This window comes from Podarcis tiliguerta, assembly GCF_965153285.1.
Source record: "Podarcis tiliguerta genome assembly, chromosome: 1".
NCBI classification, from domain to species: domain Eukaryota; kingdom Metazoa; phylum Chordata; class Lepidosauria; order Squamata; family Lacertidae; genus Podarcis; species Podarcis tiliguerta.
Genome location: NC_139534.1, coordinates 54,982,582 through 55,038,247, shown reverse-complemented (window position 1 = coordinate 55,038,247; position 55,666 = coordinate 54,982,582). Strand labels below are relative to the sequence as shown.

Here is a 55,666-nt window from a genome sequence, read left to right as displayed (position 1 = left end):
TATTATTATTATTATTATTATTATTATTATTATACTAATGCAGGCACTGCTGATTTCAGTGGGACTAACACACAGCACAGGCAGATTTAGGGGAGCACAACTGGTTGGCCTGCACTGGACGCTGAGCTGAGAGGTTGCCACAGGGGCACCATGACAATGATGAACAACGGAAGGTGAGAGGTGGGGTACCTAATTCTGGCATTGCACAGGGCAATCCTGAAATTTTACAGCCCAAAGTCTGCCACTGTGCACCACTTATTTAGTCTGGATCCAATGCAACACATCTGATTGCTAAATTACTCTTCAAGTGAAAAAGTAGTTCTGACTGTCAGATCCTCGGTGCGTTCACTAGAAAGTTGTTTCTGTTCATCTGAGGGAACTTACAAACGTGCTCAGTTAGTCTCCTTCAAGTAGACCTTTCTAATATGCAGAGTGAGTCCGACTCAATTAACTGGAATTCAGTGCCAGCTAAGTAGAATTGAGCTGTATTGTCCCATCGAAACAACAGGAGCAACGGTTTGTTGTGACTAACTTCAGCTGGTTCAGGGCTAATAGGTTTGATCTATCAAAGCTTTGCTTGCTGATTAAAATTCCTCCAGACTACCAGCAGGAAGATGCCTGGCTTGAGAACCCTGCTGCTGTAGAGGCAATACAGATGTGTGGCTGTCTCCTCTGTGCCAGATGTTAAAGGCAAAACATAAGGATGACTTTTCCTAACAGTTTGCATCCTACCCTAGCAGATGCTTTGCACTCTGTGTGGGGGTTTTTTAATAAAAAAAACATGCTAACAAACTCCTGTCAATAAGAAGCACAGGCAGCTGAAAGTGACAGCATTAGTGATATATATATATATTATATATATATATTATATATATATATATATATACACACATATATATGCATGCTAGGTTGAAATACATGTCAACACATATTTTAAAACAAGTGTTTCCATAATAGTGATGGAAGTTGAATATGTTCATTTTTTAAGCCCTTTTGCACATTGCTATAATAGGAAAATTCTGTTTTCCCAAAATTGAGGAAGACAATGTATTTTTAAATGGCTTTTCCTTTTCTGGCAATGAGCAGAAGGCATATTAAATTTGAGCAAGTTTCCTGACGCTTAAGAAACTGCCGCTTTCAATCTGTATCCTCGGAAAACGCACCTTAGTTGAGATTTATATATATATATATTGCAATAAGTGTATGCATATTTCATAGGATACACAGTTAAATTCCAGATAGCATTTTTCTGTGTTAGTTGACACAGTTAAGAGGAGAGCTTTCCTTCCCGGCAACAAATCCAGACTAATTTGAAAAATATGGCAGGGAAGACAGATGTGGGAGCTTCAAAGCACAGTATGAGATTCCCAGCTGGAAGGGTCTCTAGTAAGCAGACTCACTGTTCTGCAGGTGGGATTCAGTTGCAAATTATCGCATGCAAGTGGATTCAGCACTCTTGCATAATAACAAACTTGCTTCTTCCCCCCCACCCCAAGACAATCAAACTTTCTGAGATAAGTAAAGTGATGGGGGAATACACTAGAAAGTATGGGGTAACAATTGTTTGACAACCTGTTGTATAACCTCCTCACAAACAAATCTGGATGAATCATAGAATCATAGAGTTGGAAGAGACCACAAGGGCCATCGAGTCCAACCCCCTGCCAAGCAGGAAACAAATGCTCAATAAACAGGCCTCTGGAAGTGACTGATGCAAAGGTTCAGTTGCCATGCTTTAAGAGGTGTAGCTCCTGTCCTGATGTCAACAAAGGGAGCTTGAGGCTGCTCCATTCTCAAGGCTTTACTGACCTGTAATATGGTGGTGGGCTGTCTCGACTGACATGGAAAGCCCTGTGTAAGAACAGGCTGAACCCCCTGTCACTTAGGATAGGAGATGGTCAGCGAGTCAACATTGAGAGCCTCTGTGGTGCATGGATTATCAGTCGTAGTATCAACATTGTGGGGTTTTGGGTGAAAGGGGTGTGATGTTTACATGGCACGCTCTGGCGCCACCCTTAGACTGGTTCTATATTTGTTTTGCCTGTTAATGACTTAAGGGGGTGAGTGGGTGCTGTTTTAGTTAGTGTCATGGTTCTAAAAGGGTGATAGGAAATAAGTCCCTATTTTGGTTTGAGATCTGTGTGGCTATGTAGGAATGGTGGGGGTTGGCGAGGTGAGGATGGGTGTGTGTACTTGGGGTAAAATTGTATGGGTGAATTGGGCAGGTCTGTAGGAAGGGTGAGGGAGGGGAAAGGTAGTGGGTATTGAAGGTAGGTATTGAGTGTATAGGTATGGGTGGGAGGGGTCGGCGGATAGGTGTGGGAGGAGTGAGGGGATTATTTGGGCTTATCCACTGTATATTTTTGTTGTTGTAATCTTTATGTATACCGCTTTGAAACTTGGGTGATTGAGTGGTTTATAAATAAGTGAATAAATGAATAAACCCATCTGTGTGTGTCCTGCTTTAAGTGCCTGTTCGCAATATGGACTTCTATTTTATTTGAGAGCAATTGGGTGAACCAAAAGATAAGGCTTGCACCTCTTCTGTTGATGGTTGTGGCTGGGCTTGTCATATGTCCTCTTTTTCATGGGTATGTAAAATGAGAGTCATAGTTAAAAGTAGAAGCCGGCAAATATGTCCTCTTTTTTGCTCTTCCAAATATGGCAACCCTATTTAGTCACCTGTTGCCCCTGAGCACAGAGTTGCACTGAGTTTCCCTTCCTTTGATCTCCTTCTGCTATGAGGGTTAAAACAATGACAACAATGGTGATGGCATGTCCCTGGGCTCTCCTCAGCACAAACATATAGATATAATAATAACAACTCTCTCTCTGCTTGTGTCGCCTTGTAAATGAACCTTCTTCAGCTTCATGGGGAAAGTGGAAGGAAGAAGCTTGTGGCTGCCATTCACTTTTTCATCTTTCTCTCCAGCTGAAGCCCAGACATGCTGGGAGGCTGGGAGCCTCAATGGTGCCCCTCTAGAAGCTTCACCCAGGGCAGGAACCCTGGATAAACTACGCCACCCCTTCCAGTCACAGCTGTGTAAGATTCATAAAGTCCAGAGTCTAGAAGTACCCCTTACACCTTTGCATCCGTTCCACACCTTTGTAATGGACTGTTAAGAATAGCATATACTTTTCCAGCAGCATTTTAGTAGGTTTTGAACCCTCGTTATTCCAGTTCCTAGTGCAAAGCACTACAGTGGTAGCCTATACTTTTTTGTGGATGAGCCACTCACCATGCTTGCATGGAGAAAGTCTCCGGAGGCTTTCCTCTGACATGAACTCAACTAATCTCTAAACCCATTGTGTGCTACTAATTCTGCACTGGCGGAAGGGTTGCTTTCAGCACTGGCCCTGAGTGAGTGAGGCTGCGTGCGCTGAGCTGCCTTGTGTCCCCCCGAGGCAGATGATGGCACCAGCATGCCCACTAGTTGTGGGAAGTGATACTGTATGCACATGATATTGGGCATGTGCCAGCAGCACAAGGGAGGAGCTGGGGCTGTTTGACGCTGGCGCTCAGTTTTGCAGCAGCAGCAGTTCCTGTCTGTCTCACCGTGTCCTTTACAGCACACAGATACAGCCCTGTGTCACTAGGCTGAAGACCTTGAAGAACAAGACTCATGTTCTTCCCCTTCTCCAGCCATTTCCCATTCAGCCAGTCCTTTGGGTTGTGATCAGAGATCTCCTGCAGCTCATCACCATGATAATACAAGGTCCCAATAGGCTGTAGCTCTTTCTTTCCGGGTAGCTGGTGATACCAGAAGAAATGGTAGGAGTTGCTGCTGCCAGAAAGTGAGCATTTGAATTCCTGTCTCTCCCCTTGGAAGGAGCTGGCAAAGGGGGGTTCCTGGGTCACCTTCACTGTGGCTCCACCACTCAGTAAAGCTGAGGAGAAGAAAATGAGAAAATCAGGGAGGGAATGTGAGAGAGCTGTCCCTGGGGAGAGAGCTCAGCCAGAGAAGTGCCACTGCACAGCAGTGTTTATTCCATATTTCAATGAACAGGGATATCTAAGGATGGAAAGTGCCCAACTTACCACACCACAGAGCAACGAGGAAGAGGAGTTTAGTGGATTCTTGGTAGCACTGAGCTGGGGCTGAAGCCATGTCAGTCTGGGGTTGAGAGAGGAATTGGCAAGAACCTGGAAGCCACTTCACTTCCTGTCATGGGTGCAGGTGTTCATGACAGGATGTCCTGCCCACACAGAGGCAGGGTAATACTGCTTTCTGTTGGTTCTGAGCTGAGCAAGAAGCTTAGAGCAGATTCTAATCCACCATCAAAACCACCTCAAAATGCCGTGATAGAATGAGCAAGCTTCTGCAATTCTCCAGAATTCTTCATCAAGCTGGGGGTTAGAACTAGGTGGGAAGAAATGGGTGACTTGATGCCAAAGCTAACGGAGTTTGCATGGAAGCCACAGGCTTGAAGTGGAACATGGGAGGCGATTGTAGGCTTCATTAGATTAGGCTCCATGTCTTCAACATCCCCCCCCTCCATAACGTTTCACAGTGCTTTTTCTCTAGAAAAATAGGTGCCGGTACTCACCATGGAGTTGTTGCAGTAAGTGCCACACTTTTTAACAACAAAAAAGGAGTACTGTTTACCCTGAGATAAAAGCACTGGTGTTTCACATCCAGCTGGATGAAGGGCTCTAGAGGACTCAAATGTTTGCTCACTGTTTCATGACATTTCAGCAGGGACCAACGACTGGTTTTTGTAAAGCAGCTGTGAGAGCATTCTTGGCTAAGGGGTGAATTTGTAATGCTTTCGATGAATAAATAAGTCATAACACTTTCTTTGGGGTCACCGTCTGCTGCAAAAACAATCCAGGATCCTTAAAAACAAACAAAATCATTCTAGCATGAGCTATCATGGACTCAACCCCAGTTTCATTAGATGCACCTAGAAATGCAAAGGTTTAGTGTGCCCCACAATTTTTCCGAATCCCCCCCCATTTATTTCTGCAAAATGGGGGGGGGGGGGGCACCTGCCTCCACTTTTCAGCTTCCCTCCAGGCCTTTGCATCTCTAGATGCACTTGAATAAAGGCATCCACTGTATGTAGATTTTGTGCCCGGCCTGGCTTCATTTCTTTATTGAGCAGAGATGGGATTTCAGTGGACAGTCTCAGCACAGAGCTCTTTTCATCTTCTTCTTCCCCTGCATTTCTGACTCCTCCCAAGGAAGCCGGTGGATTGTGGTGGTTTGGCTGCACCTGCTTCTGGGCTATAAATAGTTTCAAAGAGGATGCCGTTCTCCATTCCAGGTGCTTCTCCGAAACCTTTGACCCCAGAGTGAGGGCTGCATGTTTTCTTCCCTTCTTCTCCCTTCACGCTGCATTTTTAGTCCTTAGGATTGCAAAGGCATGCATGAAAATGTGTGGGCAGTGCCTGTGAAATGTCAGATATCCCTGGGGAACAGAGCAGGAACTACAGTACTCAAGGCATTAGTGTGTTGCACAGCTTCTCGTCTCTCCTTGGCGGGCAAAAGCAGAAAAAGAAGGCAAAATCACAAGACTCCTTGTCTGAAACTCTGGAGAGCCTCTGATAGTCAGTGGAGACGGTACTGAATTAGATGGACAAATTTTGCTTGTATTCATAATTGTGTGTTCATAATTTGCTTGATTTCCATAATTTCACGGCTTGGAATAATCCAGCGATCCTTGGTGTAGAATGTTGCCTTGGCCCAGCCTTGACCCACAAAACCAACAACTGATCCAACCTTGATTTGTTTTATTTATGGCTGAGTGAGGTTTTGAACCCAGGCCTTCCAGGTCTAATGCATTAGCAGTATAGCATGAGGCATACCTTTTATTGCGGGCATATGCTATATCAGGCAGTAGATAAGTTAGCTTAGAAGTGAGGGAGCCCAGATCAAATGTCATGCAGTCATGCAGCTCGGTAGCCGCCTTCATGATCTCCAAGCTCAAGAATGAAATGAACTTTGTCACTGTATAATTTCTGCAAGCATTACTGAAATTAATTAGTTGTCCAGTTATTGGTGAATCCTTCCCATTTCTGTCTTGTTTGTTTAGCACAAACATAATTAGGGTTTTTGGGTTTTTTTGGGTCACTGAATCATGTTTCCACATTTTTATCCAGCCGTTCTTCAGTAGTTTGGGTCTTTTTCATTTATCACCATTAATTAGTGTATGTATGTGGTTCTAACAGTGGTGATTATATAGAAGATCAATTCTCCATCTCTAATAGGCACAGTTTGTCTCTCTTTCTGACATTTCCAACAAGTTGGCTGCGGTTCTTATTTATTTTAAACATAATTAAAGGGGTGCAATAGAAACTAGATAGCATTTTTGTAGTATTTCTCTCTAAGGTCCACAGGAAAACATGTGTGAGAGATTTCCCACTGTTGCAAATGTTTTATCCTCTCTTGCTTGCTCAAATTCACACATATTTTTGCAAGATTTCATAAATATTTAAAAGAATGTACTTTTCGTATGAATTTTATATGGCAGTCATGGTTTAAAATGGTTTCTTCCCTTAACAGTGTGATATTTTTAAAATGTACATCTGATCTTAGGAAACTGTTTAAGAAAGACTGGGACGTGGGTGGCGCTGTGGGTTAAACCACAGAGCCTAGGACTTGCTGATCAAAAGGTCGGCGGTTCGAATCCCTGCAGCGGGGTGAGCTCCCGTTGCTCGGTCCCTGCTCTTGCCAACCTAGCAGTTCGAAAGCACTTCAAAGTGCAAGTAGATAAATAGGTACCGCTCCGGTGGGAAGGTAAACGGCGTTTCCATGCGCTGCTCTGGTTCGCCAGAAGCGGCTTAGTCATGCTGGCCACATGACCCGGAAGCTGTACGCCAGCTCCCTCAGCCAGTAAAACGAGATGAGCGCCACAACCCCAGAGTCGGCCACGACTGGACCTAATGGTCAGGGGTCCCTTTACCTTTACTAATCTATTTAAATAGGGAAGGGGGCAGCATTCAAATGAGCATTTCCCCCCTCACTTTCTCTACACAGCAAAGATGGGGGCGGTCCTCCATTTGTTCCTAGACTACAACTTCTACCATCCCTGACCATTGGCTCTGCTGGCCAGGACTGATGAGAGTATGAGTCCAACAACATCTGAAGAAGTTCTGAACTTCTTCTCTATAGGGCAATAACCTATGACACTTAAGACAAGCACCCCTCTTCCCCCCTGGCAGTATATGTCCAATAAAACTAAATTAGATAGCAAACAGCCCTTTTGTGAGCTCTTCAGGCACCTGCCTTACCCTGTCTAACACCAGGACTGGGCCTGGCACCAAGGCTGGAATAACGTTTAAACACACAGCCTTCAGCTCCACTGTGATCAGTTTCCAGTTCCAACTGCTTGGTTGCTAGCACTTTTCTGGGAGTGGGGAATTGTATATGCTACGGGGGGTGGGGGGGAAGTGTGAATATCTCCTGCCATCTGGCTACTGCATGTAATTATTCATATATCTCCCTTTTTTAAACAACAACGCAATAAAGATTTAGAAAAGCATCTGAAATCCAGAAAACAGTTTGTATTCTCCAAGACCACCCTTTGAAAGCAGCTTGTTCATTGCCTGCAATAGCTAACTAACTTGGTTATCAATAATGGAAAAAGTTCAAAAAGCACGTGTGTACTGTTGAGAGTCCCATGGACTGCAAGAAGATCAAACCTATCCATACTTAAGGTGGATAGTGAGCCTTGAGTGCTCACTGGAAGGACAGATCCTGAAGCTGAGTCTCCAATACTTTGGCCACCTCATGAGAAGAGAAGACTCCCTGGAAAAGACCCTGATGTTGGGAAAGATGGAGGGCACAAGGAGAAGGGGACGACAGAGGACGAGATGGTTGGACAGTGTTCTCAAAGCTACAAACATGAGTCTGACCAAACTGCGGGAGGCAGTGGAAGACAGGAGTGCCTGGCGTGCTCTGGCCCGTGGGGTCATGAAGAGTCAGACACGACTAAACGACTAAACAACAACAACAACTGTTGATGGACTGTGAAGTGCAATGGAAAATAATTTCCTACCTGTGTTTTTTGTTTCAGAGGTAGTGAGTAATGAAGTGAGCGAGGAACTATCAAGGGAGGTGATATGAGTGAATTGGCCTGGAATGTGGGGACCAGCAGACACCCAGAAGATAACAGTGTCAGTGAGAACAGCCTCTCCATGTGACAAGTGACTGAGTCTTTGCATTGAGCTGGCTGCTGTGTGTGTGACATAGATCAGCCTTTTGCAACCTGGTGCCCTCTGGATCATGTTGGACTCGGGCTCCTATCAGCCCTAGCCAGCAGGCCCAACAATCAGGGATAATGTGGGCTGTAGTTCAAAAAAGCGTCTGGAGGGCGCTGGGTTGGGGAACCCTGGTGCAGATTATGGCATCAGTGTACACAGATAGATTATGGGAAGTAATGTTGCACACATCTGACATCAGGACTGTTCCTCTGCACAGCTCCTTGAGCTGTGTGTCCCTGATGCAGATGATGGCACCAGGATGCCCACTGGTTGTGGGAAGTGATACTGCACTTATGTGGTATTGGAAGTGTGCCAGCAGCACGAGGAAGGAGCTGGGGCTGTTTGACACTGGCACTCGGTTTTGCACCAGCCGCAGTTCCTGCCCGTTTCACAGTGTCCCTTACAGCACACAGATACAGCCCTGTGTCACTAGGCTGAGGACCTTGAAGAACAAGACTCATTCTCTTTCCATTCTCCAGCCAATTCCCACTCAGCCACCCTTCTGACTCGGTCAGCTTCTCGTTGTACTCAAAGAGGCTCCCGATATGCTGTAGCTCTTTCTTCCCAGGCAGCTGGCGATACCAGAAGAAATTATAGGTTGAGCTTTCTGAATGTGAGCAGTTGAGTGTCTGGCGCCCCTTTTGCAACATGCTGGCGAAGAGAGGCTCCTGGGTGACCTTCACTGTAGCTCCAATGACCAACAAAGCTAAATGGAGAGAAAGGGCAAAATCAGGTGGGGCTGTGGAAGAAAATCCCTGGAGAGAGACTGTGGATTCACTGAGCCAAGGGAGGTTAAGTAAGAAAAGGCACCAGTTCCAGACACACTGGAGGATATAGGGCTCCCCAAGGATGGCAATGGCCCAGGCCACCACCCTGAGTTTGAGTGTCAGGCCCATGCTCACATGAAAACACTCACCACACCAAATGATTACAAGGAAAATGAGGGAGCAGAGTTTAAAGAAGCCTTGGGAGAACTGAGCTGGTGCTGCAGCCATGTCAGTCTGGGGCTGCAACAGCAACTGGAAAGAAACCGGAAGCTGCTCAATTTCCTGCAATGGTTGATGTTGGGTGGAGGGGGGCGGGGTTGGGCAGGATGTGCTGCCCCCACAGCGACAGGGTGGGACTCTTTCCTATTGGGTGAGGAGTTAAGCAAAAAGACTAGTGCAGAGCCTGAGCTGAGACACAAGTGCCACCAACAGGCAATACCTTAGGAAGCCTAATCAAAAGGGCATGATAGAATGAGCAAGCTTCTCACATAGGCCATTACCACACTTTATGTTCCCTTTAATCCTGGGCTGCAGGGTGGGGGTCAGGCAGATTGGCTGAGGTTGCCTCACTGTGTCTAATGGTAGGGCCGGCCCTGGATACTCTGAGTGCCTCCTTTGCAAAGGCTTTGCCCTTTCACTGACACGCTCTGCCTTCCTCTGCTGCACCTGCTGCTGCTGCTTGTGGTTTTGAGGCTAATTCATGACACCCTCCAGCACCTACCGTTCTCTTCGCTGACATCTCAGGCCTCACTTCCTCTCGCTGCTCTGCGGTTTGACTTGTTCCTGCAAGTCGGTGGAAAAGAAGTCCGATTCTAGGCATGTTGACTCAGGTGAAAGCCCCAATTGCATGCAAAGTCCCCAAATCTCTATGGCTCCTGGGTGGGTGCAGAGAAGGGCGAGGTGTAACCAAGGCTTTGAAGATGTTGGCCAGAACAGCCCTCTCAACCACTAGGGGTTGGTGAGCTTGGCTCCTGCCAGAGGCACACAAATCATGTATCAGACTATGGTGTGCAGGACACATATGCGTGTGGTGACATGTTGCCACTGTTGTGGCGAAATCAAACGTGGGAGAAGCTTCCCATCCTTCTCATGCCAATTTTTTTGCCCTTCCTCCTCGCCTCCTCTTCTCACTGCAGTCACTTTGAGTACCTGAGTTGTGTAAAATGTAGTACAATGGTACCTCAGGTTAAGTACTTAATTCGTTCCGTTCTTAACCTGAAACTGTTCTTAACCTGAAGCACCACTTTAGCTAATGGGGCCTCCTGCTGCTGCTGCACCACCGGAGCACAATTTCTGTTCTCATCCTGAAGCAAAGTTCTTAACCTGAAGCATTATTTCTGGGTTAGCAGAGTCTGTAACCTGAAGCATATGTAACCTGAAGCGTATGTAACCTGAGGTACCACTGTAATTTCTAAGTTGGCTATTGTGATAAAGTGCTTTTTTGAGAGAGAGAGGGAGAGAGGGGAGAAGGTTCAAATTCCATGCTCAGCTCAAAGTTTGCACTATATTGCACTCTAACCTTCTGATACAGAAGAAGAAGAAGAGTTTGGATTTGATATCCCGCTTTATCACTACCCGAAGGAGTCTCAAAGTGGCTAACATTCTCCTTTCCCTTCCTCCCCCACAACAAACACTCTGTGAGGTGAGTGGGGCTGAGAGACTTCAGAGAAGTGTGACTGGCCCAAGGTCACCCAGCAGCTGCATGTGGAGGAGCGGAGACGTGAACCCAGTTCACCAGATTACTAGTCCACCGCTCTTAACCACTGCACCATGCTGGCTCTCAGCTCCTTGCCAAGGGCACAAGGGCACACAGAGATATGCCTCTGCCCCCCTCTGACATTTCCCTTTTTGTTTTCCTGTTAGTTTCTTCAAGGATTAAAAAGGATCTAGTTGTTAACATTTTGCATAGGTGAATGGTGTGTGCATTCATTCTGCCATGTTTGGAATCTCTGCCATCATCAGTTTCCTGGATCCTTCCCATTGGGAAACAAATAGCTCTTCTTCTGGACAAATGAAATGAAATTCCTTGTGGGCAGAAAATGAATCCATTCCCAGCTCCTTCCTTACAGTATGGTTCACACTCTTCTTCATCATACTTTTCTCCCATGGTGGCTGCCCTCGTTTTTTAAAAATACGGGGCTGAATGAGGCCTTCAAGTACAGCGAATAGTCAGGGAATACCTGATGCTGCAGTGATTCTAAAGTTAAGTAGGTGTAGATCCTTGGATGGGAGATGATTTCAATCCCATGCAAGAGGAGAGTGTGATATTTTTGGAAGCTGATGTGGTCCAGTAGTTAGAGGGCTATGATCTGGGCGACTAGGTGGGGCAAATCATACAATTTAAGCATATTAAAAGCACATTCCCCACCCCAAAGAATCCTGGGAACTGTAGTTGGTTAAGGGTGCTGGGAACTGTAGCTATTTGAGGGTTAAACAACAGTTCCTATGAGTCTTGATGTGTGTGTGCTTTAAATGTGTGGTGCATACACAACCCTAGCTTCAAATCAATGTTCAGCTCAAAGCTTGCATGGTGATCTTGCACTCTAGCCTTCCATAAAAAATGTTGTTATTATTGTGAAGGTAAAAAGACCTATGTGTGCACTTGCCTTGAGCAACTGGAATCCAGTCTGGGATAAATATGCAATAAATATAAACTGATTAAGCCCCTTCCCCGCTCCACCCTTTGATGTGCTAAGCTGCTAGTTCTATTCTCCTCCTGTCTCCCTGCCAGCTGTCCCCTCCCCAGCCCCCAGCATTAACAGGGTGGAGGGAGATGCTCTCAAAACATTTTAGTGGTGAGTATATATTATTGCTCCTTTGGCTAATCAATGCCCTGACTACCAGAGCGAGCAATCAAGATTTAAAGACGTTCAAGGAGATGGGCCAGCCATTAAGACATATGAGTCACTATGAAGTGCATATTGAAACCGGTGCTAAGATGGGCTGCTTCAAATCCCTCTGCAGTACTGTTGAATGAGAATATATCTTACCAGGGTGAATTATGTAGAACCAATGGAGGGCTTTATTGAATACATAACCAGAGAACAACAGCCTCCGGCCCAGAGACACAGATCAGGCCAAAGTTACAAGGCAGGATCTCAATGCAGCAAAGAGCAACTATGGATTGAATCAGGGGTGGGAGGGAGAAGGGGGAAGCTAAATTAAAACCAAACATTGCCTTATAAACCATCTCTGAAATAAAAGGAGAAAATGTGTCTGTATTGGGGGAGGGCCGCCATAAAAAGATTTTTTTAAAAACACCAGGAAAATATTAATCATGAATTTTAGAGGTGTCAGGTGTGGCCTCATGCTATGAATCAACCTGGCACAGGATCAGGAAGGAGCAGAGAGGGAAAAGGGTGGAAGATCCCTGACCACACTGTCTTAAGTAGGTCACACTTCTTCCGGGAAGATCTGCCCTTTTCTTAGCATGGAGCTGACTTCTCCCTGCAGAAAGGGAAACAGCTGTTTCTCTGCACTTGATGCAGACTGTGTGACTCTGCTTTGCTATGTGGAAGTTCTGCCCACGAGGGTTACATACCTGGGATGGTTCGTTCGCACATGCAGCTGCTGATGCTGCAGTTGGCAAGTGATCGTGATGAGTGAGCATGTGTGAATCAGCCCAAGGTCAGCGGATCCCACAGCAAGAGAGATGGGCCTCCCTAGGGAAGCAGGGGCGGTTGCCAAAGAGGCCCACACTTCCTCCTGACTCCTCTCTATGAGTGTCTTGGCTAGACGAGGAGGCAGAGGGCCAACGCATTAGTGCTATAAAGGAGATTGCATCCTTCATCCCTTCTGTTTATTATTAGTGCTAGGGTATCCCAGAAGCCATCATTTATTTCTCAAGAGCCTCCTGTAGGAATTTCAACAAGTGCAGTCATTTCATGCAGGCTGCCCGTTCTCCCACCAACCCACGCACCCTGCCCTCACTCCCCCTGATTCATTAGGTCTGCTTGATGCTGGGGGGTTCAGGCAAAAGTGCCCACTGCAAAAAAAAACCTGCCTGCCATCATTGCCTGTGCCCATTGCCCTAAGGGAGGGGCAAGTATGGGTGCTCTTGCCTGTGGGAGGCTCCAAATGCCATGGTATTAGCAGCCCTGAAATAGAATGCAACCCAAGACCATTGCCTGGAGCCATCTTCTGTTAGAAGCTGAACTTTCGCAGCCATGGCTTCAGGTTCTTATAATGCTCCCTAAGTGGAGTCCTGCTGGATCAGACCAAAGGTCCACCAGCTGCGGCCTCCATGCTCACAGTGGTGAACCAGATGCCCATGGGAAGCCCAGAACACGAGAGCAACAGCGCTCTCCCGACCTTTGAATCTCATGACTAGTAGCCATAGACAGCCTCGTCCTCCATTGATTTATCTAATCCTCTTTTAAAGCCACCCAAGGCAGTGGCGGTCACTGCTTGAGAGCCAGTGTGGTGTAGTGGTTAGACCAAATCCACACTGGACCACAAAGCTCACTGGGTGACCTTGAGCCGGTTTTGGCCTCTCAGCCCTAACCTACCTCACAGGGGTGTTGTGGGGGAGGCGGGGGAGAACCTTGAGCTCCTTGGAGGGAAAGGCTATAAATCAGGCATGGCCAAACAGGGCCCTCCAGCTGTTTTGGGACTACAACTCCCATCATCCCTAGCTAATAGGACCAGTGGTCAGGGATGATGGAAATTGTAGTCCCAAAAACATCTGGAGGGCCAAGTTTGGCCATGCCTGCCATACATACATACATACATACTTGTGGGACCAAATTCCATAGTTTAACTATAGGCCAAGTGAAGAAGCATTTTCTTTCATCTGTCCCGAATCTTCAAACCTTCAGTTTCGTTGGTTCATCCTGAACTCTAGTATGATAAGGCAGAGAGAAGAAAAACTTGTGTCTATCTGTTTTCTCCACACCAGCGAGTGAGAACCACCAGCAGATAAGGAATAAGACTTAAGGAAGGGCAGTGAGGATGTTGAGCCAGGGACTGATATGAGAGAGGGAGAGAGGGTGTTGTCGCTAGCAAAAGAGGCCCTGTTGGGGCATTAAGAAATGGCAGGCCTTGGCAAGATGGCAGAGGAGGGACCGTCAGGCCCAGATGCTCCAGGATATTGTGGCTGAAGCAGGAACGAAGCATCATTTCAATTCTTCATGTGCGCAGAGAAGCAAATTGCTTAACGGCGCTTAAGCCATGCCTTGGCAGAGTTTGGTGCGTTTGACGGTGCAGTGGAAAGTTACGTCCAGCAGGTGGCACTGCAGAACTATGTCACTCTCCTCCGGAGGCAGCAAGCAGGGGACGCAGCGCCCAGTCAAGAGGTGAGATAGGGGGTGGGTGAGAGGGTGGGGTGGGGGGATACAGAGACCCCGCCCCGCGTAAAACGGGGGGGGGGGGACTGTCGCAGCCAACATAGCTCACATCCAGCTCTCATTCATTTATTAAAGCATTTTCTCCTTCAAGAGATGGAATGCATAATTTAGCGACGGCAACGTGTGCAGAAATGAAGTATTAGTAATTTAACATTTCAATGTTAGATGGGATGCAGAAACATGGAATGCCGCAGGTACACCCCACCCCACTTAGTATTTAGCCCTTCGTAGGTGCTCTCTGTATGGAGAGGCACTCACCGCGACACCTGGGGTGAAGAGATGCTTATCAAGTTGTCGAAAGTCCGCATTACAGTATTTTCGCAAGAAGTGCCCCTTAGTTACAAGGGCCAAGCAAGGAAGTCTTGACTTCGTCAGTAACCAGGAGTTTTTCATGTGCTTCTACAACTTCGTGGCTACCAAAAACACTAAGATGATCAATCAATCAATTAATCAGTCGATTAGTCAATCAATCAATCAATCAATCAATCAATCAGTAGTCTTTCCCAAAGACTTTGGACTATTTTCCCATTTGCCTATCTGCTCTCCCTCCTATGAGACATGAGTTAATTGATGAGTTCAGTGGTGTTATTATTAGCCCCCTTTGGCCCGTTGAGCTGTCGAAGAAACCAGCCCCACAGTCTGATCTGCTGTCCCGGGTCTGTCGCCTGCACCACACGTCTGGTTTACCAAGAGGAGGCTGGCATGCTAGCCCCCAACCACTACTGGAACATAGTCCGAAGCTGAAGCCAAAGGACCACTGGCCCATCCACCTCCCTGAAGCCCGCCTGATGATGCTGGACTCCCACCAGCCCTGGCCAACATGGCCAACGGACAGGGATGACGGGAGCTGGAGTCCTGCCGCATCCGCAGAACCAAAGCTTCTCCATCCCTGGTCCAGCGACCCCTAGGCAGGAGTCTCTTCGGACCCTGCCTGGAAATGCCGGAGACTGAACCTGAGACCTTCTGCGTGCAAAGCCGAAGCTCTCCCCACGGAGCTACGACTCTTCTCACCTGTGCTGCGACCCTTGTGGGTTGTAAGGAACCACATAGATCAGAAACTGGGCCCCCAATAGCCACGATTCCTACTGTGGAACAAGGCTATGGGTGTCAACTTCTAGCAGGGCTCCTGCGCTTTGGGCAGCACCCTGCAAGCAGAAAGGAAGCCGGTGAATGCCAGGCTTAGTTTGCTACATTTCTTCACGCCAGGCTGCTGTTAAAAGGACAGGATCAGGGAGAAAGAAAGAAAGAAAGAAAGGAAGAAAGAAAGAAAGAAAGAAAGCCAAATGATCGAGGGCTGACAAAAGAGTGGATTTCCCCTCCTCTTATAATGCATTATTATCTATATGGCGATGCTAATGCATTCAAATGCACGCGCGCACACAAGTAGTGAATAGATGATAGAGATAGATAGATAGATAGATAGATAGATAGATAGATAGATATAGATAGATAGATGTAGGTAGGTAGGTATTAGTGGTTTTAAAGACATTTAACAGGGGATGGGGGAGGGAGTTGCTAGCGGTTAATTAATCTGGAATAAAAGAGTGTAACCATCTTTCCACCACATATAAAATACTTCATCTTGGGGACTTGGGATTCATTAGTCCGAATAACTACCATCTGCTCGTTTTCTGTTCACAATAGAAGAATGCCTGGGCGTATTGTGTGGGGTGGAGATCCACTCCATAAGGATCTCTTGATCGGAGGTACAATGCAATGGATACAGTGGGGTGGCGCTGAGTGTGCCCTAAAGAGAATAGCCCTTAGGCAAGGCTAGCAGCGCAGTGTAGAAACAACTCCGCAGGCGTTTCCTGGGGTGTCAGGTCAGCCCTGCCGGCTCCTCTCTCTGCCCACCCCCACCTCCGAGCCATTCCTATATACTGTATAGGAAGGGAACGTAGAGAGGAAGCATTTTGGACTTAATTCCTGCGTTTAATTCAAGGTTCAAAGAAACTTCATGCAAACTGAGGCCAGTTGAGATTATATATATCCCTCCCGCACCCGAAGCCTTTTCAGTGCTTCCCAACAGGCAGTCGCTCAACAGGTGCAGCTTTCTGGCCAACCCCTCCCAGCTTTACTTCTTGAACTTCTGCCTGCCGATTAGCTCTTAAAGGGACAGGAGCCGTGAGAATCGCAGGAGAGGGGAGTATCTGATGACCATTCACCACTCTCCTCTCCCCCCCCCCACCCCCGCCACAAATATGCTTCGAGATAATAATAATAATCCCGGGGCGCGGGGGAAGGCAGCAGCGATGAGCAAACCGAGGGGCTGAGAACGGGAAAACAACGTGTTTTTTGCTGCTTAACAGGGAACAGATGGCGCGAAAGGGCTGCATCTCCTCCTGCGGGGGCCGGGATTGGGGGGGGGGGCGATGGATGGATGGAAGTGGGGGCCCAGCAGAGACAAGCACCAGGAAGGATTAAACCCCTCATCTCCCGATGGGGAGATAGCAGGAAGGGCGGGTTCTCTTTCAGGCCCCGCCCCCTCTCGCCCCGCCCCTTTCATTCATGGAGGGAGCGGGCCGGGAGGAAGCCGGAGAATCCCCTGGAGCTCGGCTTGAGCTGGGAGCTTCGGCTTTCTCTATCTTCGTATTACAGTACAAGGAGGTCCCAAAAAAGGCTGGAGAGTGCGCGCGCGAAGCGCTCATCAGCCCCTCTTTCCATCCAGGGGAGGGGCGCGAAGCCCTCGGGACGCGCGTCTCCGGGGCGCATGCAGAGTACATTTCGATCCACGGCACTAAACTGCCGCCCATTCGGGAACACGGACTTCTCGAGCGCGGGGGCGTCGGTTCCAGGAAGGCGAGGAAAGGCGGGCCGCTCCCTCTTTCCTTTAAAACAACAAGAGCAGCAGCGAGGAGTCCTGCCCTGAGCAGAACAGCACACGCCGATCCTGGCTGGCCCGGCGCCTTCTTCCTCGTCAGGAAGACCTCCTTCGTCGCCTGCCGCGTGGTGCCAGGATCGCCACGCACAGCAAACCCCACCCCGTCTCTCTGGGCAGAGGTGCCAACTTGAATAAAATGGGGGGGGGGGGAGGGAATCGATCACATGGCACGCACACTATTTGAATAGCAGTGCCCATCAACTTGAGAGGGCCCAAAGGGACATTGGCTCCTATGCCTCTGGGTGTCTCGCTTTCTTGGCACAGAGCATCCGGTGGTCAGGCCTTCAAGGCCAGAAAGCCTTGAAAGCAAAGGCTGCAGCGCTGGAGGCCCATGCATAGTCCCATTGCTAAGAGCCCCCCCCCCCCATGGAACATGGCCCTGATGATGATGGGCGTGCATTGTTTCTTTCAAAAATCCGAGTTGTCCCACCCCGTCCTTTCTCCAAAGAATGCAAGAATGGTACACAGTGTTTTCCCCTCCCTTCTTCTCCCCTTTGAACCTCACACCAACCCTGCAAGGTAGGCCCAGGCTGAGAGACAGTGAATGGTCCAAGGTCACCCAGTGGGGATTTTCACCCTCATTGCCCCACTTTTGTTCTGACGGTCTTTAACCACTATTATGCATTACAGGAGGAGCTTCGGAGACAGAATCGCTTGAGATGTCAACAAGCCCCACACCTTTACTGGAAAACAGCTTTTTTTATAATAATGAAACACCAAAATGAAGTTTTAAAAAGGAAATCTATTTTTGTTGTTATTACACTGGCAAAATGCCCTTCATGATGACAGGTGCTGTGTGTGGAAAGAGAGATGGTAGTTTGAATTCAGTAGGACTTGAGTTGGCATGGCTAGAATAATTGTGCTGTAAGCTAAATGCTGTAAGCTAAACCGCAGCCCCTCTTGGTCACAGGTGACAGGTATGATGGGACTGGGCTTTCATATTGCTTTAGAAACACTTGTAACTCATTCTCAAACAAATATCTGCATGAGAAGTTTGAAATTTTGAGGAGCAAAATAATCTCCTTGACCTCCTCCTAAACCTCATTTCCAGTTCCAAAGAAAACAATGAACATTCATTTTGAAGTAAAGGAAAACATTTCAGTGTATCACACTTACAGGAGACAAAAGTAATAGTGCAGTATGAAAATTGTTCTTCAGACAATCTGTCTGAAATGAGGGGTAAGGAGCTCCAGGCCATTAAAATTTCAAAATAGATTAGGTTTGCAAAAAATAAAACAGAAAGGAGACCATAAGTAGCAGAAGAAAAAGGTGGCTGTGAACAGACAAATGCTTCGGTTTCCAATACTGTGACAAAATGTTAATTGCATTTTCCAAAATGTCCTATGAGCAAGAAAATCACAGGGGATGTTGCCTAGAGACAGAATATTTAAAAAACGATCGTTCTGGAAATCTGGGTGCCCTAACATTGCTCTCTTGAATGACTCCAACCAAGGATCACCTTTCTCCTCCCTGCACCTCTGTTTTCCTATCTGCATAATTGAGATAATGGGTACAATCCCAAATCATTAAAAGTAATGATGCCATGGCCTTCAAATCCAAGGAAGTGAGGGCTAAACCATTTCACCTCTCTACTGTGAATTGTTCAATACATATGGATGCATGGAGCTAGTTTTAAAAAAGAAAAGAAAAAACCCTACAGGTTAATCTCCGTTACACATTTTAAAAGATGGCATTCCATCTTTTAACACAGTTCCCTAGGGATAATAGGCAAATCAAAATGGTGAATACAGTATTGGCCGATAGATAGCACCTTGCTTATCAGAGCAAAAGGTTATGACCCTTTAAGGAATGAAGCAATACCAAAGCAAAGCTGTCTCTCTATCCTGCCTTTCTTCCTGCAAAGTAATACACAATGCAATCCTATACAGACCTCCAGCTGGTGGGCCAGAACTGATCCATGGGGGCCTTTTTGTCCAGGTCTACCTCCCTTCCTGTTCCTTCCTGTGCATAAAGCAGCCTCCCATTAGAGCCAATGGAAGTTCCAACCGAACTGCCACATCAAGGAGCATTTTCAAGGAGAGGGTAGTTTGCTGCATACATGTCTACTCAGAAGTAAGCCCTTATTAAGTTAAATGCTGCTTACTTCCAGAAAAGTGTGCACGGGAATGCAGCCTTATTAGCCTTCATACAGACTTTTCTCACAATGAGGAAGGTTGCTACTTGCATTTTTTTTCCAAATATGAAACCTTGGGCATGAGGAACTGACACATCCTCCACCATAAAGCCTCTGTCCATGTGAAGAAGGCTGTGGCAGGACTTACCGGTAACTGAGTTGATGATTAAGCTTCCATACGGCACCTGAATTGCATCACACCACATATGGTTACCTGCCCTGTGGTTACTTTTGTCAAGTTTGGACCCTTAAGAAAATCTATTTGGAGGAGGAGGAGGAGAAAGTGACCTGTCCCAAGTTCAGCCAGTGAATCCAGAATCCAGCCAGGCTATGATGGATCCACTTCTCTCGGGCCTCATGACTTTATGGATCCTACGCTGCTAGCCATTATAATGTTTATTATAATTGTATGTAAGGGAAAGAGTTAATCCTTGGCACTGGAGCATTCGGGAGTGGGAGGGAAGGAGCTGGTTGCCACTTACTCATGACTGCAAATTCCAGGGAACGTGTTTCATGTTCTGGGGATCGCAAATAGAAAGGGGGAAACGTGTTAATTAAGACAGAATACAGATGAGGGGGGAAGGGAGAGAGGAAAAGGAGGAAAAAAGGAAAGGTGAAGTGGAAGAAGGGGGGTGCAGAGCAGGGAAGGCCCAAGGATTTTTGCACCGCTGCTTTGGGGGAAATATACCTACCCAAGGGTGCAGATGCGGGAAGCGTTAACCCAAGAGATGTTGGCTCCTGAAGCATAAAATCCAAAGGATATCTCCTATCTAGGTTACAGCGGGGACGGGTACCCCAAGGCCAGAAGGCAGCGAGGCCAGAAGCCGGTGGAGTCAGAAGCCCTGGCAGGCGGAACCGATTCATTCCAGTTTTGTTCCCAACCTCCACGCTGCTGACGTCCACCAGGGCAACACTGAGAGGGAGGATGGTGACAACCTGGGACGCAGCATGGCCTGGCACTCTCTAGCGCCACCTACCGTTGGCCTCCCTGCCTTCCGCCCTACCAGCCACCGGGGAAGGTGTCATCCTGTCTCGCGCGCCCCATTCACACCGCACTACAGCCCGACGGGAAGGACAATGGCCTCCCGCCCCACACCCAATCTAGGCTGAATCCCAACGAGTTTCTCTTTTGCTGGGGAGGAAAAAGTCCAGTGCTGTTGCATTCCCTTCCTCCGTCCGCGAATTTCTCAGCCAACTGCCTCCTGGTCCTGCTCCCCAGGTGCTGTTCCTGCTCCCTCTCGCCCCCTCTCCTCCCCGCCGCAGGTCAAGAGCTGAAGGGCATGGTGGGGAAGCGAGGCCAAAGTAGTAAGAACGGTAGCCCTGGGAAGCAAGCCGGAGAGAGGGGTCCCCTTGACCCTGTCGAAGGTTTTCACCGCCCCCCTCCCGATCTACTGTGCCAGCCGCCCTGCCTCTCTCCCTTGCCCTGTCCGCCCTGGCGCAGCGCTGTGCTGAGAGGCAGGTGCGCGGGCGAGGACGCTGAGAGGACATCAGCCAGGCCGCTGGCGGAGCAGATCTGGGCAGGATGATAAAAGAGGGAGCGTCTCGGGGGAAAGGGAGAGGGCTGATTCCGGAGGTCACAAACTGCGAGGGAGGGGAAGGAGCGCAAGGGTTAAACACAGCTCTTGACGCACGTGACCAGGGGCTTGTGAATGAGTTAACTCCTTAACTTTTTTTTTAACCTCCCCTTTTGCACCCTCGCCCAATCTGAATGAGAAAAAGGGCGCCGTTCCTCTTTCGGCTCCTGCTGATGAGGCAGTGCTGTCAAGAGGCGCAATCCTGCGCTAATCTGAATGGTTCGATCTGGATTAATTAATCCGGAGTGGTCTCTCGTCGTCGCTCGTCACAATCAATAAATACGGATTAGCGGAGTTTGTTCTCTGGGGGAGACAGAGAAGAGCCCAGCAGCGCCCCAAATGCTGGGGAATGTCTGGTGGTGGGGAAAACGGAGGTGGCGAGAGAAGCAGAGCCGGAAAGCGGGAGCCGCAGATATGGCAAACAAAGGAGCTGCCTCTTAATTTGGAGAGTCACGTGGCGGGGAGATGGGCGCGGTGGGCGAGGACTGTCGGAGGAAGGCCCTTTCCTGGAGAGAACTTTCTTGGGCAAGGATCAACCAGGGACGAGGGCGAGGAGGAGGAGGAAGAGAATGGGAAGATGACCTCTCTCTCGGGTTTCGGAAGGTCTGACGGGGCAGGAGGCATTAAACATTCATGGCGGTAACTGGAGTGCCCCCCACCGATCCCCCCCCCCCGGCTCTCATTGTCTGCCGGCTGATAACTGAGCCGCTATCGCGTTGCATCGGTCGCAAGGCAAAGAATGGGCACTGCCAGTCACGGGAGGGAGACCGGAGAGCTTCCAGCCGACAGTGCCCAGCCAGTGCCCAATCAAAGCGCCAGACCAAGACGGCACAAAACAAGCGCTCTCTCAATGCCCGGCTAGGGTTGCAGTATCAAACTTCAGGTGATGGGGCTGGAGGCTGGGAAATGCTTTCCAGGGAGAGGGAAGGAGAAGAGACGCGGGAACCGTGCTGCACAACACAGCGCCTCTGCACTTTGGAGATAGGCAAGGAGCGGGTGTGTGTGTGTTTGCAGCATAGAGGGCGTGTCTCGGCGCTACAGCTCGCCCCACCGCACCCCCACGAGAATCCTGGGAAGTGTAGTTGAATGCTGAGAATTCTGTTTGGAATTGCCAGACCCCACCCACAGGGCTGCAGTTCTCAAGGCTCTCTGGGGTAAAGAGTGGCTACCAAGCCAGTACAGTGATATCTCGGGTTACATACAGAAATAGTACCTCGGGTTAAGAACTTTGCTTCAGGATGAGAACAGAAATCGTGCTCTGGCGGCAGCAGGAGGCCCCATTAGCTAAAGTGGTGCTTCAGGTTAAGAACAGTTTCAGGTTAAGAACAGACCTCCAGAACGAATTAAATAGGTAACCAGAGGTACCACTTGTATGTATATTATGGTGTAGATATGCCCATTGAGTTGAAAGGAAGCAATTACATATTCCGGCACTTTATGCGGAGGCAGGGACATCTTTCCAGATCACACAGACCAGAGCACAGTGTGTAAGGCGATCATGCATCTTGATAGGGCAACTGCCTATCAGCCTAAGGCCAATTTAAGAATGAAGAACCTTTAGAAGGGAGAGTGATGCAGTGGGGGGTCTTGAAATTCTCCATCGCAGTTAGCATCTGCACAGGTCACCTGGTCACAGCCTTCTTCACTAGAATCATAGAGTTGGAAGGGATCTTGAGGGTCATTCTGCAATGCAGAAATATGCAGCTGTCCCATACAGGGGTTGAACCTGTAAGCTTGGCATTATCAACACCACACTCTAACCAATTGAGCTATCCAGGCTGAGATGTGTTCCTATTTCAATTATAGCAATGATTTCTAAATGTATCACTATTTTCAGGTGATACTCATTCACGTACTGTACTGGCAAATTCAGGTTGTGCAATTAAAGCTGATTTGGGGCTGGACTTTTTGTAATAAGGAAAGTGCCCTGGAAAGTTTGGGGTAACTCTCGCTTGACACAACCTAGTCAAATCTCCCTGCAAACAAATCAGGATGAATGCTTAATAAGCAGGTCATATGGAAGGGACCTGTCTCACAGATGCCTTTTTATGCCTGGTACAGCTGTAGAGCTTTGCCAGTCCACACATGAAAATCAGAAAAATGGCACAGGTTTTTTTAAAGACAAAGGTGAATACAACATTTATTTTAAAAGCCCCCCCGAAACTGGAATGCAACAGCTTGTCAGCAGCCAAGTTTGGATTCCCTGCAATTGCTATGATATAGTGAGCAAATCTAGCAACCAGTGAAAACAGCAAGTGTGGAAGCAGCCACTGCCTTTAGAGGCAAAAACACAGCATCGTGTGCTATTAGCACTACAAATGTTTGTAACAGCATCTTCTGCACGCCTCTGTAGCCATGCGATGTGATGGTTGGTGTGTGTGTGTTGGCTTCCAAGTGCAAGCGAAGGTGCGTGTGTAGCGTGCAAGAGAAACTGAGAGCAGATGTACAGGGCATGTGTGAAAAGTTCTCTTGGATCCCAGGGACATACCCGGTGCTGCCTTGGCTCTTGCTGACTGGCTGGAAATTGGGTCACTGCAATGCTGTGATGTCACACTTCAGTGCTCTGTTAGAATTACAGTGAAAGGGGCCCTTGGGAGGAGAGCTGGAGCCACTGCTAAACAATACAAGGAGAATCACTTCAAATCTACTGTAGCCAGGGAAGTGCACCCACTGCTTGTCTAGGGAGACATTCTTTGTGGAAAGCCTATAAGTATTTGGTCTCCCCTGTTCTGAAGCCAGATGGTGATGATGCCTCCTGTTGGGCTGGAGAGGAATCCCTGCACAATTTGATTGGCAGCTTTGTAGCGCCATGGCTGTCATAATCGTGGAAACTTTCACACCTGTACAGCGCAGCTTCTGAAAATCCCTCTTCAGCTCTGCACAGGCCTTGAAACCTGACAAATGTTTCCTTTTTGCAAATCAAAGCTAGTTATGAAACCTAGACTCACCTGTTCTGTACTGGAAGAACCAGGGATTTCCCCCCCCCCCTCCAAGGAAATAGAAAAAGGAAGATGTGAATGAAGGAACAATGATTTCTTTAAATTCATTCTCAGATTAATATTTCTGTATTTAAACAACTATGGATGCAAACACCCTTTAAAAGAAAATAATTTGTGGTTCCTGGGACTATATCAACAAAGAAAGTCAAGCAGCACTCTGGGAGATATATCCAATTAAGCCATACTCAGGGTAGATCCACTGAGATCAGTGTACTCAGAGATGGCTGATGCCATTGGGACTGGTAGGGTGGAAGGCAGGGAGGCCACCAGTAGGTGGAGCTAATGACTGGTGGAGCCAACTAATTCTGGTTTTGTCCCCATCCTCCTTCCTGCTGAGTTCTACAAGAACAACACTGAGGCTAAGAAGGAGGAAGCTGACAGCCAAGATCTCTCCATGGATTGGCTATTTAGCAGGCAGGTAGGCTGATGAGGACTGGGTGAGGACAGGCTGAGCGTGGTGTGGCAGTGCCCCATTCACCCTAATGGCCCAGCAACCACTGATCAGTGTCATTAAGTACATTGACACTGATTTCAATAGGTCTACTCTGAGTATGATTTAACTGGATATCACCTATAGTATTCCAAAATAACAATGAGCATTTATGCCACAGGGGTGAGGAGGGGACTTAATAAATATTATTCTGGCTGCTATTTATGTACACTCACCTGGGAATAAACCCACGGAACCTACTTCAAACATGGATAATATTGTTTCAGTGAGGCAAGAATGTTGTTGGCAAGCCTGTTTCTTGTCCTGCTATGGCCAAGTCCAGCTGTGGACTTGAAAAGTTTGACACCTTCAAACATTTCAAGGAAAAGGATTCCCTTTTCCTAGTGGCAAGAGAAAAAACTATGAATCAATGTGGGTTGGGGAGCAGAGATGTGCTGGCCGAGTTCCTAATTCCCTGGTTTGGAATAGGAATTTGTCCGGCTTGTAATGCTCAACTAGAAATCAAGAGTCACTTCCTCCAGATCTTCTCTGGGTCAGAATGTAAAATGAGTTTCTGCACATGGGCAGTCTGAGTTTAGGCTGACGAGGCTGCTTTGTAAGCACATGCACGTAAGTTCTTTAATTTTATCCCCTTACTCTCAGTGAAACTCATTGATCACCATGAAACTATGTGAATAACAAAGCCAGCTGCTTCATAGCTTATGTGCAGAAATTCTTTAATGCCTGCCCCTTACTCTCAATGAAACGCTCATTGATTGCTGTGAACTACGTGACCAAATTAGCCAGCCAAGCAGTCTTCTGCTTAGGAGGAGGGTCTCTCGATTGGAGTCCGATCTCTCTGTTGTTGCAAGTGTTTCACTTGCTTGCAGTCCCCCATCTAGATCCAATACCCTATCTTGCTACTGAACGGAGTCTGCTTTTGGCAGGGGAGGGGTGGTTACATTTGCAAGAGGCTCTGAACCATGGCTGAGAATGCAGGGAACTGCAATTCCCCAGAGGATGAATATGATAAGGTCTGTGTGCCTGGCACCATCAGAATGCATGTGACAAACAACATCAGGAGCCAGAAACAGATATTGCTCTCAACCACCACCCCTCCACACCCCACAACCCCAAGAAAGCGTGTAAAAACTGAGATGGTTCAAAATTGAACTGTGGAGAGTTTGTCCAGCAAAAGTTCAGAGGCAAATGGTAACTATAATTTTGCTATTTAGTGTTTACAGGTGGAGAAGGAATTGGCAAACCACTCCAGTATTTTGTCAAGAAAATTGATGGACATAAAAAGGAGAAGCTTTGAGAAGAAAGTGAGAGTTTCCAAGGCTTGCTCTGGTTCATGGGGTCATGGAGAGTCGAACATGACTAAGACGACTAAACAACAACAACAAGGTGTTTACGGGGCATTTTGCTACCTGAGACAACCCCCCCCCCACCCTGCTTCCATTTCATGGTCAGAATCCAGTCAGATGTTAGTCTGGTGATGTTCCATCACACCCAAAGGCAGCAGGTTAGCTTAGGGGTGTGTGGCAGGGCCTGTGTCTGAATGGACCTGGGTGGAAATGGGATTTATCCTGCGGTGCTCCATACTTTGAAGAATGTAAAGGCTGCCATATTTCTGAAACCACCAGATCTTTAAAAAACAACGACAGCAAGAAATACATTTGAAATTATCTCAGAAAGTGTTGTGTATGAATCATTTGGGTGAGGAAAACGTCTGAGTGCTGGATGACTTGCATACAAAATCATACTTCCAAACTGCATCTCCAGTTGTTAAATAAGCCGTGTATCCCCTACTCCAGAAGCAGCCTGCATTTAAATAAGAAAGAGATTTTTGAAAAGCCCAGTGTCTTGCGCCTTATAATGGTCAGGTTCAGATGCCGTAGGACAGCCATCCTCAACGTGGTGCCCTTCACATGTTATTGAACTATAACTCTCACCTCCGCTGACCATGCCAGCTGGCACTGATGGAGTTGCTGTCTTACAGTATCTGGAAGGTACCAGCTTAGGGTAGGCTGCCTTGGAAGAAGCATAGCGCAGCCCAGGGCACTAATACAGATTAGCAGGTCTCTAGCACACATTCCTTCTATCCAATAGTTCATCCTTTACCCTTCACAAGACAGGAAATGCCCAGAACATCTTTGCTGATACCTACCTATCTAGTTTTCCTCTGAAGATGGTTGTCTTTCACCAGATCCTATGGCAGTGGATTTCAAATATCCATTGTCCACTGAAAACAGATCTGTTCAGAGAGAGGCACATTTAAAACCATTGATTTCAAAGATGTCTCAGGGACAACAAACTACACATGACATGGGAAATTGGATTCTGTAATGTCATGTCATTTGCTTAAAAGCATCTGTGAAGAAGGGGTTTGGATTTGGATTGTGGTTACTGTGCTGGGGGGAAAGGAGGGGAAAAACCACTTCCTCCTGCACTGTTTCCCTGACCAAATAAGACACCCACCCCCCCAGATGCTGTTATCAGCCATGGAGTCAAATAAGCACAGGCATTACTATTCCCTTCTGTGATGAACAGCAGCCGGGCATGTGAGATTTGATAAAATCATGGAAACATTATAGGGGGAAGTGTTCAACTTTGCTTCCATAGCATGGCAGCCCAAATGCCTCCCACCCCACCTCCTCTATATGGCTGCTTTTAAGCAAACAAAAAGATGTCAGAAGAGCCAGTCCATGGACCTCTCACTTCATGGTGGCTTAACAGTCACCTAATTCAGCATAGACTTAGGGACGTTAGTTTGGTCCTTAAGCACTACATGTCGTTTTTGTGCTGGACGGCAATACCTGCATTCCAAATCATTTAGGTTTCAAAATTTAGTGTTAGGTGTAGAAGAAGTTTAGCACCCTTTTATTCTTCCACCCACTGATTTATCCTGCGGTGCCCAGATGCAAAAGAGGACACGGCTTCTGCATGTAGATGAAGGACTTGGCCAAGATAATGTGCCATTGCTTCCAAGAGAGGTTGCACACATGTTTTCTGCCTTGGGAATGGAAGTAATTTTGCTGCCCCAAATAGATGTGTTTGACTTACTTCCCAGTGTCTCATGTTCTTTTAATATCCATCATGCGGATGTCTCTGGGAAGGTCAAATTTACAGCTGGCTGTCACGTCAAGGCTCAGGGGAAACATGGAGTCCAGTTCCATACCATTCCCATGCCCTCTTTTCGTAGGCCGCTCTCTCACTTCTCGATTGATTTATTTTCTGAAAGCTCCCTTGAATGGCTTCCTGGCATTCCCTGCATCTGCCTGCCAGCCTACGCTCCTCTCTGCTCCAACCTGCTCCCTCATCCTGGCTGCCTTCCCCAGAAGACCAATCTCCTTTTGCCGCTCCTGCCAGAGTGACCCCAAGAACCAAGGCGGGGAGGGGGGGGATTCCCGGAATCAATGCTTACCCCTGCGGGTCGCGTGGCTCTCACAGAGCCTGCATTATTCCTGTGCAGCTGGAGCGGGAAGGGAATGCAGTGGCCCGTAGGCTTTTCACAAACGCAGGACTTCCAGCTGCGATTTGGCCGGAGTGTTCCTGCCACCGGGATCATTGAGATTTATTTGTGTTTATAGAGCCCTGTTGAGCCCAGCAGAGTTGACAGTAGTTGCAAGCTTCTGCCCTAAGTACTATATAAACTCTGTCAGCAGCTGAATCATGCCTGGGTTGATCTGCCGGCTTCTTAGAGCAAGGTGGCTGACAGGAAGGGGAGAGAAAGGCGACAGCCTAGTCAAATGAATGCAGCAGGACAGGCCTTCAGGCACCTTGACCTGTGGTTCAGCTAGTGGGCTCTCCCCTCCCCTCTCGTCTCTCTTACAAAGAAGGGCCTATCCAATATTTAGTGGCACAGTTCTGTCTCTTTCCCACATCGTGAGAGCTTGAAGGAGCCAGGTGCCATCGCCTCGCCTTCGGATTCCATCTCTCTGTGTGTCAGAAGAGGGAAAAGTTCCTGTATCAAGAGCAGGGATGGGGTCATCTTGAAGGGTTTGCAGAAAGAAAATTTTGCAGGGGGGCAGGAGGGTGCAGAGAAAGAAGGGGAGCTGCTGTGGAGGGCAGGAAGTGGGGGGAAAGCCATTTTGCAGCAGCTGGCTTACACTCTGGGCTGCAGAGGTTCTTCAGGTCAGGGGCAGAGGCGGGCATGAATGGTGCCAGCTGCAGAAACATGGCACGGCTTTCGGTGGTGGGAGAGGACCCAGCATATGGTTCAGCAGAGGGTCTTCGAGCCAAGATGACCCGGGGAGGGTTCCTGCCTAATATTACACATTGCTGCAAAAGAGGAAAGTCCCTACCAAGGACAAGAGAGAACAGGTTCCTGTCCTGTCTGCTACTTCGTATAAATGCAGATTTAGTAATAATGGGCATAATTTAAATAGAAGCAGAAGAATCCCCACCATAGAATGGAAGACTGTGACTTGCTCAGTCTACTACCATCCATGTGAGGTTGATCAGCAACTTCACACACTCTCTCTCACACACAAACACTGCTCACCCTCACTTCCTATGGTCAAATCATATTGAACCAAGCAACCCTTCCAATAGAGAGCTATCCTCTGTAAAAACAGGACACCTGGCCACTCTAACAATACCTGCTCAGAGCTGATGCAGAGAGCTTTCCTTCCTAATAAGTGCATTTATCAAAAACTGGACTGGAATCCCTGGATTACAAAGGAACATCTTATGAAAACATGGATCTGTATGACTGATGATATGACAAAGGCAATAGCCTGGATCATGCCTAAAAGATGAGTGCCTCCTTTTGTGAGGTCAGCCCAGGCAAACAGCACCCCCATTCTTACAAAGGTGGGACTCTGCTTCTGCTTCTGCCTTCGTCACCTTCTCGTCTAGGCTAACCGGATTCCTCGGCGCTGCTGTCTGATGTCCTGGGTTCTTGAAATATCTTTCCCTTTCCATGTTAGCATCTTAATAGCCTTATGTCTTTAAGATACAAAACCATTTAAGGCCTTTATCTTCTGCTTTCCTGCTGCCTAATCCTCCTGATCCCCCTCCGAACAGCTGTTTCTTCCATCAAATTGGAACGCAACTAACCTTAGATTGAGTGACCACCCAATGAGTTGTGGCAAGGGGACCAAATTCCCTGCTGACCCCTGAACCAGGGCAGGATGGGTGTGAGCCGCTGAGCAATGACCAGCTGCAGTTCCGTCCCCACCAACTGAGATAGCAGCATCCTCTGTCCTTGAAGAGGTGGTGGGAGAGAATGAGAAAGACTCTCCTCCCTCAGTGGTGCCAAATGCATGTGGGAGGGGAAGGAAAGAGACCCGAGAGCACACAATCCGTCAGTGTCAGAGACAAAACAAGAACCCAATGGCCATTTCAAGAGAGGCAATTCATTTCCTCCTCAAACCAGATGTGCAGAGAACAAGGATGAAGAACTATGAGAGTGTTTCAAAGAACAGCGTAAGAGGCTGTATCCTCCGTCGCCCAACAGCAGTGAATGCATCATGCATTTATTTCCTAGATGAGAAAAGCGGCAACTGCTTCCCTCATGCAAGGGGCCAAACGAGATGAAATGCCATTTATGCCCTCGAAGCACTGATGTGAATGGCTTTTAAAAGTAAAGAGCAGACACGGAGACCTGATGGGGCAATGACACAAGGGTTGTCACTTGCAGCTGGGTCCAGCTCAGTCTCCTTCTTTGTTGCTGCTACAGGGATGCTCTCCCCAGGGAGGCTCACCGGGCACCTTCACTACTTATCTCTAGGCAAAAGCTTTTCTCCCAGGTCGTTGGGTAAATAAACATTCAGTGGCCTTTTAAACTGTGTGTGTTGGAGTTACTGTTTGTTGCTATGGTATTGTCAGGGAACTGCCATCAGTGTCCGAGGGAGAGAGCAAGCTCTGAAGGGATCCCAGGGAGCGTCCCGGGAGTGGGAGAGGCAGCCCATCTTCTGGGGGAGAGAATCAGCGTAGCTCCAGTGGAGAAGGGGGGGGGGGGAGATGGGGGAATCGGCGAGGTGGTCCCATGACTCCTTGCCGGGGACCAGCGGGGAGAGAAGGGGTCCTCCGCTGCCCACGCCCTCCTTGCGCAGAAGGCTTCCGCACAGGGAAAGTAGGCGAAGACTGGGCGTCAAAGAACTTCTTTGCTGGAAGAAGTTTAAGAAACGCCCACTGATGAATTCTGCCAGCGATTGAGACGGTTACGGGTGAGTCGCTGCCCGGACAGGAAAGGTTCACTCAGGCAACCCAGCCAGATGTTGGGACAAGCTTACGCACGAGCAACCCCTAGAACCATTACAGGTATGTATTTTTGTGTTTTTATATTGTAAACTGCCCTGTGACCTTCAGATGAAGGGTGGTAAAGAAAAAATAATGCTAATAATGATGACGACAACAACAATGTAGGAGGATTTAAGCTCACAACCACCAACACCACCAGTGCTTCCCCACTCTGGCTCCCCCTGCCCTATGCAGACTATTTGCACTAGAAAAGTAAAAGAAGAATATGGTCGGGGCAGAAGAGAGAAAAGCCATATGTGGGGAGAAGCCTTCTGGGAAGCTGGCCTCTGATCTGGAAGCCAGGCCCCCGGTTCCCTGACGTGTGGCACGATCAGAAGTATGAAAATCATGCATCACGTCTGCACACTCCTTGAAGCCAGCGTTTAGATTTAAAAGCAACAACAGCAGCGAAAGCCAGCATAAGGAGTGATGTGAAATATGCAGGTCCAAGGCCAGAATTCCAGCTCTTCCAGCGATGCTCAAAGCAGGGATCACTGCAGCCACATTAGCTGCCTGACAAAGAGAGTCAAAGCAAACCTGAACTGAAAACCAGATCAAAATTTTGTTGTGTGAGGCTGAGAATTACTTCCTTGAACCCAAATGGGAGCTGTGGAAAGGCATCGGGTTACGGATTCAGCCGTGTGGGCTTGACTTGAAATAGAAACTGATGGCACACTCATTAATAACCATCAGAAAGCATCATGGAGATGTACAACCAGAGAGTCTGGGGAGGTTCTTTTAAAATATATATTTTGTCCATCGGTACCTGCCCTCTGGGAAACTGCAGGCATGCCAGAGTCCTGTTGCTTTTATGTGATGGATATCCGTAGCAGGCAGGCAAACAGGTCGATGGCAGAGATGCCACAGTGAGGTGGGGAAAGGAGAGGAGCCAGTCCTTCTGGTCTCTCCTCCCTCCCCCATTCGGACAGGACATGGTCAACATCACTTGGTACCTGCTGAGGCTTCCCTCCTGAGCAGAGGTCCCTCCACTGAGCTCCTGATCTTGCTCCTCCTCCTCCTCCTCATCTGCCTGTAATATGCCCTCTCTGAGCATAGAAGCAGCTGCCAGAGGGAGGAGATGGGTGAGTAGCATCCTCTGTATGGGCTTTCACACTCTCCAAGCATTTGTGTACATTTGGCCACATTGGGGGGAGGGCAAGGAAGTGGGCAGTGGGGCAAGCGGCAAAAAAGAGGTGGACCTGATCAGAGGTGGAAGCCCACTGAGGGCATCCCACCCAAGGGACTCTCCCTCCCCAAAGCTGGAGCGGGTGCTGATCACATGCAGTTGTTCTTGCTGAACATTTGTTATTTATAACTAAACAGGCCAAAGTGCAAATCCCTCTGCTTAAAACAAAGGTTAAAAGTGTATTGTTTGGCCTGTAATGATCCTATTGCTCTTATTATACTGAGATAGAAATATGCAACTACATACACACTCTTAAAATAGGATGCTTTTTTTTGCAGGGGCAATTAAATGTCAAATCTAGCAAAGAGTCAGGTCTCTAAATTTGGCTGAAATCTTGCCTTTCCTCTCCCTTTCTCCCGCCAGTCTCCAAATGCCAGTCCCATGACTGGGAGAGGACGGGCAGTTTGAAACCACCCTTTTTTCACCTTTGATGCAAGAATCACATACACACTAGTTGTTAATTCAACAGCAAGTTCCCTGCCAAAGGGTGTATTTATGGTGATTTATGTCTATAGTATCTCGTATAGCAGTTTCCCCCTCTTGAAGCTCTGAGAGAGACAACAAATTAGATCCATTAATTTTGCTTTGTTTCTGCTGACCCCCTGCAAGACTGAAAGGGCCAGCCCCAGGCATTATGCTGCCTAAAGCAAAGGCCAAAATAGTGTTTCTCCCATTCGTTTATTATTTATCGTTTACATACTGCAACTTGCCAAGGTGGTTTCTAAGCCATTTACAAATATAAAACAAATCACCAAAAAAGCCAACTGGACTGATTTGGCAACTGAATCTTACTTGAACACTGGCAGGGTCTGCCATCACAGCTGAGACAAGCAGGCTGATTTAAGAGCTGCAGGTCAGGCTGTGTGTCATGCACAACTCTGCTTTCTCAACACCACCTTGCCACTGCTCCCTGACTCTCTGGATCTGCTGCCTGAGGCAGCTGCCTCCCTCTGGCTAAGAATCTGGCTGGCTCTAAACCAGACCAGAAGAACTTCAGTCACAGTGGAGCCCAAACACCACAACACCAAAGGTTCAGTGGTTCAACTCCTTTCTGACACGGCCTTTTGGGAACTGGGAAGTTGAGTTGCCAGCTTCCCCTCCACCCCAAAGATGCCTTTAAACAGCTGCATAAAAAGAAGAAATTTGGTAGATCAGCTCCTTGCCCCCAGCATGCAGATAACCACGACAGGAAATTTTTAGACATGCTAGCCAGAAAGCAGTTGAAGGCACAAGTGCTTTGCTAGGAAAAGAGTTTGCGACCCAATCAGCAAGACAGAAGGAAGAGGGGTCTTTCACATGCATTTCAATTTTGATTATTTTCGGTAGCCTTGACTGTTACTTAAGCACGTCAGCCTTTGAAATGCATCCTTGACCTTTCAACTCAGCAGTGATTTGCTTTGTTTGACAAAGCACAGCAGTGCTCTTCCAGAGAATGTCATTCCATGCTAAAAAGAGGGATTTGCTTTGTTTTATCGAGTGAGTGACATACGTACAGAACATGTTAACCGCAAGCGGGCCATACATCTGACCTCTGTAATTGGCATCATTGAGTTTCACCCGAGACCGTCACGTTGCTAGAGTCACAAAGCCACTAAATACCAGATAAAGCCTTCTCTGAGCTGAGCCTTGCACCTTACACGGAGAGCCCATTTTCTATATAGATAAACCCAGATCTGAAGTACTGATACAAAGGCATTAGCTATCCACTTGGTAGGCTCCAGCAGTGAGCGCAGGTTCAAGTTAAGTCCTGCTCCATGACTGCACCAAGAAGCTCTGCACTTAAGCCCAGTTCTGCTTGCAAAGCACCATACTGATGTGGAGAATAAGAGAAAAGGCTTTCTCTTCTAGCTTACTGTTTCAGAAAAGGAAAATAGAATGGCTAGATCAATATATTTTCTCAAAGTATGTGACACCGTTAGCATTGAAGCAGTTTGCAATCCAGGTTGTTTCTGTGCAGGCTGATCCTATGCATCTTTACCCAGCAGGAAGTTCCACCAAGTTCTGTGGTGCTTACTCTTTAGGGCATAGGTTAAGAGTCTTAAAGTTCAGGACAACCGGCAGGAATGGGAAACCTCAGGTCTGGGGCCAAATGCAGCTCTCCAGGCCTCTCCATCCAGCTGTCAGGGCATGGCCCAGGCCACACATCCCCAAGACTGCTTTGTTCCCTCCTTGACTTCTTTTGTCTGGTTGGAACATGTCCCTGAACAGTGAAAATTATAACAAAAGGAGAGCCCTGACAGATCTGGCCAATGGTCAATCTAGTCCAACATCCTGTTGTCACAGTGGCCAACCAGTTGTCAAGTGGAAGGCTGTAGGCATGATCTGAGGGCAACAGCACTCTTCCTCCCAAGGTTTCCAGCAACTGGTTTTCAGGAGCCTCCAACAAAGGTGGCAGAAGATAGCCATTCTGGCTTGCAGCCAATGACAGGCTGCTTTAGTCCTCATCTAAAGCCATCCAAGTTAGTGGCCATCACTGCCTCTTGTTCCTGGTTTTTATGTGCCTGGAACATAACAATCAGGTGAGTTTCTCCACCCACTTTTGCCTCTGCTCCTGCCCTCCACTGGCATGTGGCCCCTGGAAAGTTTCTCACAAAGCAATCTGGCCCTGAACAGGGTTCCCCATCACTGTCGATTCCTAAATGTGGCACTGGCGGTTTTTCAGTGCTAACCATTAATGGGACCCCTTGGCAAAGGGACTGGATAAGCCACTTGCATCGATCCAGCTCAGTTAAGCTTGGAAAGGAAAACAATATCTTGATGGCTAGAACACCTGGCTGCATTTAATTTCTTACAATGCCAGGGCTTGCTCAAGCAAGCTCTCCCCAATGGCACTTCTCCATCTGTAACACCAAGTTCCTTTGTATGCAGCTCTTGACTGATTCAGGAAATTTAGGGAGCTGCACAGAAACAAGTCACTCCAGGGATGTTGACATTGCAAATTTCTCACTGCATGGTCCAGAAGGGCAGAGTTAAGGGGATGAATGCATAGGACAGGACAGTTCCCACTGGCTGATTCAAGATGCCCTTGCGGAAAAAGGACAGAGCCTCCTCTTTCCTCCTTTAACAATGGGAAGAAAGAGGTGGTGTTCGGAGTGGCAATCTACATTTCATCAGGGCTTCATTTAGAAGAAGAGAAATGTCAATAGTTTTCATGCCTTCATTTATTTACATACCGCTTGGGGAGGAAAGGAAGGTCACTTTGCCCTCTGTAAAGCCTGATAACCGCCATTAGTAAATAGTGGATTAAAAAAGAGGAGAGAGAGAGACTAGTTAATTCACTTGTTAAGCTGGCTGCGCAGAGGGGGCAGCCTCATATTCCACTGCTTTCCTATTTTCTCTTCCAACAACTGAAAGCGGAACAATGTGGAATGGACAGATCGCTCCTTAATTATCTTCTCCATATGCTTCCCTTCAAAGTGTTTGGAATCGGTCTCCCTTACGGAAGGGACATAAGCACAGGCAGTGCTGGGGATGCTGTGCAGGCGCCCAAAAGGAAATTCTACAGCAAGGTAATAATACAAGCTGCAGTTTCTGACTCACTTGTTCACAACAAGACAATCTGAATAATGGCTTCGTCTGCATCATTTATTCCTTCTCCCTAGTTAGGAACAACATAGAAAGTTGCCTGATGCCATGCTCTCTAGGACAGGGGTATCTCCCAGCTGGGGATTTAACCCAAGACCTTCTGCTTGCTAAGCAAATTCTCTGCCACTGAGCTACAGCCCTTCACCAGGCCCTACCCAGGGGCAGATCCACTATGAAACTAATGAAGTCTAAGCTTCAGGGCCCCTAATTCTAGAGGGCGGCAGAAACTACTTGCTTAGAAACATTGGGTCTAGAAGAACCAATCTGAGTTGCATGACTCTAATGGATCACACACACACACAATCCCAAGGTTTGCAAGTCAGTAGCACAGATGTTGTAAACAACCCCATTGAAGAAGATAACATTGGTTACCCAGACCTTGTTGCTGATTGTAAAGAGGCCCCCATGACTGTTCAAGCTTCAGGGCCCCCAGAATTTAGGTCCACCACTGGCCCTGTCCAGGGCAGAACACTCCAACTGTAGATGCCACACCCAGTGGACAGACTGCACACACAGGACTCTGGCCACAGGATCCAGTCCTTTGACTGTGGCAGCTGAGCTGTGGCTAAGCAGGGCAGTGGTACACAAATACTTCTTCTGTTTAGGAGTCTGTGAGAGCTCATAGGAACAGCAGGTCGACAAGGTGTGGGATTAACACCCGATGCAGGAGTACCTGTCTGGAGGAGTTGCTGCCAGGTATTTTAAGAGAAAATACAGAACATGAGCTGCAGCAAGCCCAATTTCAAATATCAACCCCTGCATCAAGCCATAGCTTTTAACATAAAATTTGGGAAGCATCCTGAGTAACAAGGGTCTTGCAAAGATGGCTGAGGTAAGGTAAGCAAAGCATTTAGCTTCCCATTCCCCAAACTGCCCTGCTGTAATAGTTCAGCACACAGGAGAAAGTGAGGACAGAGGTCTATTTTGCCCAATGGCAGGGATGGGGAACCTCTGGCCCTCCAGAAGTTATCAGGCTCTGCCTCCCATCAGCCCTAGCCAGTATGGCCATTAGCAAGGAATTGGGAGTGTCAGAGCCCAGCGGCATATGGAGGGCTACAGTTTCCCCGCCACTGCCCTATATGGGGTACTGCACTCCTCATGGCAAGCAAGCAGCACCGGTTTCAGGGTAATATGGGCGGTTTCCCCACACAGGGTGCCAAGTTGAGTAGGTGCAAAACAACAAACAACAACAACAAATGTATTTATATGAGTACCTACTAAGAAGATCCATAAAATAGGCAACTGTACCAAAGGAAATTATTGAGAAAATAAGCAATATTGGGGGGGAGGGAGGAAATTTTGCCTTTGCTCAGGGCACCATGTTACCAAAGTCCACCTTTGCAACTGAGCAAGGCATAGGAATTTGTGACTCATCCCAGCACTACAGATTTTTGCCATTCGTCCTAAGGATTGCCCGTGCCCAGCTCAGGAGCAAATTGGACTTAAAGGTTAGCAACCGGAACAAATGGGTCACCCAGACGTCAGTGGCTGTGATTACTAATGAGAGCAAGTTCGGCGCATCTCTTCACACAAACAGAGGCCAGTGTCGGTGGCGGTTCTCAGGGAGAGCCAAGCCTCCAGAAGCCTTTTGGAACGACGCGTCTTCCAGTTTCCACAGCGGCTCCGCACAAAAGAAGCAAGAGAGACGCTAGGTTTTCCGGGGGGTTGTTGCTGTGGCAAAGATGAGGCGGGCTGCTGACTGCCGCGACAATAGCAGGTCACCCCCATCATCTTCTGTCTGGACAGGAAGCCCTGCCTGCACAATCTCGTGGATGTTTGCCTGTGTTTAAGAGGAAGGGTGGGCAGGAGGCACGAGACGGTGTGTAATTTGTAAAGATTCCATGCTGAGATGTAGCTATGCGTATGTGTGTTTGTATCTTCCCGAGCCTTCATTCTCACATCCCTCTCTCCGCCCCCCTGCTGCTCTGAAATAGCATCTGGGATAAGGGGTCATGAATATTTCACAAGGATAATTACCTGACCTGGAAAGACTGAGCCCGCTGGAGTCTTGCTGGCAGATTTAATGGCACTTTCCTCCCGTTTCACGGCTCAGCATGGCCCTCGCTGCAGCTCTGGCCTTTGCCTGCACCCCTGCCAATTAACCCTAACTTCATACTCATTCACTCGCTTGCCCACCCTTCCACAGGAACACCAGAGAGCTGGTTCTGTTGCTCAGTCACCCCAACGTGTACGTGTGTGTGTCTCTTCAATTCTCCTCACATTCCAGCTCCCAAAACCCCTTTCAATGGACCTGCCTATTTAACCTGCCTCAGACAACACACACATACACACACCGTATGCATACATCACACCTGTACTCTCACATTTAACTTTGGCTACGAGCAGCCTTCTACCTGCTAAAAATAACCCACTCTTCCAGCTCTAACATCCTCTCTCTCCCTTATGTGAAGTTAAATTAAGAAAGCTGCTGCCCTCGGAGTGGGATAATATACACGCTCTTCTTGCTGCTTCAACCCCAACCCCGCCCTTCTTTCCACATATTAAAAAAGAGCCTCTCTAGCACCATCTCTCTCTATCACAATTTGCAGGCACCCCAGGGCAATATTAAGCACTATAAAGCCAAGCATTCTGGTGCTAGCCACCTGATCCACACTCTCCCTGAACACATACCCCAGGGCTCTATTGAATTTTTATTTTAGGAAGGTTGGGATCGCTCCTATCTTTACAAAACATACTTGCAGCCTATTTCGAAAACTAAAAATAAAAAACGGGGGGGGGGGGCTGGCTGGTTGCAGAGACTTGGAGAGTTTTAAGATGCAGATAGTTCTCTTGCTGGTAAACTTATCAGGGGAATGGGGACAAGAAAGGAGAAAATGCTATTTTTTTTAAAGCATATCATGTTGCCAAAGGAGGACTCTCTTGGCAAATAATCAAAAGAATTAAGTAGAACATGTCCTTTTAAAAAAGAAGCCTGTGTGAGGAATACCAACACTGAATATTTTCAATTTAACACGGCATCCTAAAAGACGATTTTTGATCCCCTTCCAGTTATCCATCACAAGCCTCTCTGTTTAGAATATTAACCCTGTACAAGTATTTGTACCCAAAACATATACAATAACCGTGTACAGTGGTACCTTGGGTTACGAACTTAATTCATTCCGGAGGTCCGTTCTTAACCCGAAACCATTCTTAACCTGAGGCACACTTTCACTAATGGGGCCTCCTGCTGCCGCCGCCTCACAATTTCTGTTCTCTTCCTGGGGCAAAGTTCTCAACCCAAGGTACTACTTCCGGGTTAGCAGAGTTTGTAACCCAAAGCATTTGTAACCCGAGGTACCACTGTATAACAGGAATAAGAGCTCAGGAAAAGGGAGGTAAGTACTACTGGCTTTCTGAACATCTGATGCCCATTCCAGGACTAGAAGGACTCTCCCTTCAATCTGAGAGGAGGCCATCTTTCTTCAGGGTGGGCCAGAACAAATTATTAGGATGCTCTGAAAATGAAAGGATTCTTTCCCACCAAAAGCTATGACCCTTTCATGCACCCATGGGAAAAACCTTGTGACGAGGAACCTGTAGCTCTCTAGATGTTGTTGGACTACAACACTCCTCATTCCTACCCATTGGCAGGCTGGCAGGAGTTGAAGACCCCCAACATCGGGAGGATGTCCAACCCTGCCTTATGAGGACCCTCCCTCTTGACATAGCTTCCTCTCTCTATGGTCCACATTGCTTATAGAAGCAACTTTCAGTGGAGGTAGCAGGGTGTGTTGCTCTTGCTGCTAAACAAGCTAAGGGTCCATCCAACCCCTCAAAGACTATCACACATTTATTACAGCCTAAGAACATAAGAAGAGCCCACCCACTGAATCAAGTCAGTGGCCCATCTAGTCCAGTATCCTGTTCTCACAGTAGCCAACCAGATGTCTGTGGGAAACCCAAAAGCAGTACCTGAGCACAACAGCAAGCTCCTCTCCTGCAGCTTCCGGAAACTGCTATTCAGAGGCATACTGCCTTTGACAGTAGTCGAGGCAGAGCATAGCCATCAGAGTTAGTAGCCATTGATAGCTTTATCCTCCATGGATTTGTCTAATCATCTTTTAAAGCCATCCAAGTTGGTGGCAATCACTGCTTCTTGTGGAAGCATAAACCTTCAAGGAGTATTATCCATTGCCAAAATAAATGTGTTTGGGTTTTATGCTACAGTGCTCTTGTTTTTGCTGCCAGTAATTTCTTCCAAATTGCTATGACCCAGCCAGATTTTATATTACCCCTAGCTCTTTTGGACACTAACCTCTTGGGCTATATATGCAACAACACTTCCAGGACCACACTATATGGTTACTATGGGGCCAGCCAGGCTACAACAGCAACAGGAGATGGCTTCAGGTCTTCCATCCCATCAACATCTCTGACAGCCTCTATCTCTAGGATTTGTGAGAATAATCCACTGCTGGAATTTCTCCAATGAGGCCTTCAAGTAACATTCAACTGATGGAAGAGGGCGGATTATAAAGTGTAGCCAAAGCTTTAGAGTTAGGGTGTTTTAATTGTTGTCCAAATTTGCTTTGTAAACGACTTTGCTTACTTTCTGCTGAAAGGTAGCATATAAATAAATATTGTAAATAAGCTATGCAGCAGGCTAAGACAGAAGTAGAGGCTGTTTCAACCCAACTAAGCCTAGAAAGACCTGTGGACTAATGTATCTGAAAGGAGCCCTTGTTCCAAAGCTCTGGGCCTGTTTTAAGCAGGTACACTTTTATAAAGTAAACATGTGATTATGAGAACACTTGTATAAGAAAAGGCACACATTGGGAAGCTGGACTCAGTTGTGTTTCTTTGTCAAGTGTAGCACTCTGCAGCAAACGCAGGTTACATGGCAGCAGACATAGGCCAATGTGAGTGAAGACCAGTTGCAATAACGGAATTTCTGAAGTAACCATGGATGAATGGACTGGATCTCTTTCAATAACCAAATGACTGGCTTAAGGGCTACTCCAGGAAGTATCCATACAAGAATGTGTAGTGAGAAATGAGCAACCTTTGGCAGAAGAATGAGCTACTCATTTCTAGTTAACTGCCAGTCAGCCAGCCATTACGGACTTCTTACACCTCATCATGGTTCTCTCCACGTATCCCATTACAAACTTCCTTGAGTGACCAAGTCCACCAAGCCATACTAAAATAGTTTAATAGTTCTCCAACCAACCAATTTTTTGGCCTTTTTTTCAAGGGAAAATAGGGGCACAGGAAGACATGGAGGCACCAAGGGTAGGGTGGGGAGAGGACACAGCCACACAAAAAAATGAAGACCAGCAGTTATGAGCAAGGGCCAATTCACATGATCGTGTTTATCATGAGATAACTGCAACTGTTGCCTAAGACTTGGTAGTATGGAAGAGCCAACACAGCCACTTTCATCATCATGTAGACACTATCCCTGCCAATGAAGATTAGCTTACCCAGTGAAACATTGCACTGGGTAATTATTACCTGAACTGATTATGTGAGTTGGTCCCCTGGTGTTTAAACTAAAAACCCCAAAACATATACCAAATAATGGGGGAGGAGTCAAGAGTGACAAGGGCCCAAGATTCCTGTAGCCTTCTGCGGCTCAGGAGGAGAATGGTATTTCTTTTCTTTTTTTTCTGAGTTGAGATATCCTATCCGATTGGACAAAGCAGGCACTTATGTGCATGGTAGGATACTGAAGAAAGAACAGAACCTCTGAAGATCAGATCCTCATTCATTCCGCACTTCCTTGTCATGCACAGAAGAGATCCCTGCTCTTTCCAGGATATGGAAAACACAGAAGGCCTCGTAACAGCCCTGGATAGCAGTAGCATTAAGGGAACATCTTTAGCGGAATTATGCAACACCCCAGAAATAAAAAGGGGGGTGCTCTTGCCATATTTTCACAAAATATGTCAGATACCACCCAGAAAGTGGCTCCAGTGTTAAGTCTCACAAATGGCCAGGAAAGCAGCAGCAACGGATCTAGTCTCCCTTTGTCCCTGTAGCAGGAGGAAGCTTAATCCCTTTGGCCTCAGCTAAGCGCTGGGTGGGGACCCATCCTGGCTTGGATCTCCCAGAGAGTCAGTTCTCAAAAGGCAGCTTAGCATCCAGCAGAGCAGCCACCCTCCATTGTCAAAACCAGGAAGGTCCCCAAAGCATCAGCAGCCAGGGAAAGGGAAGCAACAGGAAGCCAATCCTGGTACCTCCAGAGTCCAGAGAAGAACAGCCAGGTCCCGGGCACCCCTTTTTCAGCTGCCCCCCTTCTTCGTTGCCATAGCCCCCCCAGTAGCCGTCCTCCGTGGGTGGGTCATACTTGGGGCTGCGGATGTCATTCGCCGGCACGTCCCTGTAGAAGGAGGAGGGGTCGGCGGGAGGCGACCCCCCGAGGCCATAGAGGTGATTGGATGAGCCATTGGAGTGAGGGCGGGGGTGAGGGTGGGGGTGAGCTGCTCCATTCTCCCACTCGGGCCTGCAACCCCAGTCAAAGCCTACAGGGTGGTGGTTGCCCGGCGGGCAGCCCCGGAAGGCCGTTTCGTTGAGGCGGCGCATGTCGCGCCCCACGCGGTCGGCCGGAGAAGTGCATATGACGTCCGAGACGGAGACGCGCGTGCGTTGGAACCAGGCCCAGAGGGATCGGGCCCGGCAGTCGCAGGCCCACGGGTTGTTGTTGAGGCGTAGGAACTCCAGGGACGGCAAGTCTGAGAGGGTTTCCCCGGAGAGGGTGGTCAGGCTGTTGTTGAACAAGTACAGGATGGTGAGCTTGCCCAGATCACGGAAGGCCCAAGTTGGAACAGCATGCAGGCGGTTCCTGTGCAGCAACAGGCGGTCCAATCCAGACAGACCCCGGAAGACGTTCTCGGAAAGCTGCCAGATCTTGTTGCCGTGCAGGAAAAGGTGGCTCAGGTTTGCCAGATCCACAAAAAGGTCGTCCTGGGAGATGCAGGAAGAAAGGACAAGCTGTGAAGACACCGCTGGCAAAAGGAACAACCCCAAAGGCCTCTTCCTCCATATGGGAGATTCTAGGCCGATTGTCAACTCAAGACTGTAGACATTCATTGCTGCCTCCCCACCTTTCCAGATCTCTCCCACACAGCTACACAGGATTTACTGCTGGACGCAAAGCCAGAGTTTTATGAGGAAGTTGACTCCTGCGCTTTGGTTGAGGAAATGATACAGGCTGGCTCCCAAGTCCCCCACCCACAAACTTTGCCCTCCCCCGCTAAGGATGTGGCTTGAAGCACTGAGGCATGATCTGCAAATGCATTTTTGCTGCTGCAGGCCAGGCTGCAGCTCCCCTACTCTTAAGCCACAGCGCGCCCGAGGCCGGATAGGCATGTGGTTTTTAAGTGAGTCGCTGGCAGGGCACAGAGAACCTGCCTTCAGGGGAGGACCAGCCATGTGGGGGTGGAAGGCTGAGCGGCACACCAGTTCCTTGCCGGTCTTCAGAGAGAAATGGCGGAGAGGCCTCCATTTGTCCTCTCAGAAGGCACATCTTAAACCATCTATGTGGAAACATGTCAACACCTCACCTCATCGACCCACCTCCCTGTTCTGCCCAGTGAGACTCTCTCCTATCCATCTGCTTGCTGGAAACTCAGAGGAAATTCCCCATCTGTCCTCAGGCTCCACTGCCAGTCATTTTTCTTCCTTGCCACTCCCATCATCTTTCCTTGAGAATATGCCCCACAAGGTCAAAAGGAACTTAAGCCCAGAGGACCGCCAGGGGAGAAAGGGGTCCATACCTCCACGGCCCACCTGGGGAAAAGCTCCCCCTAGAGGCCAGAGGCAGTGGCCCAAGTTCCACGCTAACCCACAACCAAGCAATCTGGCTCACCTGCAGGCAAAGCAGGTTGTTCTCCTGAAGGTAGAGGTATTGGAGGCTGAAGAGGTTACGGAAGATGGTGGTCGGCAAGCTGCTCAGCTGGCAGCGGTACAGGTGCAGAGACTGCAGCCGCTCCAGCCCGCGGAAAGTGTCTGCGTCCAGGGTGCGCAAATTGCGGTTGTCCCCCAGGTCCAGCCACTCCAGAGCTTGGAGGTGGCGGAAGGTGCCCGGCTGGATGGAGGAGATGTTGTTGGAGTAGAGCCAGAGGGTGACGAGGCTCGGCCCAAACATGCCGGGCCGCAGGGTCCCAATCAGGTTGTTCTGCAGGAAGAGACGCTGAGCATTGGCGGGCAGGATCCGTGGCACCGAGGAGAAGTTGTTGGCCTGGCAGCTGACCGTGGGCGGAGAAAAGTAGCAGGTGCAAAGCATGGGGCACATGGCTGCCACCAGAGGAAAGGCCAACAGGAGGAGGAAGGTGGGAGCCAAGCCTGGAAGCAGAGAAGGACAGGCAATGAGATGCTTCCTTCAGCAACCATCACCCCCCGCCCTTATGTGGAATATCCTAGGAGTGGTCCCGCCTTCCCTGTCCACCCACTTCATTGCTATTTCAAGACAGCTACTTATTCAAAGCTGGGCTGGGGAAGCTGTGGCCGCCTAGATTTTGTTGGACTATTAACTCCCATTATCCCGGACTACTGGACATGCTAGCTGGGGCTGCTGGGAGTTGGAGTCCAATGACATCTGGAAGGCAATAAGTTTCCCACTCATGAATTAAAACAGGGTTTCTCAAACTTGGGTCTCCAGCTGTTTTTGGACTATAATCCCCATCACCCCTGACCACTGGTCCCGCTAGCTAGGGAAGATGGGAGTTGTAGTCCAAAAACAGCAGAAGACCTAAGTTTGGGAAACCCTGATTTAAAATCTTTATACCCCAGCTTTCCTCTTGAGAGCTTAAGGGGGCTATTCCCATTATTCTCCTCCTCATCTTCATCATCACCCCACCCTTGCTCTAACCACTACACCACACTAGCTCTCTTTAGTACTCCCCCCACAATACACACATACTACCTAGATACTTCAAAGGTTCAGTTGTCAGGCTTCCAGTTAAAAACATAATTTTGAAAGATCAAAACAGAATGTCAACATTGTGTTCTTGACGGGTCAGTTACATTTCCCAGCTCTTTATCTTTGATTTCTTTTAAATGAAAGTAATAGCCAGTAAAAGAGGAGAAAGAAAGCCAAAATCCTCCCACTTTTCAAGAGCTGCGATGCAGAGAGAGAGATCCCAAACCGTGAGACTCACAAGTCACCAGAGCTGGCAACCCTGAGAGGCGTATCCCATATGAGGAGGCATGCTCCCCTAGGCAAGAGAGCCGAAGATGTCATCCTTCGCACGCAATTTCTCACGTGAGACCCCTCCTCCTCGTGCAAGTGTGCATGGTCCCCAACCTCTGCATGCATGCGTGTGGGCAGTGTGACGTGGCAAACGAGTAACACAAGCTGCCGATGCCGTTTCGGTAGTTCACACCACCTCCACGCGGGCCCTACGCTGCCTTCCCACTCTCCCCAGCCTCCATGCTGCTCATGACAAGTCCTTCAAGGAGCCTCGCCAACACCCAGAATGCTTCGACACAGCTCCATCTTTATCAGCATCAACAACATTGTAAAGGCTGTCATATTCCTGCCCCCCCCCCCCCCGGAAAATGACAGTCCCCATGTCTCTTCAATAAGAGACACCTGAAATCACACACCTCTCACCCAGCTTAACTTTACAGTTTTGACATGTTCGCTGTTATGGGACTTGCATGAAGCATACTGGGAAAAGCCTCCTTTTGGCTACACCAGTCATAGTTGGGAGATAGGGGTAGCGTAGACACTAAGCACAATTTAAGCCCATTTCGCTACCTCAAAGAATTCTGGGCACTGCAATTTCCTCCTCATGGGGTTTAAAATTCCCAGCAACCCTTTACAAATCCCAGTGTTCAGAATTCTTTAAGGGAGGATTTCACTCCACAGGTCAGGAGATTCACAAGTGTGGCACCTGAGAAGGCCAGGACCCCCTGCCCCAACCCTCCTTTTGCTGTAAGATTACAAGCAGAAGACTTGCACTGACCCAGTTAAACAGAGCAGGCACACATGGGGGGGCGCAGGCTGAATGGCCAGTGGGACAAGAAGGAATTGCAAGACAGCTGCTAACAGATGCCAAGGTGAAATGCTGCTGCCCCCCCACCAAATCCACCACAGAATCCAATTCTTCCCCCTCTTCCCAGTTTTTTTTAAAGAATTCTGTTTGTGCTCAGTTTTGGACTATTACCACAAGCTGGTAGCAAAGGAACATAAATTTTCAACAACAAAAAAGTCCTAACTTACATAACATATGCCATGCCAAGGAAAGGAAAGGAAAGGAAAGGAGTGTCTCTCCCACCCCCACCGCGTTTTTACTGATGGGTAGCTTTGTGACAATAACAGGCACAACTTTGGCAGGATATGACACAGGCAGGACTGGGATTCAGGTTGTGAATCAAATTACAGAACTGATAGTCACAAAAATACATGTCGCTTTATAGCTCCAAAAGCATGGCTTTGAGTCGGCAGCAACCATGCATGCTCCACAACCAAAGAGACACATGAGGCAGAGTTCTGTTTGCAGGACCTGTTTTTCACCCCTGAAGTAGGGAGGGAAATCTGCCCTGACCTCCGTGCTCCATTCCTGCTAAAACACCTGCCCTAAAACCCTGGGGTGGGGTGGAAGGAAGCCTATGTTCCTCAGTGCCATCAGCAGTGGCCATTTCCTCCAATAATGGCAGGCCAGTTTTCCCTCAAGGGAGAACAGGGAAAAAGCCTTTATCTTGAGCAGAGGGGGGGGGGGGGCAGAGAAGAGACGGAGCTGCAGCTGCTACTAATGTTGACTGCTTGCCTCTTGTCTCTGGACTCCTCTCTCTCTCTCTCTCTCTCTCTCTGGTGCGGTGGAACCGGCTGTAACCCAAGGAGTCTCATCCATAATTCAGGCCTGTGGCTTTTCGCTGGAGCTTGGGCAGAGAAAAAGCAGAGGGGAAAGGGATTGGAAGCTTCGCATCTCTCCCCATAAAAGCCCTCTGGCCTCTCTGCCTCATCTTAGGGGGAAGGGAGGCTTGCAGGCAAGTTCTAGATACTGCTGACCTCCCTATGCCCCACCCCAGCCAACTCTCACACCCCCACCCTTGAATCTCATGGGGGTTTTCACAGCAAATTCCTTCTCAGCTCCACCCACTCCACATTTTCCCAATATTCTCAGGAATTACCCACCCACAGTTACCTTCCCGGTCTCCTCTCCAACCTAATCCCCCCACAAAATCATCAGCGTATGGGGAATGCTTTGCTTCGATTCCTCCCCCCCCCCCCAGCAAATGCAAGAGGTGCTCATTCATAATTTTCAAGGTGAAAAGCTGAACGGCTCAGACGAGACCGAGCGCATTTGTATGAGACCAAAAACGCTATTTTACTACCCTTGTTGCTCAACTGCAATGAGAGGAGATGTTCTTGGCTAGAGCACTAAGAATGTGTGCCCTGTAATCCCCATCCAAGCCGACACCAGCACCCCCACCCCCGCTCTTAAAGACATTTCTCCCTCCTAAACTGCTTCTCCTGAGATTTAAAACCCTTGATCCTTCCCTCAGAAGAAAACTTCACCAAATGTTCATTAACCTTGTGAGAGGATTCCAGTCCGTACTACGAATAGCACAAGCTCCTCAATGCACTCTGGCTTTTAAACACACTGTTATGGATGGATTTTACCACTCCCTTGGGAAGGCACAGGAACAACTTGCACCATGATGGGAAGGAACAGCGTGGGGGCATGGGGCACATGCAGAGGGATTTCAAGGCAGAGGTGAGGAAGCTGGAAGCAGACCCTGCCATCTCCCCCTACCTGGTGTCTTGTGAATGTGCACGTGAGGGCCTTTCCTTCATTTATATGGGGCACACAGAGGAAGGAAGGAGGTGGGACATCCTGCCAGACAGACTCAGTTCCCGGGCTAGTTGAAAGGAAGGAAAGTTGTGGTGGGAAGCTGAGATGGGATGGGTTGATTTCCCCCAACTGGGCAACACAACCCTGTAGTGGCCTGCAAAATGGGGGGCTTTGCATCAGTCCTTTTTCCCCAGCCTAACTTGCCTCACAGGGTTGTTGTGGGGGCAAGAGAGGAGAATCAGCTCACTGCGGGAAAGGCAGGATAAAAATGGTAACAAAACCGAAAATAAATAAGATCTGTGCCTACTAGCCAGGAAGAACTTGGGAAGGGGAGGATTAATACAGAAGTTTTCTACCACCACGTCAAGGCTGAAAGCATGGTCTGACCTGGGATGCACAGCTAGATTGGTTCCATTTTTAACTCAAGAGGTAGGAGTGAAATCAATGGCAGTAGATGTGCTCTCAATCCCAGGAGGAAGGGGATGAAATGAGACAGTATTTCCAGTTCTTGCAGAAAGCCTGGCTTCTTAAGGGACACTATTTCCTCCCTATCTTCACCTCCACCTCTTGATCCTTTCAGCTCATGAAGAACCTGCTCTCTCCCAAGCAGGGAGGAACTACAGAAACACACACCAGAGCACCTTTCCTGCAGGCTGAACATCTCTTCTAAAAATCAGGGCATGGTATTGACTGGGATCCTCCAAGGGGGAGAGCCTCTTCTCGCAGCCTTGCCCTCCCTCCTCTAAATGCTGTACAGCTACCCTGGTTTGAGAGAGAGAGAGAGAGAGAGAGAGAGAGAGAGAGAGAGAGAGAGAGAGGCCTATCTGCTCCTTTGGCTGCCAGCTGTTGGTTTTGTCTTCCTCTGCCAGAAGAAAGTAATGCTGATCTCCAAAGTTTTAATGCTGGAAAAGTCAACTAGGTTTAAAGATTCTCAAATCTTTTTTAAAATAAACAAATAGCATCCTGATGAATACTCAAATAGTGGGTGCAAAGGGCTTCTTCTGAAAAAGGTGGCTATATTCAATGGGCCCTGTTTTGTGCCAGCCTTTTGAGCTCATCATCCCATCGCTTTCACCACCAGCCTCTGTTCTGAACCTTGGAGATCTTTTAAATGTGTTGGCGCCAGGTTAGGGTCCAGCATGCCGTGATAGCAGCAGTACTGGTGCTCCATTCATCAAGTATTGATTCCCATCTTAACACACCAGAACTCTCCCCTACTATGGAGAATTATTGCCCTTTTGGAAAGAGCCTTTGCTTACCCCTTTGCTTACCCCTTACAGGAAGGATTGGCAGCTGGCAGCTGGAAGACTGGCAGCTGGACAGATGCAGACCTGAGAGGGGTGCCATCTGACTTACCGGTTGCCAACCTACTTGCAGTTAAAGTAACAACAGGCCACTCTGGGAAAGAAAAGTCAAGGATGTGGCCCTCCAGCGTGATTCCATTCACAGAGGGAATGCTTCTCCTTCCTTCCATCCCCATGGGGTTTAATGGCTGGTCAGGGCCTCACATATCTGTTTACTGGCCTGCTTTCAAGGTGGGAGGCAAACAGTGGGCTGGCTCAGCCTACCTAGCTATTGTTGTCTTGGGGAGGGTCCCCCCTCCCCCAGCATTGAACTTTCTCTTTATGTTTGCAGTGTAGATTACAAGAAAAGGGAAACATGGAGAAAATTAACTTTGAAATTAAAAGAATAAACTAAATCAGAAGATATGTGCTTACAAAAGATCTGTGCATACTATCCAGTCAGAAATAAATAAGCTGCACTCCAGAATGCCACAGATTCCCTCTCACCACCACCACATCGCATGGTTTGCCTCTAGACCTGGGTGCTTAACGCTGAACAATTTCCCATCTGGAGCCACAAGTTGACATGATCTATGGGGAAGCTCACTGAGTCCAGATTTTCACCCCTGGTCACATATATCCTTGTTTGCGGCTATCTGTCTGTATGGCTGGTCCAGGTACGCATGTTCCAATGTTTATAGAATCCTGTGTCGGAATCAGCAGAGCTGCATAGGACAAGCAAGGTTTGTCCAGGCTAGGACCCATCCAAGGAGCTGGGGTGCCTGCGTGTTCCAGTGCAGGATCTGGCCGGAAGCGCTACGCGATGTGCGATCAGAGACCAAGGCAGGCAACACTCAAGCCCTGCTCCTAAATCTGGGGAACCATGGTGGGTGCTGAGATCAGAAATGACAACTCAGTTGTGCGTAGGCTGGGGGGGTTAAGACAAGTGTCCCTGGGAGGGGCCAGAGGTAGCAGGTCTGACGTAGCTGGTGACGCGGATAAAGCTGAAAACAACCCAACTCCTCTTTCGTCCATAATTTAACACCCCCAAAATAAGCAGCTGCCTGTTGTTGCGTAACCCATTGGGGGCCAGGCTATAAATGGCAACAAGCAGAGTAGAGCAGAAAGCCACCGGCATCCCTCCAGCCAGCCAGCCAGGCAGGGCCATTGCCTCGCCTGAACTCTAGCCCGGTCTCCTGATCCCGGGACCCACACGGGCCATGCATCTGTCCTGCAGGACAGCAGCGCCAGGGAGATCTACAGCACCTGCCATTCCTTGGCTACTGCCTCATTCGCTGGCAGCGCACATCCTCCGTCCTTTATGAATTCAGCACTGATCAGCCCTCCAGAGATGGAGAAGCCCATTGCAGTCTCTCTCTCTCTCACACACACACTGGCCCTGTCCATCACCTTTAGAGTCTATCTCCTCTCAATGCCAAGAAGAAACGGTGCGCATCCTTCCAACTTCGGGACACTTCACCTTGCTGGAGAAGAGAAATGGCCTTGCTGAGCTGGAGGGGGAAAGGTCTCCAGCCTCCTCTGTGCCTACAGAACCCCACCTCCTGGCCTCCGGAGCCACTTTGGAACGGATACCCCTCTAGAAGTTGCACAATCCTGTCCAGGTGGCATGGGGGGGGGCTGCTAATGAGGCTTTCTGAGCAATTTTGAGTCAGGCAAATTAGACCACTCCTGTAATCTTCCTTGGGGCTATCCATCCGAGATGGTTTTTCTAAAACCATCAGAAGAGTAGCGCTCTCTTTCTCTCTCACACACACATACACAGCGTCCTTCGCCAGGACATCATCGCTAGTGTGTGGTGCTTGTGTGCCTCCACATTATTAAGGCACCGGATCGGGGAAAGAGCAGTTATTTCAGAACCATCAAAGCACAGAATAACTGGACAGCCCCAGAAGACGCCCATTATCTCCAGTCCACGTGAGCATAATAGCGCCTTTGGAAATGGTGCCACCTCAAGGTCGCCTTGGGGCTGGAGTGGGCAAACAACCGAGTGCCTGCGTGTGTGTGCCTGCGTGTATATTCCCACGAGATATTTCCCGTGTTCTCGAAAGGGACATCTCAAGGCGATGGGAAATAAAGCTTCGCTTTTTCCTTTCCTTTCTGAACTCAAAGGAACCACCACCATATGGACTCCTGACCGATCGTGCCCCATTCTCCCCTCGCTTTGACAGCCAGTTTACACGCGAGGTCCCGTTCTCTCTCTCCCCCCCCCCCCACATCTCCCCGCCCCCTAATAAAAAACCCCCACCAAGTTCTTGTTCCTCGCCCATCCTCACGATCAAAACATTCGTGTCCCGCATTCCAGACCTCCCGAAAACGGATGGAGGGGGTGGAGGTGGGTGCTCCTCACTTACCGTACAGGGTGGGTCCTAGACGGAGCCGCATGGTGCCAGGCAGGCTCGGTGGAGGGACGGAAGAAAACGGCAAAAAATAAGAAAGACAGACAAAACCTCAGGAGAAGAAAAGGAATGAACGAAGAGACAAGGAGGAGGAGGAGGAGGAGGAGGAGGAGGAGGAGGAGGAGGAGAAAGCAGTAGCGGCGGCGGGTGGGTGGGTGGGGGGCGGGGAGGGTCGCGATCGCCTCGGAAGTCCTCGCTGGAGAGCAAACGCGCTCGGCGTCCCGGGACTCCCTAGAGAAGCTCCTGCGCGACGGGGCGCAAGGCGAGGGGTCGCGGCAGCCCGGGCGCGTCTGGGCGCAGCCTGCGGGGGATCATGGCCCGCCTGGGGCCAGCCAGCCAAGCGGCCGGCCGGCCGGCCACCCTCCTTTGGCCCGGCGGCGGCGGCGCTACCCTCCGCTCCGCCGGCGAGAGCTGCCGGACGGAGGCTTCATCCCGGACGAGCCGCCTGGCACCATCTGCTCCGCTCGGCTCGGCGCGCGCGCGTCGCCCCGGCGCAGCCAACCACTCCGCGAAAGGGAGCGCAGGCGGCCGGGCGGCGGCGCCTTATTCCCAGGGCCGGCTGGGGCTCCGCCCCCCCGCGGCCGCGCTTTAACCCTTTCGGAGCGGGACGGACGGACGGACGGAGGGTCGTCCTCCCCTTCGTCCTCCCCGATCTTCTCTGCCCACTGCTGCCCGGCCAACCTTGCCCGGCAGCCCCTCACTCGGCCCCGCCCACCTGCTTCCCGCCCACGCACCTCGCCCCACCCTGCAGGCGTCATCGCGTCTGGACTCCGCGGGGGGTCGCATGCCCTGCCCTTCCCCTGGAAAGGGGCGGGGGGTGGGACGGGGCGCCCGCGGAAAGTCAACAATAGGCGCCACGCGCCCAGATCTTGCACTCCGCATTAATTAATACGAATTAAACGTTCTCGCTTCAGTCCCCACGGGGGACACCCCTCCAGCTGCCCCACCCCGTGCACACTTACTTGGGAGTAAGCTCCCATTGAAGCCGGCGCTTTGTGGGGTGAATGAATGGTTGGGCAAAGAAAAAGTTAAGGAGATCTGAGCATGCGCCCCCACCCGTACACCTGTTCCGACGCGCACCTTCCCGATGGCTCCAAACGCAGATTGCGCCTCCTGCACAGAGAAGCGGAGGTTGGAGGAGATGAACTGTGTAGCCAGGCGCTTTCTGAGAAGCGGCTGGAGGCCAGGGCGTAAGCCTCTCCCGCCGCATGCTAAGTGATCATAGAAAGAGGGTGCTTCTGAGCATGTGCAGAGTTTTCCTTCTACTTAGGAACTGCAATTGGATTTGGCTGAAGGCAGGGGCTAGAAGGATTAGAGGGCACGGCTGTCGAGGAAGCGCGACCTCCTCAGCTCCCCCTCTTTGAACAGAGCAACCGTGGGGAGAAGTTTCTGATCTCCGACGTGTTTGGCTCGTGCTTGCCTCACGGCAAAAAGCGGGACTGTTCTTTAGGGTTGGGAAATCTGGTTTCGTTTCCGTTGGAAAGATTTCGAGGTATTTCTCAGCAGCCTGGCAGAGCGAGTGAGCAAGCAAGCAAGCAAGCGGGGTGGGGGTGGGGAATCGGAGTATCAGCGCCTACTTCCCCCAAATCGAAGTGGTTGGGCAAGTGACCTTGGCCAACTCGCTCTCTCCAAAACACACACACGTTTAGAGAGAGAAGTTCGGGGCAGAATACAGTAAAACACAGCTCCATGGAGCTGGAGCAGATGGGAAGTCGCTTACACTGAAAAACAGCCGATCTATAAGGCTGAAACAAGTTTAAGGACGCGGTTCTTTCGTGTAAACGTCGGGGCTCTGGCTACAGGCGTGGGGACGTTGCGGCCTTTCCAGTGTTGCTGGACTCCAGCTCCCATCATCCCTGACCACAGGGCATACTGACTAGGGCTGACGGAAATGGGAACCTCATCCCATGGCTCATCCAGAAAATTTGCCCTATTGGAAGAGCATGGAAACAGAAAACGCGAACCAAAAGAAAGTCTGTGCGGAGAGCAGGATCGACACCTTTCTCCCTACTGCGCTCAACTGCGCTTGCTCCCACAGTCCAGGATTCCAGCCTCGGTGCAATTGGAATTTCTCTACCGCCTTTCAACAGACGTCCCCAAGGCTGTTTACTTAAGAGGGGGAAAAACACAGACAGGTTACAGTGGAAAACGAAGCGTCCCCTACTAGAAGATACCATCTCGACAAGATTTGCCTTTCCCAGATAGAAAAAGCTCATCGGGATAGTTAAACAGCAGGACGCTCGTCCTTACGATGGGCGGGATAAGAGCACAGGCAGAACGTCTACGTCGTAGACATTCAAAGACGCACTTAGAAAAGGGTCCCAAGGGTCATCTAGTCCAACCCCCTGCAATGCAGGAATCTTCTGCGGGATGGGTTAGTCAGTCAGCGGTGATGGACACAGGAAGCTGCGGTGCCTTTGCAGTGGAGACTGGCGACCCATTCGGGCGGATAGGATGGGGCAGTGCCCCCCAACCTTAGTCTGCTCTCAGCCAGCCTCCGACTTGCCTACCGCCTCCAGTCCAGGAGGTAGCGCTGCCTTTTAGCAAGGGAGGCAGAGCGGAGCAAAACCAGAGTGACTTGGCTCCCATGTGCTCTGGCTCCACCTACTGGTGACCTCCCTGCCACCCGCCCTACCAGTTTCGGTAGTCACCAGCCACTATTGCCTTTGGGGTGGGACTATGGGGGCAGAACAGAAGTCCAGGACTTCCAAGCGCAGCAGGGTCGGAAAGGTTAAACCCCATCCCAGGGGCGGAGGAGGGCGCAAGACCACTCAGCCCAGAACCTCACGGTAGCTAACTGCACCGCGGCGCCGCGCTAGATCCAGTTGTCTAGTCATGCCAGAACGTGACAAAACCTGGAGAGTCGTCATATGATGCAGCGCCTACCAGGAGGGGGAAGGCAGTGTTGTGCAATGGTTAGAGCATCGGGATGCGGGCCAGCCATGAATTTCCACCCAGTGATGCTGAGCAGTCCCCAGTGCTCATCCTAAACAACCTTGCGAGGTTGTTGTGCGGTAGAATGGGGAGAAAGGAAACCAGGAAAGCGGACGACGGCACGGGACTTTCTCCCGCGAGAGGGGCCGGGCTCCCCCGGGGCAGGTTTCCGTGTCCCTCCCCGCCCCCCCAGTCATCGTCCCCTGTGGCAGAGTGCGGGTGAGCGAGGAGGACCTGAAAGACGCCAGCCAAGAAAACAGAGTCTCTCTGGGCCAAAACCAAAGGGGAGACTCGGGAAGGAGCGGGAGGAAGGTGGAGGAGAAGGAGAAAGGAGCCCGCGCAACTGACAACCTGGAAGAGGCGCCAGCTGGCCGAAGCTCTGCCAAAGACTCCCTTGCCAAGAATCGCTGCTCTCCCAGGAAAGGAAGCAGCCGCCGCCTCCCTTATTTATCTCTCTCCTGCTCGCTTTCGGGCCAGTTCGATTCCCACGTGAAATGGGGGCGGGGGCAAGAGTCAGGATTCTCCCTTCGCAGGACTTTCTCCACCAGGCATAATAAAATAAAATAAAATAACCGATTCGTATGTCAAAGGCTCTTGAATAATTTTTTTTGACGGGGGGGGGCAGGAAAAACCCGCCCCGCATAATCGATCATAAGATGCGGTGCACGCACATTATTTGAATGACAATGCCCATCAACTTTGGGTCGGGGCAGCCCCCTCGAATATTTGGGGGGGGGGGTCGAAGGGACCTCAACTCCCAGGAGTTGGCTTCTATGCAAAGGCCCATGGACCGAAGGAGAACCGGTGTAGGAGCGGAGACCGCGGAGTGGTCAGAGCTGCGATCCTGGCACGCTTTACACCCGAGTCAACTGGCGGGGGATCGGGTGTAAGGGTGTGCGAGCTGAAGGTCAAACCCTTTTGGGTTCAGAGCCAAAACCACTCTCGCCTAGATGGTCCTCGATTAGCTTCAAGCAGACCCGAGCATCGTCTTCCCGCCAAGCTCTCAGGGCTGATGTAGGGCAGCGCTAGGAGAAGATGGGTTAGAGGCCGACTTAGTCGTGCTTAGAGTAGGCTCCGTGAAATCCATGGGTCTAAGCTAGTTACCTCCTGTTCATTTCCATGGGTCGGTTCTGATCAGGACTAAGCCTGCAATCCTGACCCGCCCCCTTACTTGGGAGCAAGGCCATGGAATTCCAAAGGAATTACTTCCGAGTAGACATAGTGGAGCTTCCGCTATAAATCTGGAGCCAACCCAATCTAGGTGAAATTCCTGAAACTACTGTGGCCTTGTTGTTGGACGTCCCTATTTTCATCGGAGAAATGTTGGAGGATATGAGTTAGGCCTCAAGAAGGCAGGTTGCGCCACTGCCATACAAAGTAGCGGGTTTAAAATGCCTGGAGATCGCAGCCCATCCCTAATCACATGGATCGTAAGTAAATGCTTTAGGATCGCCATCTAATAGCCACGCAACCGATCCAATGCATGTTTGAAATCTGGAGTAAGTCTCATAAGACCCATGGGACTTACTTCCAGGTAATAATATGCGTAAGACTGAAGACTGGAAGTTTGTTTTACGCTCACGCAGGTGGGATCAGGTACTCCGACGGATCCGTCTAAAAGTCCTTGGCATGGCTAGCTTATGCAGTGGCAAGTAAACTGAAAGGGGTTTAAAAATGGAAATGTTGCCGTTTCTGAAGACGAAAGATTTGTGGGTTTGGTCCATTTTGGTTACCAGAACCCTGGGCGAAAGCAAAACAAACAAACTAAAAACACCCTCCAGTCAAATTGTGTCATAGACTTGGAAGTTCTGGCAAAAGCTGAACATTTTAGGATTTACAAAAATGCTAGCTTGTGACCAAAAATCAACCCACGTCGAACAGCTTTAGTTATTATAACTTGGAACATGCCAATTTTTAATGGTTTTTTTT

At 49.2% G+C, this 55,666-nt stretch overlaps 2 protein-coding genes and 3 long non-coding RNA genes across 7 annotated transcripts in view; 2 read left to right on the top strand and 3 right to left on the bottom strand.

Annotated features, from left to right (window-relative positions):
• LOC310678394 (immunoglobulin lambda-1 light chain-like) overlaps nt 1–4,457 on the bottom strand; it is a gene marked incomplete at its 5' end in the record, with an annotated part of 19,910 nt that extends 15,453 nt beyond the window's left edge. The window contains one exon of the mRNA XM_083442317.1: nt 4,040–4,457. Within this exon, the coding sequence (XP_083298443.1) occupies nt 4,040–4,109 (70 nt within the window). The remainder of the gene's footprint in view (nt 1–4,039) is intronic.
• A 4,334-nt stretch (nt 4,458–8,791) lies between these two features.
• LOC310678416 lies at nt 8,792–20,190 on the bottom strand. Of its 2 annotated transcripts, XR_014511751.1 has the most exons (5): nt 20,026–20,190; nt 19,816–19,851; nt 13,707–13,812; nt 9,695–9,756; nt 8,792–8,912 (listed from the first exon to the last, which is right to left on the bottom strand). It is a non-coding gene; the product is annotated as an uncharacterized lncRNA (long non-coding RNA). The 2 variants fall into 2 exon arrangements; XR_014511752.1 differs by lacking the exons at nt 13,707–13,812; nt 19,816–19,851; nt 20,026–20,190 and adding an exon at nt 12,515–12,605 and having other exon boundaries at nt 9,695–9,848.
• LOC310678414 lies at nt 12,623–17,925 on the top strand. The gene is made up of 3 exons (XR_014511750.1): nt 12,623–12,697; nt 13,896–14,267; nt 17,830–17,925. It is a non-coding gene; the product is annotated as an uncharacterized lncRNA (long non-coding RNA).
• A 7,108-nt stretch (nt 20,191–27,298) lies between the features above and the next one.
• Nucleotides 27,299–40,618, top strand: LOC310678427. Its single transcript, XR_014511758.1, has 2 exons — nt 27,299–30,161; nt 30,607–40,618. It is a non-coding gene; the product is annotated as an uncharacterized lncRNA (long non-coding RNA).
• On the bottom strand, nt 40,495–51,511 carry RTN4RL2 (reticulon 4 receptor like 2). 2 transcript variants are annotated; one of them, XM_083442295.1, is made up of 3 exons: nt 50,759–51,511; nt 43,170–43,645; nt 40,495–42,265 (listed from the first exon to the last, which is right to left on the bottom strand). In XM_083442295.1, the coding sequence occupies exons 1-3, from the start codon at nt 50,787–50,789 to the stop codon at nt 41,468–41,470; spliced, it is 1,305 nt and encodes a 434-aa protein (XP_083298421.1). In that variant the 5' UTR covers nt 50,790–51,511; the 3' UTR covers nt 40,495–41,467. The 2 variants fall into 2 exon arrangements, with proteins under 2 accessions (XP_083298421.1, XP_083298422.1); XM_083442296.1 differs by lacking the exon at nt 50,759–51,511 and adding an exon at nt 46,075–47,455.
• Between the last annotated feature and the right edge of the window lie 4,155 nt (nt 51,512–55,666).

Excerpts from the sequence above, each read along its gene's own strand:
- RTN4RL2 (XM_083442295.1), bottom strand. The coding sequence starts at position 50,789 with ATGCGGCTCCGTCTAGGACCCACCCTGTACG. Across the intron at positions 43,646-50,758 it reads TCTAGGACCCACCCTGTACG|GCTTGGCTCCCACCTTCCTC; the intron begins GTAAGTGAGGAG and ends CTCTGCTTCCAG. Across the intron at positions 42,266-43,169 it reads ACAACCTGCTTTGCCTGCAG|GACGACCTTTTTGTGGATCT; the intron begins GTGAGCCAGATT and ends TGCATCTCCCAG.